Source organism: Pelobates fuscus, chromosome 9 (assembly GCF_036172605.1).
Source record: "Pelobates fuscus isolate aPelFus1 chromosome 9, aPelFus1.pri, whole genome shotgun sequence".
NCBI lineage: Eukaryota > Metazoa > Chordata > Amphibia > Anura > Pelobatidae > Pelobates > Pelobates fuscus.
The window spans coordinates 49566654-49638742 of record NC_086325.1 but is presented as its reverse complement, the minus strand read 5'-3'; the positions used below and the strand labels follow the sequence as shown (position 1 = coordinate 49638742).

The 72089-nt window shown below is 42.6% G+C and overlaps 1 protein-coding gene across 1 annotated transcript; it reads left to right on the top strand.

Annotated features, from left to right (window-relative positions):
• Positions 1-15679: 15679 nt before the first annotated feature.
• On the top strand, positions 15680-60436 carry LOC134573580 (LHFPL tetraspan subfamily member 1 protein-like). The gene is made up of 4 exons (XM_063433363.1): positions 15680-15756; positions 27800-28519; positions 52579-52677; positions 59562-60436. The coding sequence occupies exons 2-4, from the start codon at positions 28138-28140 to the stop codon at positions 59678-59680; spliced, it is 600 nt and encodes a 199-aa protein (XP_063289433.1). The 5' UTR covers positions 15680-15756; positions 27800-28137; the 3' UTR covers positions 59681-60436.
• Positions 60437-72089: the final 11653 nt, after the last annotated feature.

The window sequence follows — 72089 nt, the reverse complement described above, 5'->3', positions numbered from 1 at the left end:
TTAATATGTTGGGTAACTCGAAAGGGACCTATGTATCGAGGGGCAAATTTCATGGACGGGACCTTAAGCTTGATATGTTTTGTGGAGAGCCACACCCTGTCACCTGGAAGATAGACAGGATTAGCGCCCTGTTTTTTGTCAGCTTGGACCTTTGCTCGTAATGAGGCTTTTTGCAGAGCTGAATGGACGGAATCCCAGGTATCATGAATCGATTCTAAACGGGTGTTCAAAGCAGGGATTTCCGTGTCTGAGAATGCAGAAGGAAAAACAGCGGGGTGATAACCCTGATTTACAAAAAATGGACTATGATTAGAAGACTCATGAGTGGCGTTGTTCCTGGCGAACTCAGCCATGGGTAAGAGCTCATACCAGTTAGATTGATTGGCATTTATAAAGCAACGTAAATAGGCTTCTAAAGACTGATTCGCCCTCTCTGCTGCTCCATTTGTTTGAGGGTGATATGCTGACGAAAAGGAGAGTTTGACGCCCAATTGGTTGCAAAAGGAACGCCAAAACCTAGAAACAAACTGGGTACCTCTGTCAGATACTATGCTTTTGGGTACACCGTGCAACCGAAAGATCTCTCTCAAAAATATTTGAACTAGATCTTGAGCAGATGGTAATTTTTTAAGTGGGACAAAATGTGCCGTCTTCGTGAATCTATCAACAACCATAAGGACTGTATTAAACCCATTTGAACTGGGTAGATCCACAATGAAATCCATGGCCAAGTGGGTCCATGGAGCACTAGGTATGGGCAGTGGTTGTAACAATCCAGGAGGTGACCTAGGAGGAACTTTAGAAACGGCACATATTTGACATGCCCCAACATAATCTTTGATATCGTTTCTAAGAGCAGGCCACCAAAACCTCCTGGAGATGGCAGAGAGAGTTTTATGGACTCCAGGATGGCCCGCTGTGAGGTTGTCATGGAACATATCTAATACCTTTTTTCGAAACTGAGGTGACACATACAGTTTGTCCGGAGGTTTTCCCACAGGTGCCTGAGTTTGATCTGCTATTATGGCACAGAAGAGTGGAGAAGACACTTCGGAAACTGTAGTGGCAATGAGGCATTCAGGAGGTATAATAGGATATATCACCTGTTCCGGAACTTCATCTGTCTCAAACTGCCTAGAAAGTGCATCTGCCTTGGTGTTTTTAGTACCAGGCCTGTACGTAATTACGAAATTGAATCGGGAGAGGAACAATGACCACCTAGCCTGACGAGAGGACAGTCTCTTAGCGTCCCCAATATAAGCCAAATTCTTATGATCAGTAAAGATCAAAAGTGGCTCTTTGAAACCTTCCAAGAGATGCCTCCATTCCTTAAGGGCAAGTACAATGGCCAAAAGTTCCCTATTCCTTATGTCATAATTCTTCTCTGCAGGTGTGAGTTTGCGAGAGTAAAATCCACAGGGATGTAAAGGCGTATCAGGACTTTCTCTTTGAGACAGAATGGCTCCAACTCCTGTTTCTGACGCATCCACCTCTAGGATAAATGGTTTGGTTGGATCAGGATGGGTCAGGACAGGTGCTGAGGAAAATAAAGATTTTAACCGTTCAAATGCCTCTCTTGCTTCTTTGGGCCAAGATATACAATTTGCTCCTTTTTTGGTTAAATTTGTTATAGGGGCAATCACGGAGGAAAATCCCTTTATGAATTTGCGGTAGTAATTCGCAAAACCTATAAAGCGTTGAGTAGCTTTAAGGCCCTTGGGTAATGGCCACTGTAAGACTGCCTCCAGTTTGCGGGGATCCATCTGGAAACCAGACGGAGATATAACGTATCCAAGGAATTGTATCTCCGTTTGGTCAAACTGGCATTTCTCCAGTTTACAGTAAAGGCCGTTCTGTAACAGGGTTTTCAGTACAATTCTCACATGTTCGTGATGTGTCTCTAGGTCTGGGGAATAGATGAGAATGTCGTCCAAGTACACTAGAACGAACATGTGAAGGTACTCTCTTAGGACATCGTTAATAAAATCCTGGAATACCGCTGGAGCGTTACATAATCCAAACGGCATAACCAGGTATTCGTAATGTCCCATTCTGGTGTTAAATGCGGTCATCCATTCGTGACCGTCCTTAATCCTGACTAGATTGTATGCACTTCGGAGATCGAGCTTGGTAAAGACTCGAGCTCCCTTCAATCTGTCAAATAGCTCTGATATAAGGGGAATAGGGTAGGCATTTTTTATGGTAATCCTATTCAAACCCCTATAATCAATACAGGGGCGTAGGTCTCCTTCTTTTTTAGAGACAAAGAAGAATCCAGCCCCGGGTGGTGAGGAGGACCTACGGATATGACCCTTTCTGAGAGCATCCTTAATATATTCCTCCAAACAAAGATTTTCCTGGGGGGACAAGGCATAGACTCCTCCCTTGGGAGGCATAGTCCCTGGTAATAAGTTTATAGTACAGTCATAAGGTCTATGAGGGGGTAACCCTTCTGACTGGACCTTGTTAAATACCTCTTTCAAATCCATATACTGCGGTGGAATTTGTGTGGTCAAGGGAGGTGTAACAGGAACATTAATGGTACCAATAGGTTGTGGGATTTGCTTAAAGCAAACACCTTTGCATCTCTCACCCCAACTCACAATCTCTCCTTCAATCGAATCCAAACGTGGATTGTGTTTCAGGAGCCAAGGGAAACCGAGTATTATCGGAACTGTAGGTGAAGATATGATTTGAAAGGTCATTTCTTCAGAGTGGAGAATACCCACTGAAACAGTGATTGGCAGAGTTTCGTGTGTGATGAAAGGCTGGGTAAGAGGCCTTCCATCAATGGCCTCGACTGCTATAGGTTTCTCTTTATGTCTTAAGGGCAGGAGATGTTTTGCAGAGAATTCTTTGTCTAGGAAATTCTCCGCTGCCCCAGAGTCAATCATAGCCTCACACTGAACAGTAGTGTTCTTGAAAGATAAGGTTACTTTGACAAGGAAACAGTTCTTAGTCAATTTAGGGGACATATACATCACACCTAAGGTCGGTCCCCGTACGTGCCTTAGGTGTGCAAGTTTTCCGGCCGAACCGGGCATGACGATCTTAGATGTCCCTTCTTGCCACAATACATACATAACCCCTCATTACGTCTGTGTTGTCTCTCTGCCTCAGTGAGTTTAGCACTACCCAATTGCATGGGTTCAGGTTCTGGAAGAGGCGTTTGGCTACTCACCACTGGGTTAGAGAAACGAGGAGCTATGGACAAATTAGAACGTCTGTTACGTTGTTTGTTTTTCTCTCTCTCTCTGAGCCGGTTATCAATGTCTATCATGTAGGCAATAAACTCATTAAGATTAACCGGAAGGTCTCTAGCTGCAGTCTCATCTTGTATACTCTCAGCTAGACCTTCAGAGAAAGCAGCCACCAGACCACTATTGGTCCAATCAACCTCAGACGCTAATGTCCTGAACTCTATTGCATAATCGGCTACAGAACGACTGCCTTGCTTGATTCTCATAAGGGCTTTGGCAGCGTTCTTCTCCCTGCCTTTAGGTTCAAATGTAGCCTTAAAGGCCGTAAGAAAGGTACTGTAATCACGGGCTACTGCGTCACCACTTTCCCATAAGGGGTTAGCCCAAGTCAAGGCTTTTCCAGTTAATTGGTTCATCAGATAGCCTATTTTAGATCTATCTGTTGGGAATGAACCTGGGGAGGCCTCAAAGTGGTATTCAATTTGGTTTAAAAAACCTCTGAATTCCTTAGAATCACCTCCATAACGAGGGGGCGGTGACAAGGTTATGGACGGTGGTTTATGTGGTACGGGAACCACTACAGGTGGCGGAACCACAGGTGGTACAGGAGGGACCTCTAAATAGGCAGTCCTCTGGAGCAAGGTCTGAAATGCCTGGGCAAATTGGTCTAACCTGTGGTCCATATCCTCCACCCTTTTTTCACAGGCGATCATATGTTTGCATAGTTCTGCAGGATCCATGGCCATGTCGTAATGTCACGACTAGTAATGTGGTCCAGCACGCAGAAACTATGTAAACATATACATAAGTAAGAAAAGGAAAATAACAGGATAGAGCGTAAACCGGACCTTAGAATGGCCGGACTAATACGCTAGAGACAGAGAATGGTCAAAGGGAAAGCCGAGGTCAAGGAAGCCAGAAAATACTCAATACCGATTAAACAAGCCAAGTCAGGGAAACGCCAAGGATCAGGATACCAGGAAATCAGAAACACGAAATTAGCACTTTCAGGAAACCAGGAAACTGAAACCACGACATGGCAAAGTACTGGGGTGAATTAGGGGTTTAAATACCCCTTTCTAAGCTATGATTGGTCAGAGGGCGACCTCTGACCCCAGAACGTGCGTGTGCGTTGACGTCGTGACGTCACGCACAGGTTAGTATAATTCTCGGGGGCGGGGCTATCCATAGACGCGACCACGTGGTCGGCGCCATATTGGATTCGGGCGTGATGCCCGGAAGAACTACGTGCGCGGTTCCCGGCTCGCCGACGAGCAGGTAAGCTCGTGTAGTCGGTGCGGTCGTGCCGGTCGGGCACGACCGTGAGGCTCGGCGGGCCGGTGACCGCAACAATGGTGATGTGCCAGAGGAATGCTTGTCACCATATTTCAAGCATAGTACAAGCACATCACACCTTATATAGTCTCTGACTGTAATGGGGACTGCATGTGATGTATTATATTGTCGGTGTGTGATATGAATAGTTTGTGTGTGAGGTTATTAAACTGTGTACATGTGATGGAAACTGTTACCATTGGGCTGGCTGTGTGTGATGAGAATGTGTGTGATCATTTTGTGCTGTCAATGAAAAAGAATCAATTTTCACCCATGGAGGGCACCGCGCAGACTGAGCCCTGCAGGGAGGTGAAAGGCTTATAAAGCCTTCCCACACCCTGCAATTTGACTCAGAGCGCTCTGATTGGTTGGTTTAAGCAAACCAATAAGAGTGCTCTGATAGGTAAACAGTGAGCTTTACAGGTAACAAAACAAATAAGGCTCAATGGGTGGGGGCCGGTGGGGGGAGGACAATAGGTCCTTCCCCATTGTCATTTACAGCCCCCACCCTCCACTCATGGGTGGGGCCAGGGGGGACAATAGGTCCCCCCTCTTTTGTCATTTAGGGCCCCCACCCGCCACTCACAGGCGGAGGCTGTGGGGGAGGACAATAGGTGTCCCCACCCCCATTTTCATGTAGGGCCCCCACCCTCCACTCATGGGTGGAGGCCAGGGGGGACAATAGGTTCCCCTCCATTGTCTTTTATGGCCCCCACCCGCTGCTCATGGGTGGGGGCCAAGGAGGACCCTATGTTCCCCGTTTAGTTGCATAGCCCCCCATTCGCAGGGCACGAGTGGGGGCTCGGGGGGACACTGTTTTTTCAACAATGTTGTTTTTAGTAGACATGCTATGCTGCGAGTAGGGGCATTCGGGAGATTTCAAATTGACATTGAAATAGACATGAATTTTCAGATTTAATTTGATATTGACCCCCATAGAGTGAGGGAGGACATTGGGGGGCTTAGAAAGTGGCGGGGAGCACTGCTCCCTGTTGCTTCTATTTTTACAAATTACAAGGAGGAAGCTGCGAGCCGGTAGCTCCCTCCTTATAATAAACTGAACGAACAAACAAATGTACACCGATACTCGGTGTTTGTTTGTTCCTCTGAAATTTCCATTCATTCCTTCATCTTTCTGATGAATGAATGGACGAAATTCCCATCCGAATATCAGACAATAGCGAATGCTCAATTGTTTAACTGAGAATGCGTGGGAATTTCACAGCGCTATATAGTGGGGGCAGATGATGTGTCCCACAGGGACTTTATCTGCCCACACCAAGATGGCGGCGCCCAGAACCTAGGTACGAAATTAAGATTTAAAAAAAAAAAAAGGTAATATGGAGGGACTAGGGGGCCAATTAGATGTAGTGGAGTCGGGAGGGGATGTTAAAAAAAACAAAAAAACTGGATAGGGCCACGACAGTGCCGCGTTAAAGTGCTTCGCAACATTTTAATTGTTAATTTTACTGTATTTGAATAGATCACAGAGTTAATGCCAAATACACCGTTTGTGTCCCTATAAAAAAAAACAAAAAAAACTGATGTAGAAGCGGAGATACGTGAAAGGTCTTCTTTGGATGTGTCACAGTAACATTGATTAGTGTGTCAGTTTCTGAAACAAATGTTATGTTATGTCTTTGATATGTCAAATCATTAGCAAATATTTTCAGATACATTCTTTTTATTTCTACACTTTTAAGGTCCATTTCACAAGACTTTTCTTATCTGCATTGCAAGAATGAATTGGCACTGTTTTATAAAAAGTTTGTTAGTTTTTTGTTTTTTTTTAATTCTTTATTTTTTCTGTGCGAAGCATAACAGGGTGCTTGTTATAGCCACGACAGCTGTGACAAGCCAGATAGTAACCGTGTAAAACATCATTGTGGCATACATGTGACAGCACAATTTTATAGTACATTAATAATAGCAAGCTTCAACATCGTAGTAGTATAGACAAGCTTACATGTAACATGGATAGTATCACCCTATTGCTCGGTATCAGCCGTGCAGCAGTCCATGCCGCTAAGTACAAGTGTACACTGGGATGCTAGGCTAGTTATGTCTACAACCTTAGACTTAAGGGTTAAAACAAAGAGATGGGCCAACATGCAGCTTTCAACGCTGCTGATGCGATGCATTTTGTTAACTGAGAGATAGACGTTGGTGCCCTACGAACAAGGACAAGGAAACATGCTAAATGTAGGTAGCTTAAGCTAGTGGCCGGGAATTGAAACGACCGGCTGTTTAGAAGAGGTCGTTAGAAAGTCTTATGCTTAGGTTACAGGAGTTTGTTGCTCCTGGATTATTTCCCTACTAATAGGGGGAAAGCTTTATCTGTGGCATATGACTGGTTGGGGTGCCTGGTTCCGGGTCCCCGGAGTAACGGCCAGAGACAGGGAGCGGCCACTATATGCAAGGGCTCCATAACCCCGGAGTCCGAGGGGGGGGGGGGGGGGGGAGAGGGAAGTGTGGGTCTTCTGGTGTTGTCAGTTTGTGTTCTCACCCGTCTCGTGAGGCAATCAGCGTGCGGGGATAGCCCCATTTATATGGAATGTCCGCCGCCCTTAACTGCGCAGTGGTGTCCTTCAGCGTTGCCCGCCACTGTAGTGTCTGGCGGCTCAGGTCCTGGAAGAATTGTAGGGTATGGTCTTCAAAGACATACGGGGTCTGGCCCCTGACTGCACGGAGGAAACCATCTTTATCTGAGCGGGTTTTGAAGCCCATGATGACGTCCCTTGCGGAGGCTGGGGCGTTGTTTGGGCGCCCTGGTAAGCGGAATAGGCAATCCAGGGTTAAACCTTTAGCCTGTTTGGCCGGTAGGGCGGTTTGCAATAGTCTTTTTATAAGGGCTGGGAGTTCGTTCGCCTTCACACTGTCAGGGATTCCCCTCACCTTAATGTTTCTTTGTCGCGCCATGTCTTCTAGATGCCCCACCCGGGCGCCCGGTTGAGAGCATGTGGCCGTGAGCCCAAGCATTTGCTCCGTCGTGGTAGCTTGTCGGGCGCTCAGGTCCTGTGTTGCCTCCTCCGTGGCACTCATGCGGGCTGCTAGCGTGCTCCGCTCTGTCTTGAGTCCCGCCAGTTCAGCCGTGAAGAAGGCCTTTAAGTCAGCCACCATGCTTGTTAAATCGGCCTTAGTCGCTAGAGGTGAGTCTGACTGCTTCTGTGGAGCTGTATGGTGCTTCTTTTGGGGCATTGGAGTCGGCTCAGTTTCGTCGGAGTTCGGGATTCATGCGTCTTGCCGGCTCGGCTGTTAGCTCCGCCCCCCATTAGCAAAGATTTTCAAGACCCTAAGAATATGCTTTAAATATTTGTGACTGAAGGCTGCTTACACGTCAATCTGGCCTGTGTAGGTCAGGGCTGCCATCAGAAATGTTGGGGGCCCTGACACAGCTTAAGGCCCATCCCTGCGTTCGCCCACAGAGCCCATCCTGAGTCCGCCCACAAGGATGCAGTGTGTATAATGGATGCAGTGTGTGTAATGAATGCAGAGTGTGTGTTTGTGTAGTGTGTGTAAATGTTGTGTAAAATAGAGGCTTAATTCTGTGGGAACAAAAAAAGCATTTTGTTTTTTTTAATTTACATATCTTAATAACTTTGGTTTTATTCCCACTACCTCCTTCTTACCTGTGGCCAGGGAGGGGGGAGGGGGGGGATATTGTATTCCCTGGTGGACTGGTGGCATAAGGCAGGCCCCTGGCTATCTATATACTGCAGAAGGGGCCCAGCCAACGCCATCTTCACTTTACAGCTACTCTTCCAACCCTCGCAAGCCTGGTGGTAACCATGGCAATGTTCTGATGGCCGCAGGGCTGGTGTTAGAAAGAAAGAGGCGCTGCTGTGAAGTGAAGATGGTGTTGGCTGGTCCCCCTCTGCAGTAAACAGGGGGGGGGGGGGGCACACAGGGGAACATATACATATACACTTTACAGCCATATCTCCACTGGACCTGAGTCTCTCAGAATCTGGGCAGCCCAGGACCGCTGGGCCTGTGACAACCATTAGGTTGTCACCCACTGATGGCAGGGTACCAATGCCTGTTCTCAGGGCATCCCTAACCTTAATGTGAAACCATTTTAGTTTAGCGCATAGGTCATTTAGGTAATTTGGGACAATTGGTAGTTATTTACACAAATCAGTCAGCAGATTGGCTGTATTATGGTAATGAAGGGGTTAAGTATATATATATATATATATATATATATATATATATATATATTATATAAATAAATAATCCAAATTATATGCGTGGGTAGCACCAGAGCAAAGTATCAACCCTAAACTTTAAAGGTGAGTGCCAAGTCTTCCTTGTATGTGTGTGTGTGTGTGTGTGTGTATATATAGATATATATATATATATAAATATATATATATATATAAATAAATATATATAAAATACCTTGTTGGAAGTGCACTCACAGGACTCGATACTGTTGCCAAAAATGTGCCATTTATTCAAGCTTCAAAAGTTGATTACATAGTGTCTACGTTTCAGTCCACAAAAAGAAACCAAGAGGGCTGCACTCACCTGAAGATGCTTAAACTATAGGGTGCTGCTGGGGCCAAAATATACAAAATACAGAATAGAGCGCACTCACTTATTCACTAAACAATTATTTCAAATCTTTTGATTTGTAATAGTTTGTAATAGTTTTATTTAAAAGCACCTCACCTAGGCATACATTGCATAAGCCTGCCAAGAATGGGGTACATTGACGTTGTGGCAGGCTTATGCAATATATGATCATATATTGTAACTAAAATACAAACAAAGGAAAGTATACACACTAAAGATATAAAGTAAAAAACTTATAACTGAAAGTGATCCCAGGTGTACCTCACAGACACCTTAAGAATATACAACCAAGCAAAAAGTGGAAAACACCCAGAATACGTAAAATATATATAGAACAAAGTAAACAACCTGAAATCAGGTAAAATATCCGTGAATATGATCTGTATGAAAGAATCAGAAAGCTGACATAGCGTAATACAGTATTTAAGCCCTTAAGACCGCAGGGCGTTCTATGCCGTTCTTAATTAGCCGGCTCTAAACGCCGCAGGGCGGCATAGAACGCCCTGGGCGGTCTTACCCCCCACGTGGCCGGCGGCACATGGCCGCTGCAGATCGCGGTCGAGGGGCATGTCTTGCCCCCCAGGCAGTCCCCCTGTGCCTGGGGACCGCGGTCTGCAGCTTCTGATCGCAGTGACAGGCTGTCACTGCGATCGGTATTTACCATGTGTCAGCCGATTTGAAATCGTCTGACACATGGAGCCGGCCGCATTCTCCTTCAGCAGATCGCGGTCGGGGGACATGCCTGGCCCCCTCAGGCAGCCCCCCTGCGGTCAGTGCAATCAGATCACACTGACAGGCTGCCATAGCCTGTCAGTGTGATCAGTGTTACTATGTGTCAGCCTATTGGCTGACACATGTAACTGCAGCCATTAGCCCCCTACAGATCGCGGTGGGGGGCATGCCTGTACCACCCAGGCACTCCCCCTGTGGCCAATTACCGCGATCTGTAGGAGGTGATCACAGTGACAGCCAGTCACTGTGATCACTGTTAGTATGTGTCAGCCAATGATCTCAGATTACTGGCTGACACATTGTCTCTGCCCCTCTCCTCACCTCACTTCGATCTGAGAGAGAGAGGCAGAGAGATCGTTGCTTTTGCAGCTCCTGTGAAAAACAAAGTTTTACATTTTTTTTAAAGTTTTAAAATATATATTTTATTTAACCCTTTCAGTGCTGATCACAGCATATTACTGTAATCAACCTGATTAGTGCATTTACTTTTATTTTGTACTATATTTATTACTTTTTTTTGGATCAAAAAAAAATATTTCAAATAATCTCTATGTGATATCAAAGATCTCTCTGCCTCTCTCTGCCTTCAGATCAAAGTGTATGTGGGGTACTGTTCTATTCATGTGATATAATAAAAACCTGGAAACATGGTACATGTGGGTACTGTTATATTCAAAAGACACTGTTAAATCAAAATACCAAGTCTCTATTGCACTAACTAATATCAGGATTATGACATTTCCAGTGAAAATGCAATTTATCTGATTAAAAAGACAAAAATCAAAGTAGAAATCGCTACATGGGCCCAGCATTTCTGTTAAAATGGCTAGACCAAACATCTCAAATTATGCCATTTGTTATACTCTGGGGTGCCTACTTTTAAAAATGGTTTGCCATAATGGTGGGAATGTTATTACCCAGGCTGCCATACTCTCTGAAAAGCTACATAGGCCCAGAAAATAATTTTGACAAACTTACAAGCTGAAAGGGCATCTGATATATTTCGCCCTGTGACTTATCAGTAAAATCTGAAATAATAGTACGTGGGGTACCGTTATATTCAGAAGACAGTGTTAAATCAAAATACCAAGTCTCTAGTGCACTAACTAATATCAGTATTATGACATTTCCAGTGAAAATGCTATTTATCTGATTAAAAAGACAAAAATCAAAGTAGAAATCGCTACATGGGCCCAGCATTTCTGTTAAAATGGCTAGACCAAACATCTCAAATTATGCCATTTGTTATACTCTGGGTTGCCTCCTTTTGAAAATGGTTTGCCATAATAGTGGAAATGTTATTACCCAGGCTGCCATGCTCTCTCAAAGGCGAGATAGACCCAGAAAATCACTTTGTCAAATTGCCAACTTTGAAAAGGACATCTAATATTTTTGTCCCCGTGACTTCCCCCCCAAAACAGAAAATCTAGTACATGGGGGCACTGTTACATTCAGGAGACAATGTTAAATACAAATAGTGAGGCTTTGTTGCAATAACTCATATCAGGAATATGAAATGTCCTGTGAAAATTGAGATCATGTGCGTGAAAAAGCACAAATAAAGCTATAACCGCTATGTGGGCCCTTCATTTCTGATAAAGTGGTTAGACCAAACATCTTACAATGCACCAGTTCTTATACTCTGGGTTGCCTACTTTTGAAAATGGTATGTCATAATAGTGGAAATGTTATTACCCATGCTGCCATGCTCTCTCAAATGCAATATAGGCCCAGAAAAACACTTTGCCAAATTTCAATGTAATAAAGCCTAAATGGATAAACCGTATATATGACTGTGTAACTTTCCAAAACACCATAAAACCTATACATGGGGGGTACCATGGTGCTCGTGAGACATCACTGAACAGAACTAGGAGTGTTTCAGGGCAGTAAACTATATACTAACAATAATATTATCAGTGAAAGTACAGTTTTTATATGAAAAATGCAAACAAAAAAAAAAGAACGCTAAGTTTGGCTAGGGTTTGTGTCCAAGTGGCTACTACAAAAGACTGGCCATACCCCATTTTGAATACGCTGGGATGTCTAATTTTTCAAATGGTATGCCATGATGGGGGTAATTTTCATTTCTGGGCTGCCATACGGTCTCAAAGGCAGCCTGGACACTGCAAACTAATCTGTCAAATTTCAAGGTGAAAAACCATAAATGGATAAGCCGTATATATGACCCTGTAACTTTCCAAAACCCCATAAAACCTATACATGGGGGGTACCATTGCGCTCGTGAGACATCACTGAACAGAACTAGGAGTGTTTCAGGGCAGTAAACTATATACTAACAATAATATTATCAGTGAAAGTACAGTTTTTATATGAAAAATGCAAACAAAAAAAAAGAACGCTAACTTTGGCTAGGGTTTGTGTCCAAGTGGCTACTACAAAAGACTGGCCATACCCCATTTTGAATACCCTGGGATGTCTAATTTTTCAAATGGTATGCCATGATGGGGGTAATTTTCATTTCTGGGCTGCCATACGGTCTCAAAGGCAACCTAGGCCACTCAAACCAATCTGTCAAATTTCTATGCAGAAAATAAAATAATGGACAAGCCGTATATTTGACCCTGTAACTTTCCAAAACCCCATAAAATCTATACATGGGGGGGTACTGTTTTACTCGTGAGACATTTCTGAATACAAATATGTATGTTTTATTGCAGGAAAACCAAAAACAGTATTCTGACATTAACAGTTAAATTGCCATGCTGAAATTGAAAAACAACAAGATTTCTTAATTGTTTCAGGTTTTTTAGATTTTATTCATATAAAATGGAGTTCCATATATGAATGTTTGATATGAAATGAAAGCTCTGTTTTCCCTGAACAAAATGATAAATAATAAGTGTGGGTGCACTTAGTATGAAAGAGGTAAATTATTGTTGAACAGACATATAGTAAAATTCTGTGGTTTGTTTAAATTTTTTTTGGATCACAACTTGTACATTTGGCTGCGGTCTTAAGGGGTTAAATAGAGTGTATAATAAATGTGATGATGGATACACTCACAAACAAACGTGAAATCAGGCTTCTCACCCTCTCGGGGGTAATGTGATGTATGATGAATATGAGCTTAAATTATCATCCAATGGAATATATGTGAATAAAGGAAATCAGATATAGTGAAGTTTGTTATAAAAATACAAAATCACATTTATTGGTCGCACTTACACATAAGAATCGCAAGAAGAGCGTGTCTCCATATAACATGGAACTCCTAAACAGTGTGGTCAGAAATCCAAAAGGAAATCCAGGAGCAGATATATGAAGGCAGCCAAATACAAATAAATAATAAAATATGGAATAAAACATAAATCAAAAGTCCATAAGTCCATAAACTCCTTATGGACTTTTGATTTATATTTTATTACATATTTTATTATTTATTTGTATTTGGCTGCCTTCATATATCTGCTCCTGGATTTCCTTTTGGATTTCTGACCACACTGTTTAGGAGTTCCATGTTATATGAAGACACGCTCTTCTTGCGATTCTTATGTGTAAGTGCGACCAATAAATGAGATTTTGTATTTTTATAACGAACTTCACTATATCTGATTTCCTTTATTCACATATATTCCATTGGATGATAATTCAAGCTCATATTCATCATACATGATAATTCAAGCTCATATTCATCATGCATCACATTACCCCTGAGCAGGGCCGCCATCAGGGCATGACAACCATAACGGTTGTCATGGGCCCGGCGGTCCTGGGGGGCCCAAGCCCCACATTCATTATGTGCATATATAATCTATCTAGCGATGTTCGCTATATATATGTGCACAGAGGGCCCCCTGCTACCTGTACAGTGAAGAGGGGGCCCAGCAGCACACTCTGTCCTCCTTTCCAGGAAGACAGTGTGTGCTGCTGGGCCCCCTCTTCAATGTACCGCGGCTGGATCCCTCCACCATGCCACTGGACCAACAGGGAATGCGATCTCCCCCCTCCCTGGCACGGTGAGAACCAGGGAGGGGGGAATAAAATTGAAATATACACAATTTTTTTTAAAAAATACTCCTCTCCCCCCTATTTTACACACACACTGAATCCTTACAAGCACACTCTGCACTACACATACACTACATTCACTTAAAACACTCTGCTCTACACATACACTACATTCACTAAACACACTCTGCACTTACCACAAACACTACATTTACTAAACACACTCTGCACTACACACACACACACACACACTCTGCACTACACACACACTACATTCACTAAACACACTTTGCACTACACACACACACTACATTCACTAAACACACGTTGCACTACACACACACTACATTCACTAAACACACTTTGCTCTACACACACACGCTACATTCACTATACACACTTTGCACTACACACACACACACACTACATTCACTAAACACTCTGCACTACACATACTCACACTACATTCACTATACACTCTCTGCACTCACTACAAACACTACATTCACTAAACACACTTTGCACTACACACACACACACGTTTCACTCACTACACACTACATTTACTAAACACGCTTGGCACTACACACACACACACTACATTCACTAAACCCACTTTACACTACACACAAACACACACGCACTGCATTCACTATACACACGTTGCACTCACTACAAACACACTACATTTACCAAACACACTTTGCACTCACTACAAACACACTACATTCACTACAAACACACTACATGATCTATTCACACTACATTCACTATACACACTACATCCACTACAAAAACACACACTATGCATTCATTATACACACCTACATTCACTACACACACACACACACACTGCATCTAATGCATGCATACAAACATTACATACATTACACAAAACGTACAATCTGCATCCACTATACACATTGCATCCATGACACACATACTGCATCCACTATACACACTGCATCCATGACACACATACCGCATCCACTACACACATTCTACATCCACTATACACACTGCATCCATGACACACATTCTACATCCACTATACACACACACACACACTTCATCCTTGTGGGCGGACTTGGGGCTGGCCCCGGGGGCCCAGATCTTGAGCTGTGTCAGGGGCCCTAAAATATCTGATGGCAGCCCTGCCCCTGAGAGGGCGAGAAGCCTGATTTCATGTTTGTTTGTGAGTGTATCCATCATCACATTATTATACACTCTATTTAAATACTGTATTACGCTATGTCAGCTTTCTGATTCTTTCATACAGATCATATTCACGGATATTTTACCTGATTTCAGGTTGTTTAAGTTGTTCTATATATATTTTACGAATTCTGGGTGTTTTCCACCTTTTGCTTAATTGTATAATGTAACTAAACCCCATGTTATTTTTTGCCTGGGTGAGGTGTTTTTGAATAAAACTATTACAATCTCTAAGATTTGAAATCATTGTTTAGTGAAAAAGCGAGTGCGCTTGATTTTGTGTGTGTGTATATGTGTATATATATATATATATATATATAACATTTATTTATTCTCTATCGTGTTACAAAAAAAAAAAAATACAAATATTTAAAAATAACGTACGTTGGATCTAAAATAGCTGTTATGAATTATTCACAATATTCAGCACACTCAGTATTGACAGAACCCTTGCACTACATTTTTTTTTTCAACCTTCATAGCCCCCAGACTCCCCTCCTGCTAAGCAGAGGGAGAGTGATTCCCGGAGGTGAACTTCAAATACAGTCAGTCAGTCTCGTTTTATGAATTTATCATTTTTGTAGTCTATAGGGCTCTGCCCAGACCACACCTCTCTGTGTTGGGAAAGGAGCCGCACTAGATATTAGCTTGCATAAAGAAGATGATTATAAAGAGGACACATTACACTTTCTCCAAGCGGGGGTTAAACATTCTGCTCTGTACGGTATGTATACCACTTCCAGGCTTATTCTGTGTGTGATGAAACTTGTTTATATTTCATAGCACTTCATCAGAAAGTACTTGTTCACCAGGAAATTAAGCATGTTTATTTTTTATGTATGTTAGATCTGCAGTTGCCAAGGGATTAATAGTTGTACCACTTAATTGCCAAAAAAAAACTGACAGTATTTTGTCAATATATTGCCATTGTTATATACTGGTTTAACCCCTTAAGGACCAAACTTCTGGAATAAAAGGGAATCATGACATGTTACACATGTCATGTGTCCCTAAGGGGTTAAACATCAAGTCCTGTGACAAGGAAAGCGGTAATCAGTGTCATCCTAAAAATGTAGAAGTTTTTATATATATTTATATTACATTTTGAAGTTGAATCTGGTGGTAATTAAGTTAAATATGGTTTATGTCATGATGGAGAAATACATGCACTTCAGCACTTGGGTGGTTAAAACTAGAGTCTTGTCTGATTTAACTGTAATAGCTCCAGATTATCAGGAATTATCACTTGCATATTTAAGCTTTTTAGCAACAATGAAAAATAATAGCTCTAATCGTTATTAATGTGATTTTAGCATCACAGAAGTATCCTGTCCCTAGTTATTACAGGTTAGTATAATCTGCCCTGTATACCTCTCTATCCCATCACATTGGGTATTATACACATTGTTATAGGGGATCTGTCTGCAGGAGCATTCCATCTGTTTCCATGGTGATTGCGTCACTTTTCATGTGTTGCCCCCTATTAGTCTGAATGCATTGCTCTGTTACAAAAACACATCAACATATAATGCAAGAGTTGTATGCTTCTGCAATTATATACCAATAAAAAAAAGTAATTTTCCCTTATTTTGATGATAAAAGCTAAAAAAAAAAAAAAAATCAATAACAAATGTAACATGTATTAAAGGAAAACTCCAGTGCCAGGAAAACAATCCCTTTCCCTGGCACTGGAGGTACCCTCTCCCTCCCACCCCCCAATCCCCAGTTGCTGAAGGGGTAAAAACCCCTTCAGTCACTTACCTGAGGCAGCGACGATGTCCCTCGTCGCTGCCTCCTCCTCCGCGCCGCTTCTCCTACTGTCTCCGTCGGCCGGTGGGCGAGACTGATCCCGCCCACTGGCCGAGGAGACCTTAAGCGCATGCGCGGAAATGCCGCGCATGCGCATTAACGCTCCCCATAGGTAAGCATTGAAAAATAAATCTAGTAGACAGCCACTAGAGGTGGAGTTAACCCTGCAAGGTAATTATTGCAGTTTATATAAAAAACTGCAATAATTACACTTGCAGGGTTAAGAGTAGTGTGAGTTGGCACCCAGACCACTCCAATGGGCAGAAGTGGTCTGGGTGCCTGCAGTGTCCCTTTAATAGTGTTAAAGCTCATATATAAGAGCTATATATATATATATATATATATATATATTTATATATATATATATATATATATATATATATTATTTTTTTTTCATAAAAATACCATTCCATTAGAATACAGTTGGCAGACAATGAAAATATCCAAACCAAAATAAAAAAGATGATCCACAACTGGTCACACAAGGAGATCCAGGAATTATTGCTCCAATATAAAACCGTTTATTCCATCGAGCAGAAAGACAAGGTCAGGTTACAGCCACCTCACTTCATAAGTGAAAAGCGACAATAAAAATAAACTTGACCACTTGATGCATTGAGAGCTCAAACACACATTGCTCTCTGTGAGGGATGGTCAAGCGTGCATGAACTTGTAGGGAAGGCACTTAAGAACTCACTTTGTGGAGAGGGAAAGAGGAACTGGTAGAAACAAAAAACAGTGTCCTTTAAAGGAACATGGACATACAGTGGATTCGTAGTTAATGAAGTTTGAAGGCCCTAATGACTGCCTGCCTGCCTGACATTCACGAGATTGCAAAATGAAAAATGCGCCAATTTGCAGAGACTGCACAGTTTTCAATTTCACGGCTGCAGGGACAGTGTAAAACGTTTCTGATAGGTTGGATAAAAAGCAGGGTTTTCCTGCCATCTATAGCCTAGCTTTGGCTTGAAGTGAGCTGCAGGAGAGGGACATGTGTAAAGCCCTGGCACCTTTCAAGCCAAGAGTGGGCTATAGATGTGGCCTGGTTTTGAGTGATCTGTAAAAAATTGATCAAATCGGAGACTGCCCCTTTAATTAGGGAAAATCTAGAAAGATGGTTGAAAGGGTAACTCCACATCCCAACTGTAAATAAATAAATCACTGTTCAGCAGATTTACAGATTTTTCATTGGGGGTATAAGAACAGCTTGCAAAAGCTGCATATCTCCTGTCTGCAGCCTTTGCAAGCCCTCCCCTTCTAACCCTACCCAGACCTTCTGTGGCTGTCCAATCACAAACTTGCAACATTCAGCTCAATGAGAAATCTTTGCAATACAGGTGCTCTGGGCAATTGCTGCCTCTTCAGTTTATATCCCCTGAACTAACCAAACCAGGAAGTAACAGGACAGCGAGAAGAAAGGGGGTGGGGATGAGGGGTGGTGTAAAAAGTTTAACTTATAAAAGTTCCAATTTCTATTGAAATCTTCACTTTTGTAAAAAAACAAAAACAAAAAAAAAAATACAAACTCCGACCAAAGCATTTCAGAAAGCTATAGTACTTTAGGTGTTTGAAGTGTTTCTTTAAATGCAACCCCATAAGTCATGTTATTCACTACAATGAAATTGTGAGGAATTCAAAGCAAATGTCAAATTAAAAAAATAGCAGGACTGGAAAAATTCTCCAAGTCAACTATGCTTCCAGCTCAACTGCTTTGGACTTAAATTTACCGAATAAATCATCTTCCTGTATGCCTTAATTTGTTTATATGCAAGCTCCATCCTTCCTTAGGAGCTTTAATTAAAGAATCAAGTCATCCTACGTTCCTGGTATTAAAATGCTGCCTGTCCATAGTGCGTGGTTTACCTGTCTCAGTACACCTTGTAACACAGTAAGCTATATAATCTGGTAATGATAATACCCCTCAATTCTCTTCGGTAATAAGAAAACAATGCTTGTTTGTTAAGACAAGGCAATGGGTGTTGTTTAATACTTACTTGCTGCCGCACCTGATTTGATTAGGACCAGGTAAGCCCTGCCCAGGTGTGGTGCTCAATTACCTGCCAGTTCCCATACATGGACTCTTTGTTTAAACAAGTATTTTAACAATAGAAAAAAAAAATGGAAATATAAAACAGCAAATGTGCGCTTTGGGATTCCTCTAGTTAATGTGTAATAAAATATTTAGAGTGTTAATGTGTATAGCTTGGTAAAGTGCTATATATCAGAAGATGTGGTAGCAGCAGGGATCACTCTCCTAAAGCTGAGAGAGAATGGCTATGTGACAATATATTTACATGAGAGTCAATGTTACAATTGTTTGCTTACATCATATAGAACATCTGTATCATATTCAGCCCTAAAAGATTAAGCTTTTTACAGCTGTGGCTGGGTGGATCGGATGCCATATTTTCTTGGACTCATTAGACTTCTTCGTAATGATGGGGAACCCAATAGTATAAAGAATTTATATGCTGCATGATTCTTTACTGATTAACAACTTAATTAAATAATTGATTGCAGATAAATCAGATTAAAGAACAGCATGCATGCAAAAAAATAAATAAATACATATTTAAATCTTACAAAGCTATTTAAAATCAGCTCTCTTAGCATGCAAATATGGTTATTCAATTACACCACTTAGGACATTAAGGATAGCTTGGTTGCTTCATCTAAGTGTTGCTTCTAAGTGTGTGTGGTTGGAGATATTCTGGAGAGTTTTACAAAAGCTTCAACTGTCTAAGATTTGTGCTAAGAGTTTTCTTTTTTACTGTTAAGATAAGATTCATCTGTAAGATTCCTGTAAGACAGGTAAGATTCATCTGTAGGAAAAGGTTACTGATTGCACAAGGTTTGATTTCCTGTTGGTAATTATAAGGCATTTGATTTGATTAGTTAGCTACTTGCTATTGATTGCTGTTTAAATTAGCTATTGTTTGCTAATAAGCAGAGGCCTACCCAGGTGTTAAACATTCCTAGTGGGTGGTGATTTTAGGAGTATATAAGGGTTGTTGTCATTAGCTTGGCTAATAGAGCTTGGTTGCTTCATCTAATGCCTCGTTTCCACTGAGCGGATCAGTTCGGGTCGGTACAGTTTGGAAGGTTTAGAATGGACCGGCCCATTCTGGTGAGTGTTTCCACTGCAAGTCAAACCTTCAGGGCCATGTGGGGTTTAGAAAAAATGCTCTTCCTGTCCACCAATCAATGGATTGTATAGTAGGTCCGCCCTAACCGAACCGTTCCATTTCCTATGGCCCTACATCTGAAGCAGGACCCTGAATGGATCGGTACGGTTCGCTTTTATGGACTACTTTCATAATGGAAACACCCAAAATAGCGAACCGTAGCGAACCGATCCGCTCAGTGGAAACGAGGCATAAGTGTTGCTTCTAAGTGTGTGTGGTTGGACATATTCTGGAGAGTGTTGCTTCTAAGTGTGTGTGGTTGGAGATATTCTGGAGTGTTGCTTCTAAGTGTGTGTGGTTGGAGATATTCTGGAGGTAATCTGAGTTATTCAGGAGGATAAATAAAAAGTTAAAATTCGTTTGATTTCAATTAATTCACCTCATTGGAATGGCAGACTTAGTTCAATGTAATAGTTGCTATGCATTTGTTTCACGTTCCACTCTTTGGAGGTTTGGTTGTTGTCTAATCTGTAGACAGTTATCTATCTTGCAGCAGGAGATTGTATTTGTGTTGTTGTTGGGGGATTCCATCATAAAAGGTGTGGAGATGGACAATGGTGGTCTTGTGAGGTGTCTTCCCGGAGCTACTGCTCACAGAGACAGGAGACGTATCTGTAATATTGTTAAGCGAGCAAACCAGGAAGGGGAATTGGATGTACTTGTCCATTGACTTGCAATGAGGTTTCAGAGGTTAAGGAAGTTTTTAGTGTTTTTGCCAATGATATACGGCAGGTTGCTTCCACACTGTCATTCTCTGAAGTTCTGCCTGTGGATAACACTCAGAACGACAGGCGGATGCGTGTTAGGGACTTTAACTTGTGGCTTGGTAAATGGTGTCGGGAGCAAGGATTTGGCTTTATTTCTCATGGTAGCTCTGTTTGGAATGGAAATAAACTGTACAAAAAAGATGGGTTGCATCTTTCTCAAAAGGAAACAAATGTTCTCAGTGAGCAGTTCAGAGGTTTTTCTAGGATGTATTTAAACTAGGAGGGGGGGGGGGGGGGCAAAAGGGTGATAAAACATAAATCCAATTGTCCCCCAAAACAAGGACAGAAGTTGCCTGTAGCAAGTGTGTTAAAAAATGATAAGCTTAGAGTCATGTCTACAAATGCTCGCAGTTTAGGAAATAAGATCCATGAACTTGTGGCAATAATGGCAACTGATAGTGTAGATTTAGTCACTGTTACTGAGACATGGTATAATGAGAAAAATGACTGGGACATAGCAATACCAGGGTACTCTTTATATAGAAAAGACAGGGAAGGCAGGAAAGGGGGAGGGGTGGCTGTGTATGTGAAGGATAGCATAAAATCTAGCCTAATAAAAGTTAGTGAGGTGAACATAGAGTCCGTTTGGGTTACGTTAGACTTTGGTAATCACACAGTAACTTGTGTAGGTGTGATTTATAGGCCCCCAGGACAAATAGAAGAGTTAGATAATCTACTAGTTGAGGAAATAACTTCCCCCTTCATTGTCATTTTAGCTATCATCATGGGTGACTTTAATCTTCCTGATGTGAATTGGAAAACAAAAATAGCTGCTTGTGCCAGGAGCACACATATTCTAAACTCCCTACTGGGATTGTCTCTAAAACAAGTCGTTGAGGAGCCAACTCGTAAAGAGGCCATACTAGATTTAGTGTTAACAAATGGAGATTTGGTATCCGATATTACTGTAGGTGAAAGTTTAGGATCCAGTGATCATCAATCAGTGTGGTTTAATATAAGAACAGTGACCGAATCAGACCACACAAAAACAAAAGTTTTAAACTTTAGAAAAACAGACTTTTCTAAAATTAGAATATGTGTAAAGGAGTCATTATCAGACTGGAGCAATTTAAATGGCGTCTAGGAGAAATGGGATTATTTAAAAGTTGCACTACTGAAGGCAACAGAAAATTGCATTAGGCTTGTCAGTAAATGCAAAAAATTCAAGAAACCACTGTGGTACTCCGCAGATGTGGCCAAAATAGTAAAAAACTAAAAGTTAGCATTTAGTAATTATAAAAAAAACCAGAGTGAGGAAGACAGAATGATCTATAAGATTAGGCAGAAAGAGGCTAAGCAAGTTATAAGAGCTTCTAAATCACACACAGAAGAGAAAATAGCAGGGTCAGTAAAAAAGGGGGACAAAACTTTTTTTAGATACATAAATGAGAAAAGAAAAGTAAAACAAGGATTAGTTAGATTAAAAACAAAAGAAGGAAGGTATGTAGAAGAGGATAAAGGTCTAGCTGACTGCCTCAATGAATATTTTTGTTCAGTATTTACAGATGAAAATGAAGGAGAGGGACCTCAGTTAAGAAAAAGGATACATTTGTTATTTATTACACGTGAGTTTACAGAGGAAGAGGTTCTATTTCTTTTTTTTTTAAATTCTTTTTTTTTCGTTGTGCATAGGTTCAGTAACACGTTAATCTGTGTTGCCATAACAGCGAGTGCAAGCTTAAACATATATGCATAGACATTTTCATGACATGTGAAATCGTAGCACTTTTTGGTTTGTTACGGGAGTCTGAGTAGTGGGTCAGTCTCGTTTGGGTTCGAGGATTCGTCTGGAAAGGTGCCTGTATGAGACTGCTTGGTGATCGTGAATGTGGGTATTATGTGGCTGGTTAAGCCTGGTAGTGTGGGCTGAACAGGGTGCTTATAGCGAGTGTGCCCCCCTGAGAGCCGGGGTTAGTCCCGGAGGTTCCTGTGCTAGTCCGTCGTGTGGGGTAGGTTTGTGTGGGTTGCTCGGTCCCTTTGTACCCTTCTGCCCTGTGTGGCATCTTGGGCGGTCCGGGCTAGAGGGGTTTAAGGAGGGGATGTGGGTGTCCCTGTGCGCCGTGTGTGTGAATCGTCATGTGGGCCCCTTACCATGGGGGCAGCAGGGGGGGGGGGGATGCAGTTGGTGTGGGCCTGTTCTTGGGTATACAATCTGTGCAGTTCACTATGGTCAGTACGATACGTGCTAGTCTAGGCTATTTCACCTCTGTGGTGGGTCGGCGGTCTGTGGGTAGCCTGTCTGTTGGCTGTCTGGAGTGTGTTGAGTGCATGAGTAACTGGGTCAACTAATAAACTTGTTTTTAAACATAGGTAAACAACCAATATGGGTTAGCATGTTACGATTCAAGTCCATGCGTTCCGGTCTCCGGCCGGGATGAACGGCCTAATGTTTGAAATGTCCCAGGAGTGCTCGGGATGGTGTCTCTGCTCCTCTGGGGGCCTGTCCACCAGTCGGAGTGAGGCCAGGAACTGTGGTGCCTCTTCTGGTGCCGTAGCTCTATAGGTCTTGTCCTCCACTGTTGCTGTTAGGGCCCTTGGGGTAGTCCAGCGAAATGCAATGCCTTCTTCTTGGAGCCTCTTTGTGATAGGCCTCATGGCTTGCCGCCATTGTAGTGTGGAGCGGGTAAGATCTTGATAGAAGGTCAGGCAGTGTGCTTCAAAGTGGAGAGGTGTTTTGTCCCGTAGTGCCTGCTGGAGTCTTTGTTCGTCAGCATACGTGTGGAAACGAATTATAACGTCTCTCGATGAGGCTGTGGGTGCCCTGGGTGATTTCGCTACACCGTCTAGAACAATTGATTTAGCCGTTTTTGCTGGCAACACGGAGGCTATTAGGCGTCCAATGAGGTGGGGCAGCTCCTCTGACACTACTGTGTCTGGAACCCCCCAAATATTCAGGTTTTTCTCTCGGCCTTTATCCTCGAGGGAATCCAGTCTGAGAATCGTGTTGCTGTGAGCAGCTTGTATCTTTTGCGCTGTCTCCTCCAGGGCTAATAGGCCTCGCTTGAGGTCGGTTACATCCTCCTCCGTCGCCCGGACTCGTTATGTGACGGCTTGTACCTCTTCTTTCACTAGGGCAATGTCTGCGTCAAATAGCTTTTTAATGCGGTCGTAGAGGTCTGAGATATCCTGCTTGGTTGAGGGATCGGAGGATTGCGTGTGTGCCGGTTCCCCTGGAAGCGGCCGGAGGGAGCAGGTAGGCCCACTGGGGGGTCGGCCATTTTTGTCCTCTGGTGGATTAGTGGTGTGCTCTTCGTCCGCCCGTTCTGCGGGCGTCTGTTTTGTCGGGCCTGAGAGCATTTCACCGATGTCTCTCCCCTTTTGCGGGCCTGCTTGTGTTTTGGGCTTCGTGCGGCCCATCGATGTTGCAGTCGATTCGTCTTCAGGCGGAGGTGAGTACCAGGCCCAGTTTGCAAAGGCCTCGGCGTATTCCGCGGCACTCCTAAAGTCGTTAGGCCTGGGCATTTTCCTGAGCTTGCGGGCTGATTTGGCCTTCGAGTCGTAGGTGAAGGGCATGGGTATGTTCCTCGTGTGCTTGTGCACTTAGTTCCCACTTCACCGGGAGTCGATGGGGCCTGAGTCTATTGATTTTGAGTAGATTAGTTAGTTTTGGGCCCGGAGCTCTGAAAGATGGCGTCCGCTCCGTCCTGGTGCTTAGCCCCGCCCCCGAAGAGGTTCTATTTCAACTGTCAAAAGTAAAGACGAATAAGTCAATGGGACCTGATGGAATACACCCAAATCTATTAAAAGAGCTTAGTGGTGTACTAGCAAAACCATTAACAGATTTATTTAACCAATCATTGATAACAGTAGTAGTCCCAGAAGATTGGAAGTTGGCGAATGTTGTGCCCATTCACAAGAAAGGTAATAGGGAGGAGTCGGGCAACTATAGGCCAGTAAGCCTTACTTCAGTAGTGGGGAAAGTGATGGAAACCATGTTAAAGGATAGGATTGTTGAACATCTAAAAACACATGGATTTCAAGATCAGAGACAACATGGGTTTACTTCAGGGAGATCATGCCAAACTAATCTTATTGATTTTTTTGATTGGGTAACTAAAATTGTAGATCAGGGTGGTGTAGTAGACATTGCTTACCTAGATTTCAGTAAGGCTTTTGACACTGTTGCACATAGAAGGCTTATCAATAAACTGCAATCTTTAAGTTTGGATTCCAATATTGTTGAGTGGGTGAGGCAGTGGCTGAGTGACAGGCAACAGAGGGTTGTAGTCAATGGAGTATATTCGAAGCTTGGGCTTGTCACCAGTGGGGTACCTCAGGGATCTGTACTTGGACCCATTCTCTTTAATATTTTTATTAGTGATATTGCAAGGTCTTGATGGTAAGGTATGTCTTTTTGCTGATGATACTAAGATATGTAACAGGGTTAATGTTCCAGGAGGGATAAGCCAAATGGCTAGTGATTTAGGTAAACTAGAAAAATGGTCAGAGTTGTGGCAACTGACATTTAATGTGGATAAGTGCAAGATAATGCATCTTGGACGTAAAAACCCAAGGGCAGAGTACAGAATATTTGATAGAGTCCTAACCTCAACATCTGAGGAAAGGGATTTAGGGGTGATTATTTCTGATGACTTAAAGGTAGGCAGACAATGTAATAGAGCAGCAGGAAATGCTAGCAGAATGCTTGGTTGTATAGGGAGAGGTATTAGCAGTAGAAAGAGGGAAGTGCTTATGCCATTGTACAGAACACTGGTGAGACCTCACTTGGAGTATTTTACGCAGTACAGGAGACCGTATCTTCAGAAGGATATTGATACCTTAGAGAGAGTTCAGAGAAGGGCTACTAAACTGGTTCATGGATTGCAGGATAAAACTTACCAGGAAAGGTTAAAGGATCTTAACATGTATAGCTTGGAGGAAAGACGAGGCAGGGGGGATATGATAGAAACATTTAAATACATAAAGGGAATCAACACAGTAAAGGAGGAGACTATATTTAAAAGAAGAAAAACTACCACAACAAGAGGACAGTCTTAAATTAGAGTGACAAAGGTTTAAAAATAATATCAGGAAGTATTAATTTACTGAGAGGGTAGTGGATGCATGGAATAGCCTTCCAGCTGAAGTGGTAGAGGTTAACACAGTAAAGGAGTTTAAGCATGCGTGGGATAGGCATAAGGCTATCCTAACTATAAGATAAGGCCAGAGACTAATGAAAGTATTTAGAAAATTGGGCAGACTAGATGGGCCGAATGGTTCTTATCTGCCGTCACATTCTATGTTTCTATGTTTCTAAGTCCATCACTTCATCACAATGCCCCAATATCAGTGCGCCCTATATTCTACACTTATTCACACATTCTTCAGGACAGCAATAGTGTCACGGGTGGGCAGGCTTGTTGGGACATTGCTAGTGAAGACACAATGTAGAGGACCAGAAAACACTTCTGACTAAATTTCACCATGGTCCTAGAGCTGCAGGACAGTGCCAGGATGGCTAACGATGGGCTCTTGAGGTGCTGCTAAAGGACAGTTTCTTGGGGTGTCTAGATGCCAACACCCTAAAATAAGGACTGCCCCACCAAAATCAGGACAGTTTTGCAGGGGTTCTCAACCCAGTCATCAAGGGCCCCCTACCAGCCCAGGATTTAGGGATAACCAGGGTGTGTCTGAAGTGTAAAAACAAACAACAACAAAAACACCTTAGACACACGCAGGTAATCCCTAAATCCTTGACTGGTAGGTGGTCCTTGAGGACTGGGTTGAGAACCCCTAGTTTAGAGGCCTGTGGATTTGTATATTGCATATGAAGCCTAGGCAGTCTAAGCACCATAACCACCACAACTGGATGTATTGATTAGGTTTCTAATAGTCTCAGGGAAATCGTCCATTGTTTTTTTTTCATACCGTTTTGGGACTCTTCAAGGCTACCATTGCCTGCCCCCTCTCTAGTCGCAAATCTATGCATCCTGGATAGCAGTGATCTATCCAACCTGAAGGTGTTGTGTTATCACACATCCAGCACAATCCATCATGTCTGTTCACCGAGACCACTGCTGGCTTCCAAGCCCTATAATTATTGAAATAAAGGGGTGGGGGGATAGGAAAGGCAGGTGGTTGGACTGAAGGCACTATAACAACACCAATAAGATGACGTTGTTATCGTGGCTACAGTGTTCCTTTAATCCACAAAAAAGTCAGAGATGAGTGAATAACCTTGTTAAACTCTAAAGTCATCCGTTTAAAATGATTGCCAACTAGGATCACTACATTTTCCAGGGCACATATTGCTTGTACATGGTGTTGGGGAGTTTATAAAATAAATGCTGCTCTGTAAAATGGAGATAATTTATATGAATCATGAAATAATTCTGCAATGTATGGATGCTATAACATAACACAGATAGCACTTTTCATATACTGAACAAATGCATTTTAACTTCATAGGTATCTAAGAAAATATCAGGAAGCTACAAATCCTGACAATATCATATGTACAGGTTTTAGTGATAAAATCCAACCTCTGTACAATTAAACCCTCTTTTAAACAGAGGTTTACTTTATAGAAAACACTGTTCTTTCAATAATTGCATCTCCTGGTCCCATGACCACATCAACAGGCAGTAGTGGTTGTGGTGCCTGGAGTGTTTCTTTCATTTTCTACAATTTGAAATGTAGCAAATAACTCAGTATGTGTCTTCCACCTCTAATAACAAAACATTAAAGGGTTAAACTTATCTTGGTTCAGAGAATGTAACTTGAAACCTGCAATTTATGGGTTTCTTGCTTGCATCGGTAAATTTAGTGTTTGTTACGTGGAACAGTTTTTGGACTTAATGACAGTAAAGTCTCCTTGCAGGCATTGCTTCGGTAGCCCCATCCACTGAAGGGTTGATCAAAAGCTGCACACCCTTTTTGTGTTTCCGTTTAACTGATGTTATCAAGCCTCCACCTGCTACAATTCCTCCTTTGTGTCTCCCTAGAGCGATTTAACCCCATCTCCTCGTTATGTAGTAAATTGGATTTTTAATTTTTTTTTTTGCAGTTTACAAAAATCTTTTCAGAACCGAGCCAAAGAGAGGAGGAACTAATATCTACTTGAGAGATTGCAGCTCATGGGAGATGGAAGAAAATTATGCCCCAGGATGTTTCCATAGCATAAGCGTACATTCTTTCAGGACTTAACCTCGGGGGATAATATGTTACAGAGCAAAGGAACAGATCACAGAGAAAGATTCTTTTGTGCAACATTCTTCTTGTTTTCAGCTACAAGCAAAGACCAATGTTTTCAGACTGCCTCCAACTTCTCTGACAATGCGAAGCCTTGTTCCGTGTCTTGGTAGAAGACCGAGCAATCCCACTGGCAAAGGGCAGGTGTGAAAGATGGCAAGCAGTCTGACTGTTGTCGGTGCCCTCTGGGCTCTCCTCTCATTCCTCTCGGCAGCTATTAGCTGCACCAGTTTCTTCATGCCCTACTGGTTATTTGGTTCTCAGATGGGAAAACCAGTTTCCTTCAGCACCTTCCGGAGGTGTACCTACCCTGCTCATACAGAGGAAAAAAGTCTTGTGATGGTAGAAGAGTGTGGCAGGTATGCTAGTTTTAGTGCCATCCCTAGCCTGTCCTGGCAAATCAGCACTCTGGTGACCGGTATTGGTTGTGCTTTGTTACTGCTGGTATCATTGTCTGCAGTTCTTGGCTGTTGCATCGGGGACCTCATCTCCAGAATGACTGGCCGGTTGCATGGAGGAGTGCAGTTTGTTGCAGGTAAGACATGACACAATGGAGAGGAGCCCATCGAAGATTGATGTGAGTTACAGTGGCGGTAAGCCATCACAAACAAGTGTAAATTGTCTTTAAATTGTCCATCTTCTGTTTCTGACGGATAAGTTAAATCTGGATTACAAAGTTGAGGCTAAAATATCCAAGCTGTGACTATAGCAGATCATTTTTACCAGATTAGCTACTTTTGCCTCATTTTTTCCCTTTGAACTTTAATTCTCTGCAGTTCAGAGTATATAGTGAATCACCCGGATGTCCTCTGTCTCTTTAGCCATTATACAGCATGTTAGCGTGGAAGAGGGGCTAATTAAGAAAAGCAGCAGGAAATCGCTGGGACATACATGCAGGCCAGGACATGTGTGTCTCATGTTGCTCTAAGATTGATGGATCCCGTTGCATGATATAAGACCTTGCAATATGTTTTTTATTGCATGGTGTGATTTCACCCACTGTGCAATATGTAATTGGAAGCCATGACTGTCCCATTGAAACAACACACAGATTGTCTAATGCAATATTATGCACATTATATATATATATATATATATATATAAAAATGATGTATGCTGTAATCATTATTATAAGTCATCACTGTTTGTTCACACTGGAATCATGGTAGAAGTGACTGCGTCACTGTACATTGCTTTGCCACCTATGTTAATAGAACAAGAAGTATAGCGAGTCTCCTAGTTGTCACCAACACCCCGGTTAACTCCAAAACTCTGTGATAAACACAAAAGAAATGGTGTGGTGTGCTACAATTACATGTGTGAGGATCACCAATCAGATTATATACATACACTGGTTATCGGTCTCCTGAAATATACTGGTAGTACTCCAGTTAGGAAATGATATTCCAGCTTTTAATCACTTGAAAACATAAAACAAAACATAGTGTAATACTGTTGGTATTTAATGATAAAAGATAAGGTGATTCTTGCACTCACAAGTGGGATAAGGTGACTATTGCACTCACAAGTGGACTTTACAGCCTCTATAACTCTCTCTTCACTCTATTTGGGACATCCTTATCCAGAACGCACTCGTTTATTACCTCTTGGGATCCAGAATATTGGTGCATTCAGGAGCTGACTCAAAACATCTTGGAGTCCCTTTGTGGCAGGTCTTTTGACCGATTGATGTGCCTTTCTGGCCACTGTTAGTGGCGGACCACTTGTGAGTGTAATAATCACCTTATCTTTTATCATTATATCCAACAGTATTACACTATGTTTTGTTTTATGTTTTTAAGTGAGTGAAAGATGGAATATCATTTCCTAACTGGAGTACTACCAGTATATTCTGGAGACCGATAACCAGTGTATGTATATTATTATCTCATTGGTGATCCTCACACATGTAATTGTAGCACACCACACCATTTCTTTTGCCTTTTATGTTAATAGAACAAACAAACAAAAATCGAGACAGGATTTGTATATTATTTCAGTTCCCAAGTCACATGTATCAATACAAGCCTTTTCACATCCGGTTTGCCTTTAACACATTACATGTCAGAATGTGTGCAAGAAAGACCTGGCAGAGCAAATTGTCTCCAGTGCTCGGACAGAAACAGTTAAGCATCAAGTGATCTTGAGCTTTGAAGCTGCAAAACATGTCTTTATTTTTGTACGGCTTTAATATCCCTGTGGTGGGATTAATTAATTTAGAGGAGTACGAGACCTCTCCCTTGCTTCCCGACTGCCACGCAATGTAAAGTGCGTGAAATCGGAGTAGTGTCATTGACACAAGCTCAATATAATAAGATATGGAATAACCCTATTTTTATTATATGAAGAGACTGCTGGCTGCCAGCCAGACCATGTTTAATACGCAATGTAATTTACTGTGCAAGGCCCATATTCAACGAACCATGGAATTTATCTAAAAGAGCAGACTGTAAGACCTTTATTGGAATGATCTCTAAATAGGACGGTACTTCTAAATGCAGTACCCTTCTGGCAGCTCTCATTCAATGCCTTATTGTGATAGGATTTAACTATTCAAAAGCCAGACTTGTTAGCAACATGTTAGCCTATCTGAAGAAGGAGAGATTCATGAACCTAATAGTATTGGAGCTATGAATCTGGTTGGGTGTATACTTAATGAAGTTCTCATGATGCACTTTTGGGAATGTTTCGCTAAAGGCCCACAGTCTGAATTCACCAGGAAATTCTTGGTGAAAATATTCAAATAGGAAAAACGTTTCAGTTCAGTCATGTTTCCAAATCAAATTTTCTGGCCTTAAATGTGTAGTTCGTTCCCTGTTCAGTTCGGGACAATGTGTGCTTTAGTAGTGAATAATCCTGTAAAAGCACAGATTTGGAAGCTCTATTATCCATTTAAATCGTTATGGATGCCACTAAATTGGCCAATGAATTTAGCATTGCGTTCTGAAAATGCATATAAAGTTGTGAAAATCTGACGATTCTCCAATAGTTTCTTGGTATAAACAAATTTGAGTAATTTAAATTAACTGAAACATGTATTAAACATAAAAAAAAATGTAAAAGTTGTACTAAAAAAAAAAAGACTAATTTGGAAAGAGAAGTGTGTGTTTGTTTCTATACACCACTTTTTTTAATAATAAAATCATATATTGAATTACATCCCTTCATCCCCAATGACTTCTCCTTTGTAAATATATCGCCTAACAGAGGGTATGTGTGAAATTCTCATTATTCATTCTGTTTCATTAATAGTGTTAGGCACAATGTATTGAGCTTATAACGTGTGCTTTTATCAGTTGGATTATACTATCTCAAGCGAGATAACATCACTTCATGCTATGCTATCCCGTGGGCCGATTTATCAAAGTGTTTAAACCTCACAGTCTGATGGATCGGCCCACAAAAATAAGATAGCATGAAATGATACGCTCTCATGACAGGTATTATCACCGCTTTCATAAATGCAAGGTTATCTTGGCATCATTTGTCTTGTGGTATCCTTAAATTATCAGCATTTTTTGTTTGTTTGGTTTTACTTATTTTTCAGGATTAAGACAGTCTGAGAAATCTGTTAATCAAACACAGCATTAGAAGTGTTATTTAGCTAATCAGAGTTTGGATTACAACTTTATTTATAACAGGCAATTTCATACCACCGCTCAACAGGCCGTAAACTCATTATTTACCTACATTAGAATATAAGGTGAAACAAAACTAAACGTGGGTTACGTTAAAAGATCCCTGCATCCTTATAAATATATTTGTTAAGAATGCTGGAGTGTTTTTATGACACTTTTAGTGTCTCACAGTAATGTGTATTTAACCCATTAAGTATGGGGACAATTGTTTCCATTGTTCTTAACCATAAGAAACATAGTGGAAACATTTTTCTTAAAATGTGAAAAAACTATTTTTGTTTCACATTTTTGCTTCTAATAATTTTACATATCCAGCTTAACTAAATAAAAATAAGTCAAATAGATTCGTGTGTCAGACTTGATTGTTAAAGGTCTCTCAAATATAAATAATATGGTTGTAATTAACACTAACCCTATACCAATCCTAACCGTATGCTTACCCTATCCGTAAACCTACACTATTCCTAACCCTAAAACAGCTTTAACCCTAACCAACCCTAACCTTACAACTAACTCTAACGCTACCCTTATAGCGTTAGAGTTAGTAGATAGATGGATTTCCTGGTTAAAACAGTAGTGTTCTGTGACTGCTATCGACTGCCTGTATTCACAGTTTTTGCACAAAATAGTCTGCATGTTGCACCATAAGCCGGCCTCCTTAGTCACACCCCTGCATGCCAGAAATACTTCCTTCCATAGCAAATGTATGCATGGTCTCAGCCACAACAGCACTAAGTGAGCTGCTTTTTTTTTTTTTTTTTTTTTTAATTCTTTATTTTTGACGTGCATGAGGGTAACAAGCATTCTCGTTATGCCACAAGTCATAGCGAGGTAAGGGTAAACTATGATGTGAACAGTATAGGCATATTGATATGACAGTACACATTTTTGTTTTTATATAGGGACATTAGAGTAAATATGTTTAACATATCGAGTAAGTTAAGAAACATTCTGTTGGTAGGCGCCACACAGGGCCGGCCTTAGGTGTTCAGGCGCCCTGTGCGAAACAATCTTGTGGCGCCCCCCACCCCCCCACCCTCACCTGTCTCTGTTTGGACCCCTTCAAACTATTTTAGGAGCATTCACAATCTGTCGCCTCCACCCCCTTCTACAAAACCCCTGTGTAACGGACCGTTTCACTTACAAGAGGATAAAACCCAGTTAAGGCGATAATCCCCTTTCCAGATGCACAGGCAGCTACGGCAAACACCATTCTCCCGACTGGAACCACACGAACACTGGAACAGCTGAACAAGAAAAGCAGACATCGGCTTACACTCTTGGCAGTCAGCATACAATCCCATTCCCCCAAAGACCGAGACGACACATCGCTTTGAGGGTTAAGCAAGAACTCTAGACTGGGACTGGTAGGCGCCACACAGGGCCGGCCTTAGGTGTTCAGGCGCCCTGTGCGAAACAATCTTGTGGCGCCCCCCACCCCCCCACCCTCACCTGTCTCTGTTTGGACCCCTTCAAACTATTTTAGGAGCATTCACAATCTGTCGCCTCCACCCCCTTCTACAAAACCCCTGCACCTCTTAACCAAAACCCCTGGCCAGAGCTTCACCAAGCCCCTGGCCACCACTTCATCAAACTCCTGGCCACCCCTTCCCCTTCATTGATGCCCTGGCCATCCCTTCATCAAACTCCTAGCCACCCCTTACCCTTCATCAATCCCCTCCCACCCCTTTATCAATTCCTGCCACCCCTTCATCAGTCCCCTGCCCCTCTCATCAATTCCCTCCCACCCTTTTCTCAGCCCTCTGCCCCTATTCATCCGCCCCCTGACCCCCTCATCAATCCCCTCCCCCCTTTTATCAGCCCTCTGCCCTATTCATCAGCCCCTTGACCCCCTCATCAGTCCCCTCCCACCCCTTTATCAGCCCTCTGCCCCCATTCATCAGCCCCCTGACCCCCTCATCAGTCCCCTCCCACCCTTTATCACCCACCTGCCCCCTTTTCAATCCCCTGCTCCCCTTCATCACCCCCCTTAATACATCCCCTGCCAATTAATCCAACCCCTGGCCACCCCTTCATCAGTCCCCTGCCCCCTCATAAATTCCCTCCCACCCATTTATCAGCCATCTGCCCCCATTTCATCAGCCCCCTGATCTCCTCATCAATCCCCTCCCACCCCTTTAACAGCCCTCTGCCCCATTCATCAGTCCCCTGACCCCCTCACCAATCTCCTCCCCCCCTTTTATCAGCCCTCTGCTCCCATTCATCAGCCCCTTGACCCCCTCATCAGTCCCCTCCCACCCCTTTATCATCCACCTGCCCCCCTTTTATCAGTCCCATGCCCCCTTTTCAATCCCCTGCTCCCCTTCATCAGCCCCCTTAATACATCCCCTGCCAATTAATCCAACCCCTGGCCACCCCTTCATCAGTCCCCTGCCCCCTCATCAATTCCCTCCCACCCATTTATCAGCCATCTGCCCCCAATTCATCAGCCCCCTGATCTCCTCATCAATCCCCTCCCACTCCTTTATCAACCACCTGCCCCCTTTAATCAGCCCCATGCCCCCCTTTTCAGTTTCCTGCCGCCCTTTATCAGCCCCCTTAATAAATCCCCTGCCAATTAATGCAATCCATGCCACCCCTTCATAAATCCCCTGCCCCCCTTCAACAAAACCTATTTAATAAAAAGAAAAAAAAAAGAACAGTCACTCACAGTAAAAGCTGCTGCTCCCTGGACTGAGCTGTCTCCGCCGATTGAACAGCACCGGGCGCCACCTTCACTCACTGAATTGGATCCTTCCGCGGCTCCCTCTGATGACAGAGCACGTCGACGTTACGCAACTACGCGGCGTAACGCCCCCACGCTCCTCCTCCACACTCCATACAGAAGTGGATTCCCGGTGGCGGCTCTCTGCTCATAATTGGCAAGTCAAGTGCAAAGCAGCATTATGCACTTGACTTGCTCTGCACTTTAAATACAGAACTCGGCCGGCCTGCGAGCTGTGTTGGCCGCCCGGCACCCCTATTGCCATGGCGCCCTGTGCGGCCGCACAGCTCGCACACCCCTAAGGCCGGCCCTGGCGCCACATCAGCGTATCACAAGTTTTCACAATATTCCGACAGTGGTATGATAGGTCGCACACAATTTATATTTTGCAAGCTTAGCCAACTAGGTGTGCCGTCCGAGTGAGGTTAAGTAAAATAAAACAAAAATTTTCCTAGAACCAAGCGCAGATAGCATGCATCATGTAGAGCAATATACAGTTAGTCACGTGTAAAATAAGGCTAAGCAGTAGACAGGTAATGATACAAAGCTACAATAACCAAGTACTGTCCTGCAACTAGCTTAGCTTAAAGGAGACAATATAGGTTGCCATATCTTATGCAAACCTGCTGCACATGCTAGTTAACATAGATTCTTAGGGCTTTATTATGTCAAGACTATGTAAGATGCCCGTGTTCCCAATAGTATGTAATGCATTTAGGCTAGCTTTTCAGGTTACTCTAGTCTATCTAATTGTCGAGTGAAAAACTAGGTGGTTGTGTAACCTAAGGTCTCTGCCATCCTGGCTGTTGGAGCACGTCTAGTGAACTATGTATGGACCCGGTATGTATTCGGTTGTCGGGTCCTGCTGGGGACGTAGGTGAGATTAGATCTGCCGAGATTAATTCTGCCGGGTCGCCCTACTACGCTTGGATGTGTCGCCTCGGTTTCAAGTTGCTCAGAGAGATGGGGGGGGGGGGAGTAAGGGGGGGAAAATGGCAAGGATCTTGAGGCCCCTGCCGTCTCTGGTGAGTTCTGCGTCTGGAATCGCCTCTGGGACACCCCGTATCTTGAGGTTATTTCGGCGCCTGCCATCTTCCATCACTGCCAAGCGTTGTTCCAAGGTGTCTTGCTGTGCCTAGAGGGTCCGTACTTCCCCTGAGAGAGTGGTGATTGTCTGGGCTTGTTCGGCTGCTGTCGTCTCCACTGTCCGCAAGCGGCCCACCAGGCCCGTTAGATCTGCCCTGAGTGAGGCCATGTCGACTTGCAAGGTGAGTTGGAGGCCATGCAGTAGCTCCTTCAGAGTGGCATTTGTCACCGGAGCCGAGTCAGTATTCTTTGGAGCTGTCTGGGGCCGTGGTGGGAGGGGGATCATAGCGGATCCCATCCCCAGTATCGAGTCCTCAGAAGAGGCTGAGTACCCGTCCATGTCAGCGGCCATCTTGGGCCTGCCTTCTCCGTGGGCCTGCCGGAGTAGATCCCCTATGTTCATGCCCGCTTTGGGCTTGTCGGGCTTTTGCTTTTACAGCTTGCGGCCCATGACCACTATAAGCACCTATGGTCCGATTTGCCAGCGGTGGTAAGGGGTTTGAAATTGCCAAAATACAGCGGTGATTGTCGGAGCTCATCCGACATGCGTCCGTCTCGATCAGCAGCTTCAAGTGAGCTGCTTTTAATTCACAACCTGGATGCAGACCGTCAGAGAAACTACAAATAGGGAGTTATATCCTTACTATATGCCTCTTCTTATAATGCAGGTTGTTTTGTAGTTCAAAACATTCAGTACTGTCAGTGGCTGAGCTGTGTACATACATTATATAAGGAAGTCTTTGTGGAGTGAGTGGGTGTGGCTAAAGAAAGAGGCAGGCTTACAGGGCAGCATTCTGCAAATTTGTAAAAAATCTATGCAAAAACTTGCAGCATGCAAAAATGTACAGCGTATTAACCTAACAAATGCATTAAAGTAGTATTGGGGGGCCTGGAGTGTCCCTTAACCCCTTAAGGACCAAACTTCTGGAATAAAAGGGAATCATGACATGTCATGTGTCCTTAAGGGGTTAAAAGTACCATAATTATAACATTAACTCGGAAATTAATGTAGGTCCCCAAACGGAGATGACCTAACGGTTGTGTTGCATATTCATTAACCTCCGCTTGCTGATGAGTAAGTCCTACTTGAAAATATTAATAAGTAAAATGCCAGTATGGAGGTCAGTTGTTCGTAGTCCACTCCGATATAGAAGTTTTCGATTAAACCCAGATTTTCTACTATTTGCAGCAATGCAGTTGCATTAAGCGTGTTTGTAGCAGAAGGAAAAGAAACAGGGTATTCAAAGACCCAATTGGACAATACTATATGAAAATAGGTATTCGGAATTATTTTAGATTTCAGTCTGTGTTTATAGGACAGTATCTCTTTAATGTCCCTATGCAAATGTAGCTGGGGATCTGCCCAGCCCTACCTTATCTGGGTCACAATGCAAACTGGTCTGGCAGCCTTTGTCTTATGTTTCTTGGCTGGATCGGAGATCCTCTGTGCACCTGTTACATATCTTTTGTTCATTTATCAGTGCATGTTGGCTATTCCCAAAACCCAAAAGCAGGACAGACAGAGAAAGAGGTATTTGAACGAGCTGTTGCCTTTGGGCACTGTACAGAGCAAACAGGATAGGAGATACAGGTGAAAGGCTCTCCAGGAAACCACCTAATGTGACAAAGTCTCTCCTTTAATGTAGGACAATGATTTAAAGTTACAAGATACAGTGTAGATAATGTAAATCTGTATTATGAAAATAATTGACAAAGAGTGCACATTAATCCTTTTCTGGGCAGAGAGTTAAACTGTACGGTAAGATCAGACACTAAAAGGATCATGCTTGCACAACATTCACTACAGATGACTGCAGTGGTTGTGGTGCTTGGAATACTCCTTTAAGCGGAGGTCCGAGACACATACACTCAGATTGTCACAGGGCCATTTTGTTGAGTTCCTGATAATCCGGGATTCCAACTCAAATCTTAATGCAACAATTATTGTTGCCTACTACAGGAATATCATGGTATCTAGAATACGGAGTGATTCACTTTACACCCTAGCAATCCGTGTTGTACTTTTATTACATTAAATATAATTTGGAATATCACTGTTTTTTAAAATTATTTATTTTGTGTATTTTTGAGCGGTTATACATTTTATTTTCTATATTAGAATCCTGGAAATAGTACAATTATGGGAATTATTTTTTCAATATAATTAAGAAAAAAAAAAGAAAAGAAATTGTGTTAGTTTAAATTATTAAAACCAAATATGATTCTGTATATGTGTAAACGTTTTTTAACCCATCGCCAGCTTGGTATGCTGTAGAAAGTACATTCAAAAAGAGACAGTCCAGCGGGTGATGAAATTTTAATTCCTAATAGTCAGATCTTTAAATTCACTGTCCTCTAAGTGTTATCCATCAAGGTATAATTTTTAGAATCACGTTTTGTTACAATTCCAGCAGCTTTTACATAATCCCTTGTGGTATAGCGAGTGCTCCCTTAGACAAGCAGCAGTTATTTGCTTAGATGTTTCAGGTGCAGTCAATAATGAGGAAGACCATTACAGGTTAAAGCTTTATGGCTGAATGTTCTATAATCTGTCTCAATTCCGGCCATTAAAGGTTTGAGATCAAACAGGCAGCCAGGCAAGATCATTTTGTAAATCACTTAAGATGGCAGGTACTACAAAATGCAATTACATTTTATGTGTATAAATATCAGGCATCTTCTCTTACACTTTTCTATTTGCTCAAAGAAAATGATCTACAAACCAAAAAGGATATATAAATTCAAATAAATTGTAGGAGCAAATTCGAGAAAAAAGAAATACAAATAAAAGCTAAATGTGATGTATTTAGAATGGTTACATTCAAAATTAATTCTAATTCTTAATTAGTTCTAAATTAAGCATACCAAGCACCAGACCAGGCCTCTCCACAAAAAAAACAACAACAAAAAACTTCTGTTTTTACTGTTTAGTTTAGTAGTACTGTTTAGTAGATGTATCCCCAAAAAGAACACACCTTCATTTAATTATGAATTTTTCATTGGAGGTGTGTGTTATGGTACTTTTTGAAAGTAAACCAAAATGTTCAAAGTCTATCTGTTCCTGTCCAAATCAATAAAATTAAATTGCGTATATACGCTGAAGTAATTAAGTCTGACACACGAGGTTCAGGTTAAAATAACTTCGAGAAAGTTTATTGGCAAGTGAAGTAAAAGCGGGCGCGCAGGCCCTTTTAAGAGGCATTTTGCGTCATCATTGATTATTAGAATATCAGCAAATAAACATCATCAATTGGATTAATTGTTAAGTGACGGGGTTAGTGTCTTACCTATTGGTTCGTAAAATTAAGAGGTTAGTCCCGTGCCCACCCATCAGAGGTGGGATTATTCTGGACACGGGTGGGGGGCAAGGGGGTCCTAAGCGTCATTTTACACGGTCAATGATATCAGGCTTTATGTCCAGGTGCAAGGTCTCTTATGAATAGAACATTTCATTACTACTGTGTTCTGTGGCCTTCAAACTGTACTATCTTACAAGCTCTAAGGAGTAGCCAGCAAGTCTTAAGGAGTAGCCAGCACCTCCTGGTACTTGTCCTTGAAGGAAACACGGTCTTTGTCTACTGTATTAATTGGGTTGAGAAGTTCAGTCACGTAATGTAGTTTTAAAATGAACAAGTTAAGTCATGAGGACAAAAATGGAGGATTGAAGAAGTCAGGTTAGGAGGACAAAATGGAGGACGAAGTCACAATATAAAGTTAAAATGGAGTTAGTACAATAATTCAATACAAGTACAATAAAGATTTTTAATAATTCCACATCAGTCCCCCCTATGAAATGTTAGATTCTAAGAGATAAAACTTTATTATATTAGTATCAGAAGACGTGTTAACCCAAAGGCACAGAAACCCCGTGGCCGCTAGCTAAGTGTTAATGCAAAGTGCAAGGCTGTCCCTAGATCTGACCCTAATAGGCTAACCATCCGTCAGTATGGCTCTCGAACGCTTCACACCCAAGGGTATCCCATGGCAGCTAACCCACCACTTCTCCACATGGGGCCTTTACCATTCACTGACAGATGCTGTCCCTGAGCTAGTCCCTTCCTAGAATTCCTGCACTTTATCAATAAAAGGGAATGTTTGCAGCGGCAGACAGGGTGAGTTGATGTCTTGGAATTCTTGGTCATCAACTTCGAGATGGGTCAAAGTGGGTGCTGCTTGGTCAACAGTCTTCATGAGGGATTTTCTCAGACATGGGAGGACACAACAAAAGAGAAGAGCAAAAATAAAAAGAAAAATTAGTATAGCCATACCAATCTGTATTAAAGCCTTTTGCCATCCTGTCATCCAACCAAACCATCTTTCCCAGGGATCTTTTATCCCCGAATTCCTTTTTAACTCTTCAGACAGGTCATTTAATTTTTCTATAGCTAGTGTGACTTTACCATTAGGGCCTGTGTTTTCTGGGATGTAGGTACAACATGTCATAGTGTCGGGCAAAATCTTACAAACCCCTCCTTTTTCGGCTAAGATCATATCTAGGGCCATTCTATTCTGGAAAGTCATTTGGGATGTGGCCTGCAACTGTTCGGCCAACCCCTGGAGGGCGTCTCTGGTGTAATTGACAAAACGCTGTTGATTATAATAAATGTAATTTATCCAATTTAGATTCTTGTTTGCGGTAACTATGGTAAAAATTGATTCAAATCCTGCAGCAACTTCATCCCTAGCTTTAAACTCATTGGGCACCCCCCTGGGCACTCCAATGGCATCAATATATACATGAGGATCAAAACTTCCTTTCACTGGGGCGTCACGTTTAACCTTAGTGTGGCTGAACTCATGGGTGTTGAGGTGTGTGTCAGAAATAATATGTATAGGCATAATGGCCTTAGTCAAAGTACACTCTCCCCACCATTCTGTGTCCATTCTGGATCTTAGCTGTAAATCCCCACACAACCAGTAAATGTCCCCTAGTGACCTAGTGTGATGTTGCAGCAAACGTACAGGGACAGTTCTGTATGTAGCACAATAGCCTTTGGAAAAGTTACCTACAAATTTACCAATACCATCGTACATGGCATAGCAAGTGTAATTACCTTTATATACGGTAATACCATCAGGAGGTTTGACGTCTTTGGCTAGAAGAGGATACTCCTTTGTCCATGCAATACATATGGACCTGTTAAAATTATAGTGATAGGCAAAAAGGCTTAAAACACATTCTTCTATATCTACGGGTAGGATTAAGGGTACGGTACCCAGGTGAGGCCGGGCACCTCCACACACATAACATGCGGTTCTATTGTGCTTATTAGCATTATATTTCATCCATTCTAACCATAAATTTACATCATTAAAACCTGTTTCAGCGGCCATGGTATCTTCAAAAGTGGGGTTAGCAATGGCCATCATGTCCTGAAAGGTCTGGATATGGGGTTTTAATGGGTTAGGGACCATATGGGTGGCCCCTTGCCACTCAGAAGAGTTGCACATATCTTTGAGGTAGAAATGCCCTAATTTCTGGTAGGAACCCCTTTTCCAGTACATTCCCATCACATACTGGTCTGCATCTGTTGGGCTTGGGTGCTCAATGTTAAGGATTAATTTCATTGGTGTGCTCCCCCCAGGCTTTCTCAAAGTCATTCTCTGGAGAAGCGATCTACCACGATCATCTACTTTAGCTATGGCACTTTTTGGTTTGTAACCCCAGGCAGGCCCGGCATTCCACCCCGCCGCCCCCCAATGGTCACAATTGTGCCCCCATTGCTTGTCAACTACACAAACATATGGGTCTTTCGAATGAGGGATATCTCTATAGATGCTCTGGATTTGTGGTGTGGGAAATGGGCATTCTACAATATCACAGTAGTCAAAGGTATAAGTAGCCACCTGGGTGCATGATGAATTATACCAGAAGGTGTACCCACTAATGTCTTTGGTAATGGCTACTTGCTGGGCCTTCATAAGGCTAATTAAGGGGAAGATGTACCAGAGATACATGTTTGTGCGATATTCGCCTCCTCTGGGGCAGGAGATTTCTTGCAGTGGGAAGCATGGATCCAATTTGGCCTACCGGCCAATTTGACGGAGGTTGCGGTAATCAGGAGAACTTGGAATGGACCGTCAAATCTCGGTTCTAGGGTATTTTTCCGCACAAACTTCTTAACCAGGACCCAATCTCCGGGGAGTAGGTTATGGGAACCTGTATCCAATTCGGGATCTGGAATTGAAGAGAAAACTTGGGCATGTATTTTGTTTAGGACATTTGCAAGTTCAGTTACATAGTCTACTAAAACATCTGATTGGAGTTGCAACTGCTGCGGATAATAACAACCTAGTCTGGGTGCTGTCCCAAATAGAACCTCATATGGGGACAGTGAATGCTTCCCTCTAGGTGTGTGCCTAACACTGAATAGAGCTATTGGTAGGCTTTCTGGCCAGGGCATCTTTGTTTCTTGTGACATTTTTAACATTCTGGTTTTTAGAGTGCCATTCATGCGCTCCACTTTACCACTACTTTGTGGGTGGTAAGGGGTATGGAAGGCTAGAGTCACCCCTAGAGCAGTCCAAATTTCTTTAGTCACAGTTGCTGTAAAGGCTGGGCCTTGATCACTCTCAATGACTTCTGGGAGTCCGAATCTGCATACAATATCTGTAATTAGGCGCTTTGCGGTTGTCTTTGCAGTGATATTGGCCACTGGGTAGGCTTCTGGCCAGCCTGAGAACATGTCCACTATTACTAGTGCATATTCATGGGGCCCACTCTTGGGCATTTGGATGTGGTCAATTTGAATTCGTTGGAAGGGGTACATGGGCTTTGCCAGGTTCTTTGCAGGCACCTTGACTGGTCTTCCCGGGTTGCATTTTGCACAAATAACACAGGCTTTGCAGAAGTTGCTTATCAATGTTGTGATTCCGGGTGCTTCATAATACTTCTGTATGAGGGCGGCCATCAGTTCTTTTGACAGGTGTGCAGGCCCATGTGCCCATTGGACCACTGCTGGGTATAAATTTCTGGGAAGACAAAATTTGAAGTTGTTGTAATATATTCCGTCCTTTTGGACAGCTCCTTTCTTTTTCCATTTCTGGATTTCCTCAGGAGTGACTGCAGCTTGTTGTTCTTGTAAAATTCGCAAATCAGTAGGAAGAGTTTGCAAAGCAAAAATAGGGACTTCTTCTTCTTCTTCTTCTTCTTGTCCGGACACTTCTTCATCCACTTCCTGCAGATCCCTGGCCGCTAACTTAGCAGCTTGATCAGCCAAATGGTTGCCCTTTGCTTCATCTGTATCTAATTTCCCATGGGCCTTAACTTTCAAAACGGCCACTTCTTTGGGGAGTAGGAGGGCATCCATTAGCTCCTTGATTGCAGTGCTGTGTTTGACTGGTGTACCGGCGGTGGTAAGAAATCCTCTAGTCTTCCAAATTAGGCCGAAGTCATGTGCCACACCCAGGGCATATCTTGAATCTGTATAGATGTTGGCACGTTTTCCTTCGGAAATTTTGCATGCTGAAGTCAGAGCCTGTAATTCAGCTTCTTGCGCAGACATTGCTGGCGGTAAGGATGATGATTTAATGACTTCATCTGTTGTGGTTACGGCATATCCTGTGTGATATGTTCCACCTTCATCGGCATATCTCGATCCGTCCACAAACAGGGTGAAATCCGGATCTGGTAATGGGTTCTCATGCACAGTTGGTAAGTGCACTGTTTCCATTTTCATCTGTTCAAAACAGTCATGAGGTGTTTCTGGGTCATAATCATTCTTTATGACCAGATCTTGGAATTCCTTTTCCAGGAAATGGCGTGGCCATGCTTCTAGAAGGTCAGTTGTTGGGTATTTGACAATACCATTTTCCTGTAGCTGTTCTTCGTTCATGGTGGCCCATAGTTTTGCCATGGGCCCAAGATCATTCCATGACCTTGTCTTCAACTTGGTAACAGGAATATGTGGGATAGCAGTATCCCAATGACGGTAAAGGTAGTTAAGTTGTTGAGGTAGCTGGATCAAGACCATGCTATTGCCTTCAGAGTCACAATAGAAGTCTTGTGCAGTGAGCTTTACATCGGTCCGGTGGTAAAGCTCATCTTCATAGCAAGGTTCAGGAGTAATGTTCGGTTTGTACCACATGGTGCAGAAGGCGTGATCTGGGCCTTCACAGAGAGGTTTTTCGCCTTCATAAAATGTCAAATGTGGATGCATGACTTTCTTGATACATCCACAGAGCAGGTGAATGTAGGTTTCATCCGTGATAAATCCATAATAGATACCCCCCTCAGGGAGTGGAAGAAGAGTGGACGGATTAAGCACTTGACATCTTTGTATGGAAATGTTGTCAGGCAAAAGAAGATGACACTGTAAGCGCAGATGTCTGGCTGGAGACACGTGCTTGAGCTGGACTTGGTTGATGATGGCAGAAATGTCATGAGGGGCCAAAACAACCAGAGGGTGGCCAAGGACCAGGTCTGAGGTTCTTTCTATGAGTTCTCTCGCAGCAAAAACAGCCCTGAGACAGGAAGGAGTCCCTCTGGCCACAATGTCCAGTTGACATGAGAAATATCCAATAGGCCTCTGGCGGCCTCTTGAGTCATTAGTTTGGGTGAGGACTCCTGTAGCATGGCCTTGTCTTTCAGAGACGAATAATTTGAAAGGTTTGGAGTAGTCAGGTAGGTCCAAGGCAGGAGCTGAAGCAATGGCACGTTTTAAAGCATCGAAATTGTCCAGGGCGTCATTGGTCAGACAAAACGGGTCAGACTTAAGAGCGTCATAGAGAGGTTGCATAAGCAGAGAGGCTTCTGGGATCCATGCTCTGCAGTAGGAAATGAGGCCTAGGAAGGCATGAAGAGACTTTGAAGTCCTCGGAGGTGGAATGTCCAGAACAGCTCTTACCCGGTCCCGAGTAAGATGTCTGGTACCTTGAGATAGGCAATGTCCAAGGAAGATCACTGAAGATTGACAGAATTGTAGCTTGATGAGTGAAGCTTTGCATCCCTGTTCCGCCAAATAGGAAAGAAGACTGATTGAACACCTTTCAGTAGTGGGAATATCATCTCCACACAGCAGTAGATCATCCACATACTGAAGTAGGACAACTTCTGGGTGCTCAGCTTGCCATGGGTCAAGGATGGTGCCCATGGCCTTAGCAAATTGACTTGGAGAATTTTGTGCCCCTTGGGGCATGACAGTCCAGGTATACTGTTGCATTTCATGAGTGAAAGCAAACAGGTATTGACAGGATGGGTCCAGTGGGACACTGAAAAAGGCATTGGCCAGGTCAATAACTGTGAAGAATTTTGCAGATGGTGGGACTCCGGAGAGCAGAGTATGAGGATTTGGTACAAGAGGGGTGTCTAGGACGGTAGCTTCATTAACAGCACGGAGATCCTGAACCATCCTGTACTTCTCTGGCTCACCCTTTGGAGTTTTCTTTTTCACAGGAAATAACGGGGTGTTGCATTCAGATTTACATTTGACAAGGGCACCCTTCCCCAAGAGTGCCTTGATGTGGACAGAAATTGCAGCAGACTGTGCTGGTTTTAATGGATATTGTGGTTTTCTTGGTAACTTAGCTCCTGAAATAAGCTTTACCACCACAGGGGGAACATTCAGGTGACCTATGTCCTCTGGGCCTGAGGACCATAACTTAGCGGGCACCTGTGTTTTTAATTCCTCTGGGAAATTGGACCTTAATTCTGCTGCCTCCTCACGGGGCTTTTCTATATGCAGCATCAGAGGCAAAGAGCATAGGGCTGAAGTGTCTGATACAGACAGAGGTGTAAACATTTCTACCTGCCCATCCGGGGTAAAGGTGATGGATGCTTGCAGGCGTGAGAGAACATCAGCACCTAACAGGTTAATGGGGCATGTGGAGGATACTACAAAGCGAGCAAGCAGGCTAGAGCCAACTCGTAGTGGAGTTGTTAAAGGGCTACGTCTTGGCTGGCCATCCACTCCAACACAAGAGACATCAATACTGGACAGGAAGGATGGGTCTGGCAGGTCTTGTTCTCGTAGAACACTACGGGCTGCACCTGTGTCAACTAGAAATGTAGTAGGATGGTCTTCAATGGGCAAAGTCACTGTGGCAAGTGGCCCTCCCTTATCCCCTGTAGACGCTGCCATTACAGGGATTACAGACACAGGCTTGCCAGTTTCCTAATCATCTGGTTCTTCAATAATTGGAATCTTTTTCTCGGTCTTGGGGCCTGGGGCAGATTTAGAGAACTTTCTGGGTGCCCCAGGTTCCTTTTTAGGTTCCGGACAATCACTTCTGTAGTGTCCCTGAGCCCCACAATTAAAACAAGTTACATCCTCTAGCTTGGCACCCTTGGTGCCAGAGGTGATGGGGGTAGCGCGGGCCACCATGAGTGGAGCTGGATTGGGTCTTCTTGGGGTCTGAACAGATTCCAGACCTCTAGCAACTAAAAGCAGGGTATCCAAAGGAACAACCTTGTATTCAGGACGTGCAGCAATGATTCCCTTGCGTATAGAGTCTTTAACACCTTGGACAAACGCACCTGACAGCATTTGTGAATGAATCTTATCTGTAAGATCAAACCCCAAATCTGTGAACATTTGATACAGTCTTGCATGAAACCTTTCCACTGATTCTCCTTTATCTTGAATAACATCAGTAAGGCCAGCAGCCTGATCCGCAAGTTTGTCCTTAGCCCATTCTCTTAATTGGGTGCAAAAAGTTACTCCAGAGGGGTAATCAACATCACTGCTGAGCAGATCTGTACTGAGGTGTCGGGCCATACTTGGCCAATATGCATCCCCTGCTTTTATAGCACAAATGCTCAGTAGATCACGCCATGCTGCGGAATAAGTCTTTTGAATTTGAACTATCCCTCGGTAGAAGGGCATAGGCTGTTTTTCTGGGTCAGGGAGTGATTTCATTAGAGCACTAGCTTGAGTGGGATTGAAAGCAACATATTTAGGAGGGGCCTGTTCTCCCCGACCCTTGTGGCCAAAGGGGTCATCGATAGAACGATGAGTTGGGGCTCCCGCGGCAAGCTCCGATGAGACATGGGACACCTTGTCCATCTCGTCATCATCGAATTCTATGATATTGGCTCTTTTGCGTGGTGCAGGGCCTGAATGAGGTGAAAGGATCGGTGGTTGGGAACGAGCCCCAGATGCAGGGGTGGCTAGCGAGTCATAACCTGGGGATAGGTAGTCACCGGGAATTACCGGCATCAGGGCCGAACTGGGGGCCGCCATATTGGTGGCCGGAGAAGGTACTACATTAGGGTTAAGGGAAGAAGTGGCGGCCATGTTGGAAGAGGGCACATCCGGGGCAGACTGTGCCGGACTGGGCATGACCGGAACCTGGGACGTGGCTTGGGGAGTGGGGAGTGGATATCCGGGATAGGGCAGGGCCATGGGATATGGGAAGGGGTAGGGCCAGGCTGGGGAGGGGAAGGAGGTGGGGTATTGAGCTGGGGTGGAGATGGGAGGGAACGGAGAGGGATTGGTAGGGGTGGGTGTAGAGGGAGGAGCCGGGGCAAGGGCGGGGGAGGTGGTTAGTTGGGTGGAAGAAGAGAGGAGGGGGTCATGAACAGAGAGAGAGTGTAGGGCAGGAATGGCAGATGAAATGTTAGGGGAAGGTATAGCAGGTAGCGTAGGGATGGATGAGGATGATGGGAATGTTAAAGATGGGGCAGGGGAAAAGAAAGATCCATCAGAATTCAAGACCGGGCAGACAGGGGAGGTGATGGGATGGGTATTGGGAGTGGGGAACATAGTCAGCTGGCTATCACTAATTGCTGACTGAACCTTGGGGATAGACATTCCCTGGGCGCCGGTTTTGGGCGCTGGCTGAGGATAGACCCCAGCAACACAATTATTATGATACACAAACAATTTCACACCTTTGTGATTTATCTCTTCCTCAACCCAACCTTCTAGCTGAATAGCCTTCGCTACTCTATACCATGCTTCAGCAGTCTTTAATAAACCATTATCTGTAAGTTTGCCTTTCTTTTCTGTCAGTAACCTACGCCAACTTTCTGGTTGCAATCTTCCACATGTCGGTACAGCAATTCTACATACTTTTGCAATCTTTTCAACACCTTTAACCATTTCCTCACCCTCTCTGTCTTCGACTAAATCACATGCTAACCAGCCCTTACTGGGCTTGCTTAAATCCTGTCCCATAATCCCTTTACCCCTATACCAGCGTCCTAGATATAGGGAGAGAGAAGGAAAACTGAACAAGAACGTCTACAATGCTCGACTGCCACCCGAGAATCGTGGGACTTTCTCAGGTGCGTCTTCCCAAAACGTAGACTAGTCACTGAATCCGCCTACCCGGGGTGGTAGACACGGATTGGAGCGAGGTGAGAAGTGTGTGACCAATCACTTCTCTTTCAAGAGAAATGGGAGTGGATAGTATAATAATATAGGAAGTTTAGAAAAGATGAAAGGCAAGGAAAAATCCTTAGAGACAGACACAGGAGTTCATGAGACTCCTAATAAAACAGACAAGACAACAATACAATTGAAATACAGTGCATGCATTACAGTTCAAATAAAATCAACAATAATCCCTTTCCTTCTACATGTGCTTACTCCAAAGTCACCTTTCTCAACCTCGTAGTGTCCCCGCTCGGAGAACGACTTTCATAAGTCTCACTACCAGCGGCCAAGGATAACAGCTAACACCGGTCCGAAATCCTTTCCAGCCTCCCTCTACTCTGCAGTCCACAAGAATGTGGCCACGTCTATCCTCACTCCCGTAGTGCCCCTATAAAACCCACTTATAAGTCTCACTACCACGTGATGCGAAAAACAAGCAATACCTGCCTGAATTCCCCCAGGAAACAAAGTCCCCTGCCACAAGGCTAAGTCTCCTACCACGATTAAATAATCAGTGGACCTTCAGCTCAACTAGAGCCGACGGGTCCGGGTCAGGACGTCCCCAACTCAACTAGAGCTGGATGGTCCGGGTCAGGACGTCCCCAACTCAACTAGAGCTGGATAGTCCGAACGCGCACAGTGAAGCTAGCTAGGCTATCAAAGTGTCACAAACTTGGATCACAGGAAACTATGATTCTACACAGATCCCACAGTTCCACAAACTTCTTTTTCCTTACAGCCACAGCCACGAGGCTCCTAAAAGAAGTAAACAGGCAAAGAAGACCCCCCAGGAACACATCCACGGGTCAACCCCCCTTTTTCCTTACAACCACAGCACCGTGGTTCCTAAAAGAGGTAAAACAGGCAACAGAAGACCCCCCAGGAACACATCCACGGGTCAACCCCCCTTTATCCCAAAAGGGGTAAAATACAAACAGATAGACAGATACACAGAAGACCCAGGCAAGTCCCCTCAGGTCCACCCCCCTTTATCCCAAAAAGGGGAAAACAAGCAAGACAGAACCCCAGGCAAATCCCCTGCAGGTCCACCCCCCCTTTATCTCAAAATGGGGAAACAGGCAAACAATTCAAACACAATTCAAACACACCCAGGCAACAGATAGACTAAAATGCAGGTAAACAAGTGAGTAACGAGACACCGGGCAAGATATTACCTGTCTTTGATGTCCTCCCGGGAAGCAGTCACAGACACGTGGACGGGTCAATCAAAGGGGCCGGAACGTACCGGTGGCTCTGCAGAAGTCTCTACCGTGTATCTGGAGGTGATCAATCTCCCTTCCTTCCCCCTGGATTCCTCCGTCCACCCTTGTCTTCCTTAGGACGGCTCACCGGCCGGACATAGCCCGATGCCCCACGTTGGGCGCCAAGTTGTTATGGTACTTTTTGAAAGTAAACCAAAATGTTCAAAGTCTATCTGTTCCTGTCCAAATCAATAAAATTAAATTGCGTATATACGCTGAAGTAATTAAGTCTGACACACGAGGTTCAGGTTAAAATAACTTCGAGAAAGTTTATTGGCAAGTGAAGTAAAAGCGGGCGCGCAGGCCCTTTTAAGAGGCATTTTGCGTCATCATTGATTATTAGAATATCAGCAAATAAACATCATCAATTGGATTAATTGTTAAGTGACGGGGTTAGTGTCTTACCTATTGGTTCGTAAAATTAAGAGGTTAGTCCCGTGCCCACCCATCAGAGGTGGGATTATTCTGGACACGGGTGGGGGGCAAGGGGGTCCTAAGCGTCATTTTACACGGTCAATGATATCAGGCTTTATGTCCAGGTGCAAGGTCTCTTATGAATAGAACATTTCATTACTACTGTGTTCTGTGGCCTTCAAACTGTACTATCTTACAAGCTCTAAGGAGTAGCCAGCAAGTCTTAAGGAGTAGCCAGCACCTCCTGGTACTTGTCCTTGAAGGAAACACGGTCTTTGTCTACTGTATTAATTGGGTTGAGAAGTTCAGTCACGTAATGTAGTTTTAAAATGAACAAGTTAAGTCATGAGGACAAAAATGGAGGATTGAAGAAGTCAGGTTAGGAGGACAAAATGGAGGACGAAGTCACAATATAAAGTTAAAATGGAGTTAGTACAATAATTCAATACAAGTACAATAAAGATTTTTAATAATTCCACATCATGTGTGTGTATATATATATATTATACACACACACACACACACACACACACACACCCCAAACATATTGCAAAGGCTGCAGCTCTCTTGTCTGCTGCCTCTGCAAACCCTTCACTACTAATCCTGCCTAGATTGTTAGTGGCTGTCCAATCACAGACTTCCCAATGCAGTCTGAGCAATTGCTGCCTCTTAAATTAAGCTCCACGGAGCTAATCAAACCAGGAAGTAACAGTACCGGGTGGCTAATTAAAAAGCCAAGGAGGTATAACAAGGATAATTTATAAAAGTGACAATTCCTATTGAAATCTGCACTTTCTGTAAAATGGAAAGATTCTTCACACATAAAGTGCTTCATGGATGTGGAGTGTCCCTTTAACAGTGATGCTCCAGTTTACCTGTATATAAAATGTTCAAACACACATTAGATTTTCATTTTCAGTTGTATATCTTTCAAGGTCACTTAAAGGACCACTACAGGCACCCAGACCACTTCAGCTCAATGAAGTGGTCTGGGTGCCAGGTCCCTCTAGTTTTAACCCTGCAGCTGAAAACATAGCAGTTTCACTGAGGGTTAATCCAGCCTCTAGTGGCTGTCTCACTGACAGCCGCTAGAGGTGCTTCCGCGATTCTCACTGTGAAAATCACAAAAAAAATCAGCTGGAAAAAGGTTACACTGCAGCAAAAATAAACCAATCTTCACCCTGCAATTGCTCGGTGCTGAAAAAGGCTTCAGAGTGGGAGAGCTTTTCTAAAGGTTTTCCAAAGCTTTGACTAATTATTAGAGATATCTGATTGGTTGACTTGTAAGCCAACCAATCGAATCGCTCTGACAGGCAAGTCTCACTTCTCTCAATACGTACCATGGGACAATTCAGGACAACCTCCCGAATTACAGAAAAAGTTGCATTTGCTGTTTCAGTGGAATTTGTAGAAATAAATATATGGAATGAAGCACTCCCCGAATTATCTCACATTCCAAACAAGTGAGCATGTGGCTTCCACCATCCCCACACACACAATTTAAAGACCCCCTGGAGGGTGTAAGCTGTGTGTTGGAGAATTTTCCATGTTATTGTGGATATTGCCATTTTCACAAACAGAATTGCAACACCTATGGTATGTATTTTTTTTTTTTACGATATATCTTTCTGGATTTTTCCCATCAGTCACATGGTAGATCTAAACTGACTTTTTTTTTTTTTTTTTTACCAGACAAAAGTTGACCATAGAGTGATCACACTGACATCTCATGTAGGATTTAAAACAGGCCTGTCCAACCTGCGGCCCCCCAGATGTTGCCAAACTATAACTCCCATAATTCTTTCAATGAAACAGATAGTCAGGGAATCATGGGAGTTGTAGTTCAGCAACATCTGGGGTGCCGAAGGTGGACAGCCCTGATTTAGAGCATCAGTTTTGTGTCCTATGGATTTAGAATGCAACTGACCAATATCTTATGGAATGCGGACATCCTATTGTGTCTTTTGGAGCTTTGACTGTGGACATCATGTTGTGTCCATCCTTTTGTGAGCTTTGACTATGCATTTTGGTGTTTGTGAGAACCAGCAATACTTCTATTATTTCACACCTTTAACCCCAAAACTATAGTGTCCCTTTTGAAAATAACAAACCTAAACGCATTTAATATAGGATGCAGAACTAGCACATAACGGAATGGAAATCGGCAGTGTTGTAAGATTACTGCAGGACCTTTCTTATGGTGGTTTAGAGAAGCTTATGTAGAAGGGCAAGTATACATTTCAGGGACTACAGTATGTCAGAATAAATAAAAGTAATAATAAATAAGACGGCATGTGTGTATTTGTAAGAAATGTGTCAGTATATATGGGAATGCAGATTCCCAAAATGCCAGCAGAATGTAAAACCTTATACCTTTACATGAACATAAAGAGTGAAGTTACCAACGTAAAAAGCTATATTATAGTCTTATCTAGAGCACGTTCAGCTGCTATTGAGTGAGTTCATGTAGGGTAATGGAGTGCTAATTAGCGCAAATGCACTAATCAGGTATTCTGGTTGTCGGATTGCATCATATGCTTCATACCTCCCAACATTCTGTGTGTCTGTTCTGGAATAATGGATTCTTCATTCATCTGCAGCTGGTATCTTAGCCAGCTGTGCATGAGCAGGAGAGCGGACACACAGATTGTAAACCACCTTCCAGCACACAGCTGAGCTTATATATAGATCCATAAACACTTTGCATAAGGAATGTGTTAACGTAACCATGTAGAACGGCCAGTATTACAGTTTACGCACTATCTCTGGCTATTCTGTTATATTCTAATCCTGAGAAGTGGTAAAATTATAGATTATTGGTTAAAATCAATAGGAATCTGTTTGGAACATTGTTTTAAAATGCTTTATTTGAAGAAAATATTCAGTGACATTGTTACTTGAGCCATTGTTTACTATAGCCAGGTCCTAATTCAGTGGCAATTTTTTAAAATTTATATTTTCCTAGGAATGAATGAAAGTAAATATTTTTTATGCTGCCCAATATGTTAATTCTGCCCAAGAATGTACGGCTCTTGCAAGCTAACAGGAGACCATTATATGTGTAATTGATTGTAATACATTTTTCAGTTTGCTGTGTGGCTCACGCTGAGTAAACAAACATGTCCTTTTTGTCTCTATCTGATTCTCCGTAGGACTTCTCATTAGCTCAGGATGTGCCCTGTATCCGTTGGGGTGGAACAGCCCTGAAATCCAGCAAGCATGTGGCAACGCATCCAGTCAGTTCCAATTAGGTAACAAGTGACTCACAGTCACCGAATGTCGGCTACATGAGTGTGTCTGACCGGTACTAGCTGTGCATCAGCGTAAAGCTCATTATAACTGGGATGAATTGAAATCAATACAGCAGATTGGTCCAATTCCAGATCATGCTGGAGGAACAAGTGATTAACTCTGTAACGGAAAATATTTATTTCTAACTGCCCAGGAATTGGCTAGAAGCCTATAACATGGAAAAGCAAAAAAACCCAAAGATTTTAAGCGGAAATCTTACCACCATAGCTACTACAGTTTATATTCACTACATAGTTTGCGTCAATTTGTTTTCAAGCTGTTCGACAAGAACAGGAGTCTGCTGGCAACCAAAAAAGACAAGATGCTAAAATGTAGCACACACATTCACTAAAACATTTATGGTTTGAAACATTGACAAGACAGGCCGATAGCCAGGCTTCTCAGTTTGCAATTTTACTACAATTTGCACAAAGGTTCTGGACTTAGCTAATCATTTACTTCATTTCATATTAACAGAACTACTCACTGAGTAAGAATTCAAAGTGAATTTCAAATTTAGGGCCACAGTAGCCAAACATAGATGAATTAGATATTTTTTTCCCCCAATTTCAGCTACTTTTAACTTAAGTTTGAAATTCACTTTGAATTCTAACTTTATTGAATAACCATGTAAGAGTTTAGGCCTCTGGTTTAAGTGGCTACAGGATCACTCTAAACTATGGGCAGATGTGGAACATGATAGAATGTTATTATTATTATTATTATTATTATTAATATATGCTCTGTTGATCTGCATGCTATATAATAAAAGTCCATGATGAGTTGCTAAACACAGGTCTGACAGGCTATTAAAGCAGGAGATACATTCTATAGCAAACAGAATGTGCAATAAAGGAAGTGTAAACTTTAGATCTCACCTTACAGGAAGTGTTTAGGAAGGCCGTGTAAGTCACATGCCGATAGGTGTGGCTAGGGCTGTATATACAAAGTGATTTGACGCCTAAATTACAAATAATTGAGCAGTGAGACTGCAGATGCATGATATTTACACAAAAACTATTTCAGTAAGCTAAAGTTGTTTTAGTGACTGTCCCTTTAATCACACACAATAGCCTGCTGCAGGCTCTAGCAGGTAACGAAAGTGGGAGAATTGTTCGGAATTCTAACCAGGATTATTTGCAAAAGTGAGAATTCATTTTCCTGGATTATACAGTCATCCCCCACTATGAATAGGGCATAATACACAGATAACCTTCACAGAGTGTTGGCACCCTAATCTCAGGCAGAGCTGAGACATACATTAACCCCTACATTGTCCTAACAAACTATACCAAAGATTAAGGACTGAACTACACAATCTCTAAACTTTAACTCCATACACTATATTAAACATAAACCCCTATTGTACCCTCAAACGAACCAGTAACCCCTACACAACCTTAACACTTAAACTAGCACTAACAAAAACCTGCAAATAAGGTACATAACAGTGAGTTTATTTGGGGGAAATAATGCCTCGACCTTTGAGCTCCTGGTTTATTAGGATATGCCCAAAACCCTCATTATTTTCCATAATGCATCATTTGCACATATAAATGAAAACAAAGTAAGTGATCCATATAATTATCGTCTACCGTGATGTAACGGTGAATTATTTGCGGAATTCAAGAATCAGAACTGCAGTGTTGTTGAAGCAGAAGAGGCTATTACACGACATTAAAAATTAATTGCACTGTTTACCACCAGGGTGCAATATCCTGGTCTCCTGTAAGACATTAAACCTCATCTACATAATTACTAAAGAGTCTGGGACACTCTGGACCCGGTCAACCTCCCCTTAGGGCTGCTGCAATAATGTAATGCCAAGCTCTGCCTGTTCTAGGGGAAGCAATAGCCCCCATACTTAATTGTAAAACATAGCATGTGCACTTATAACATAGAATTCTCAAGGATGTACACTAAACAGTACTCGTAGCACAGAGGAGAAGCACATTCCTGATGTTTTCAGATAAATGGAAAGATAGGGCTTTTATAAATATAACTTTTTTGAATATTAAAAGGGAAAATATGTCCAAAAGGCATATTTTTTATATTGCATAAAAATAGTTATTGAAAAAACAAATGTACTAAAATTTGCACAAAATATTTCCTAAGCCATAAAATCTTACCTTTCATTAGCTGCTGCACTGACCTCTGTAGCCAATTAAGATCCACCCCCTTTTTTGCTGAGCACTTACTTCCTTGTTCGAGATGGACATTGTCTAATAAAACACTTCTCACAGGAAAACACTTATTGAAAGTTAGGGATGCATATAAAATTAATACATTTGGAGTTCTATTAGTTCTTGTGCCTTTTTTAAGTAATTTTTTTGTGTTCATGAAAATAGTGACATGCTATATGAAGCTATTGTGATCTAAAATTCTTATCTGGCTCAGCCAACTAGTTGATGGATGAACTGGAGAGGAGTAATATTATACAGAAGCTATTTAGCATATGGTTGGCTTGCTATCTGATTGCATCAAATGTATATTTCTAGTCAAGACGTGGCAGGTAACTTATTGCACTTAATTTGATAGGAGATCTTTTCCAAGCAGAGTGCTGTGGTTTTTTCCCCCTCTGACCTTTGCACCCTGGAAGGCCAGAGGTCAAAATCCAGAACTGAGAGTTTGAGGGAACAAAGCCTAAACAAAATGATCCCTCCAGGAGCATGTTGCTACTATATTTTTTTATGAGGAAGATGTAAAATAGATGAAATTCATATCTTGTAATACCTTTTTTATTGGAGTGATAAGCTTTCGGGCAGTGGCGTCTCTAGGATTCATTTTTAGGGGGGGCACATGGTGGGCCAGGGACAAAGTAGGGGGGCACATTCAACCCCGTCCTCGCCGCAGTTTGACCCCGCCCCTGCCGCATGTTAAGCCCCGCCCCCGACACAATGTGTTGGTTTGGTTTTTTTATAATCTCTGGTGAAGGATTCATTATTTTCCACCAGGGATTATTAAAAAACAAACATATTTCCTTTGATACTGTGCCATAGTTGCCAACATTTGAAAAAAAATTCCAAGGACATTTTGCAGCACAGCTATCAATTACTGTCTGTGTATAATATCCCTGGACAGTCAGTGCTCTCTGTATAATACAGGGTTGTGTGTATAATAAATAGGGGCAGTCAGTGCTCCCTGTATGGTGCTGCTCTCTGTATAATACATGGCTGTATGTATAATATCCCGGGAGAGTCAGTGCTCCCTATATAGTGCTGCTCTCTGTATTATACAGGTCTGTTTGTGTATAATATCCCAAGACAGAGAGCAGCACTATACAGGAACATTGACTATCCCGGGATATTATACACACACAGATCTGTATTATACAGAGAACAGCACTATAGTATTATACAGATAGCTGAGCATATACCCCATGTCCCAATCTCTAGACTACTCGTACCTGTCAACAGCAGCTCCCAGACGCGTGTAACAGGGCTAAAGTGTGCGGCAGCTCACACGGATGATTCAGCGGTAAAGCGCACTCGCTGGCAGAGCCAAACTGAGAATCCAAAGCAGCCCTGGAAAAAAATGTATGCCATTTTTACAAGTCAATATGTGTATATTGTACAGTAAGCACACAAGCTCACTGACATGCGCAAATAGGCTTACTGACAGACAAAACTCTCTGACTCACACACAAGCTTACTACAGACAAACTCACTTGTATAAACACAAGGCTCACTACAAAGAGGTTCAGGGACACACACAAGCTCACTGAAGACAAGCTCACTGACACACACATGCTCACTAAAAAGAAGCTCACTGACACACACAAGCAGTACCATCTTAACAGCGTTAAGGGCCCCCGGGCAAAGCAGTGCACTGGGGCCCTTCCTACACAACAACTCACAGGGATAAAATGTTTAATTATTGATAGACTGTTGAGTACATACACACAGTACACTGAATACGAACACCGAGAGACTGCTGAACACGTACACACACACAGATTTCTGAATGCACACAGACTCCTGAATGCACACAGGCGTTGCTGAATGCACACAGGCTGATTTATACATGTACACACAGACTGCTGAGTCCATACACACACACAGACTGCTGATTCCATATACACACACAGACACACAGACTGCTGAGTCCATACACACACACACAGACTGCTGAATCCATACACACACACACACACACACACACACAGACTGCTGAGTCCATACACACACACACACACGCAGACTGCCGAGTCCATACACACACACGCAGACTGCTGAGTCCATACACACACACGCAGACTGCTGAGTCCATACACACACACGCAGACTGCTGAGTCCATACACACACACGCAGACTGCTGAGTCCATACACACACACGCAGACTGCTGAGTCCATACACACACACGCAGACTGCTGAGTCCATACACACACACGCAGACTGCCGAGTCCATACACACACACGCAGACTGCCGAGTCCATACACACACACACAGACTGCCGAGTCCATACACACACACGCAGACTGCCGAGTCCATACACACACACGTCCATACACTTCGTTTGGGGGCGGGGCCTGTGCCAGGGAGCCTGTCAGCCACAGACCGTCCCCAGCACGGTTCCAGACCCTCTCTCCTGCATTCCCTCGGGCTGTCACAGACTATTACAGCCCGAGGGAATATAATGTAAGAACATGGCCAGCAAGTTGCTGGCATTTGGGGGGGCCCATGGGAGGGCACAACATGATTTAGGGGGCGGGCATGACCCCCTCTGGCGCCCCCCTAGCGACGCCACTGCTTTCGGGAGAACCTGCCTTTCTCAAGGCTAAAGCATATCTGAGCTCCATAATTGCTGTAGACTTGAGAAAGGGAGGTTCTCCCTAAAGATTGTCATTCCAATGTTCTGTTAGTCAAATAAAAAAGGTATTCCAGGATACAAATTTCAGCTGCTATTTGACATCTGCATTACTTGACCAATACGGCTACCATCTCCATTTTAAAAGAAAGTGAGGATTCCAAAAGCAAATGGTTTCTTGAAGAAGCACAATAGTGTTAGGAAGACAAACAGGTCTCGAATTGCAGTGAAAAGTTTTAAACTAACCTTTTCTCTATCGTCATGGCTGCCCCCCGTCCATGGCTTGATGCTCTCAACAAATGTAATGCTTTTGCATAGGAAAGCATTAGGAGGCTATTACGCATGCCCGGCAAAATGCTGCGTTGCACCAATCATCATCTCCTCTTAGAGACGCACCTCCAGGGCTGGCCTTAGTATTATGTGAAATACTTTGTCTGCTCCTCGGTAATGTAGGGAAGGCAGTCTGGTACTTCTGTTGGCTGCAGACCATAAGTAGCTGTTTTACTAGCTCGGGATAATCAGAGCGCTGCCGCAGATTACCACAGGACACTGCAAGTCCCTGAGCTTGCGAGACAGTTATACATGGTCTGTACCCAGTGGAGGGGCAGACTAGATTCAGATCAGTATCACTCTCCCAACTAGGTAACAACAGGAAAGGAAGAACTAATTTTTGTTTTTAAATCATTCATTTAATAAATCCCCTATACACACACACACTATACATGGATGACGGAGGAGGGGTGGTTGTGAAGATTTTTAGTACAGGGCGCCTAAAGGCTTAAGGCCGGCCCTGTGCACCTCTATGAGGAGTGGTCAGCATCTCCATGCAGAGTGAGCAGCACTAGACTAGGAAGCACCTCTAGTGGCTGTCTGAGTGACTGCAGTGAGAGGTGTTACTAGGCAGCAATGCAAACACTACCTTTTCTCTGAAAAGTTAGTGTTTACATTGAAAAAGCCGCAGGGACATGCTTTAGACACCAGACTACTACATTAAGCTTTAAATTCAGCTCAGGAGTGCACACATTCATATTTAGTATAATGATTCAAAATGTGCTTTCGAAATGAGAATATCATGCATTTTAGTAAAACAGTTCTTCAAATCTTTCCACTTAGAGTATGTCATTTGGAATTACAATATGGTGCCATAATTGCCATATGTTCCGATTTCTACGGGACTATTGAATTTGTGTTTAGTGAAACGGCTTCATTCAAAAAAAAAAAAATCACATCTTCTGAACACGGACAAAAAAAAAATAGTTAAAAAAAAATAAAAATTGCTAAAACCTTTGAATACTGGCTGGATTCAGCCGTAGAGTGCATATACAGCCATACTAAAGTACTAAGTACATTCAGTTGTTGGCATATCTTTTAGTTCAGCTGAGCAACTGCAGTTGGTTAATATCTGTTTAGACATCTATTCATCGCATCATCTGCACATGCATTGCTGGCTGTGGTCATAACTCAGCAGCATAATCATTTACCCCCACTTGAGCGGGCAACAGACATGCCACCTCCAGCAGGTCTCGTTCCTTGTTCACAAACCAACTAGGTTAAATCCATCCTATCGAGTTCCATTTGGACTGCTTTAACTATAACGCATTGCCAAACTAATCATATAATAAAGCATATTTGTATACCTTGAAACTATGTGGATTTGCAATTGTTGGCGACTCCAAAGACATTGCATTAATCTTTGGGTGGAATATGCATTAAATTATGCTTTGCTTACCAGCTTGCCAAAGACACCCACAAATTGCCTATTGCTGCACTATATCATATGGAACCTGTCCCACCCACAATCAAAAACATTCCATCAGTTTTTTTTTGTCCGTGGCCACAAATTTACATCCCCCCCCATATGGATTTACAGGATCTCTTGTTGCCTGAAAAATCCAAATGATCCTTCATCTACTATTTGTTGGCTGAATAATTAAATCAGTTACTGCAAAGAAAATGAACATGGTCTTGCATTGTGCATTTGTTAAATTCTGTTGTAAGGAAATCAGAGATATTCATATATTTTCTATCCGCGCAGGTACCTGCAAGTTGGGCTGGGCGTACTACTGCACGGGAGGTGGTGCAGCAGTTTCTATGCTTATCTGTACTTGGATGTCGTGTTTCGCAGGAAAGAGAAAGAAACCATCTCCGTACTGACATTCCATATCATTAGAAAGAGAATGGACTAAGTGATACAGATGATGCATCTGCCTGTTCCTGGTCTGGAACCCCAAGGAACTGGTTAATTTGCAATCACATGGATGGCAGGTGAAGACGTGGCCATGCCAGATTGTTCTTGGAACCTGCCACATGTGTTGATTTGTGCTACGAGCTAGAAGTCAACTTATTAAAAACAGAAGAATGGAACATTATCACTTGTAACGTGGAAGGACACTCTTACCAAGACGTTTTCATCTGCAGAGTGAATATCAAATACCATCTGCACAAATATTGCTACATTTATCAGATAGTAATTATAGCATGATTTATTTCTTACAAAAATTATAGCTGAGCTACACAGAGTAACTGAGAATATTTGTGAACTTGGTAAATACGTTAGAGTTAAAAACGGAGAATCCATCCTTAAGACTAGTTATTCTGAGTTAATGAAGGATAAACGGTGGCCGTTAAGCCTACAGATCAATTGACATAACTTCTGAAGGAATATGAATACTAAATAAGGGACAGATTCCTTATTTACCCGGATATTTAGAAAAAGCTCTCAAACTCTCCCCCTCTTCATCCTGTCACAATCGCTCCCCCTCACGATCACACTCATCCCCCAATCTTGTCACACTCACCACTCCTCTCACCCTGGCACATTAATCCTGTAACATTCACCCCTCACCCTATAAAACTTACTCACCCCCTAACCCTGTCAAACTTACCCCTCAGGTGAGCAGCAGGTGCAGACCTCAGAGGAATCCAGTGCTCTCTAGTGAGTTGGAGCACAGTCACCAGATGTTCCCAGTTTGCACTCAGACTTGGTACGTGCTGAACTGTGAGGGAGGTCTGGATTTTGCAGTGGTGCAAACCTCCCACTGTCCCATCAGGGACTCAGGACCCATGATAGACCACCAGGCAGAGCTAACCCCTGCTGGAACAAAAGGGAGTATGGCCCCATCATTGGACCACCAGGGATGAAAACCCCACTTCCATGAAGGAAGCCGAGCCATACGGGGCTACACAGAGCACAACCACACACACACAAATTACATACAGCTGGCACAGGCACACACTACATACAGCTGGCAGACACTCGCATATTACATATAGCCGTCACACAAACACACCTTCATTTTTTTAAATCTGATTTTATGGTAAAGTTGTCTAAAAGATGGGTGTCAGATGTTGGGACAAAGGACATGAAAACATTTCAGTGCTTGCCATAGGCACTATCTTCAGTAGACATGCCTTTGTGTGAAACTTATCCCAGAATGTGAAATCCCACCTAATTTAGTGCTGGGCCCATTAAATTATGAATGTGTGGGCACTTTCCTGCCCAGAATTATATCCTTCCTGTCTCCATAGGGGAAAATCTCAGGGCAAAGAGAAGGAACTCATATGGTTCTCTCTCTCTCAGAACTCAAAAATGTTTCTGGTATTGGAGTTCATTGTTTATTTCCCCACAATAGAAGATTTATGTATGTTCTTATACCATAATGTTTTATCTCTACCTGCTGTACGGTGGTGTAGTAAAGCTGCCATCTTACAATAAGCACAATATGAAAGTTAGAGAGACCCTTATTTTCCAGCACAACCTGAATGCTTCTGATAAACAGGTTCCGGAGTAGTAAGACAATGCTTTGAAATCTCACGGATGTTATTTACAACTACAAACAATTCTACACTATATGTACTGGCAAAGTGATGGGTCAGGTCATTAAACAATGAGGTAGTTGAAGAAAAAAGGAGAAAGTGGGAAAAAAATTATAATCTGTAGGCATTTCAAGGATTTTACCCAACTGCCAACTATCCCAACTTTGCCCAGACTTGGCGTTGTTCAAGGCAGGGATATCCTATCCTAATCATTCCTTATTTAATGTACATATTTATAATAACGTCTATAATATATAATAGTATCTCCTGCACATACGCTTTCTTTATTCTACCAGGAAAACAAAACATTCTACATATACCTATTCCCACTAATTAGAAAATATTTTAATAAAGATCGGCTACATTTAGTGTAATCAATTTAAAAAAAAAAGTCTGAACGTAATGGACGCATGTCTCTTTTCAGCTATGTACCTATATAGCTATATACGTAACTATGTAGCTTTACTTCACCGGGTATAGCCAATAGTCCGTAATGTGAATAACACATACATACACTGTATAACCCCTATGCCTGCTTTTCCTCCCGTATACAGTGAATAAACTTGTAAAGGGGTAAATTATTGATATCAATAAAACATACATACATTGTATCAATAATGCACTTACTCTATCTTCCTCTATGTCACGACTAACTATGTGGTCCAGCACGCAGAAACTATGTAAATATATACATAAGTAAGAAAAGGAAAATAACAGGATAGAGCGTAAACCGGACCTTAGAATGGCCGGACTAATACGCTAGAGACAGAGAATGGTCAAAGGGAAAGCCGAGGTCAAGGAAGCCAGAAAATACTCAATACCGATAAAACAAGCCAAGTCAGGGAAACCAGAGATCAGAATAATCAGGGAAACGCCAAGGATCAGGATACCAGGAAATCAGAAACACGGAAATAGCACTCTCGGGAAACCAGGAAACTGAAACCACGACAGGGCAAAGTACTGGGAAAAGCTAGGGGTTTCGATACCCCTCTCTAGGCTATGATTGGTCAGAGGGCGACCTCTGACCCTAAAACGTGCGTGTGCGTTGACGTCGTGACGTCATGCACACGTTGGTATAACTCTCGGGGGCGGGGCTATCCATAGACGCGACCACGTGGTCGGCGCCATATTGGATTCGGGCGTGATGCCCGGAAGAAGTGAGTGCGCGGTTCCCGGCTCGCCGACGAGCAGGTAAGCTCGTGTAGTCGGTACGGTCGTGCCGGTCGGGCACGGCCGTGAGGCTTGGCGGGCCGGTGACCGCAACACTCTACTGTCATAAAACACATTTAGAACGAGAACATGATTATTAAAATATACATGAATACACTGCTGTAAATCTAATATACTTATTGTACCTACTTATTGTAGTGACTACACTTACCGTACCTCCCCAGTAAATTAAAGTGCACTTAGCATTAAATATTAAAATAAATATACATGCCATTCATACTTGTAAACCTATATATAGTAAAGTCATAGTCTGTATGTATAGAGAAAGAGAGATAAACAATACAACATAAGTCGTTTTATATATTAAATTTGTAAACTAAACATAATTCACTCTATATTGAGTAAACTCCCTATTTAGCGGACACCTACAGCCAAATATGCAAACGGAGTTGAAATAGAATACTATAATATTACATTTACTTGCATATATTATATAGAAGTATATATAATTAATATTTTGCATCCCCAGAGTTGTGTAAACAATAAAATATTGTTTCTTTTAACGTTTACAGTTTACTCTTCATCTCTGGTTTTTCAGTTTTGTTTTGTCAGAGAGACTGTTAATGAGCATACAGTTTTATCCCTCCTTACCCATTCAACTAAATATTTTTGGGTCTTTGTACAATTTACTCAAGCGGTTCTTAACCCCCATTTCTTTCGTAAATCATACACGTGTATAGAATGTATTAAAGATGTGCAGATAATGCTTCAATGCTTGTAGATTTTGTATTGGCAAAGGGAAGCATATGTGAGGAAGTAGGCTTTGAATTGCTGTGATTATTAAAAACTGCTCCGTATGTGCAGGGGGATAAGATACAGGGACCTCCTTGCATTATATTCTATGAAAAAAAACTGTTTAAATTACAACGGTATTTGGAGAACCCCTTTATATAAAACCTAATCTATCAGTTATTAGTCGTATTTAAAATTAGTCATGATTATAACCACATAGCCATTACAATTTCAAATGTCAAGTTGTTGGTAGACTATAAAAGCCCATTATATTATAGTATTCTATGTAGCATGTTCTAGGAGGGGATGCTGACAGAAACAAAACAATTATTCATGAAACAAAAACTGTTTTTAAAAATATGTAGAATACAAAGCCGAAGCCTAAATAAAAAAAATAAATAAAAAAATGGACTGAAAAAGCATGGGGATGCATCCGTTTTTCTGCTATGTAAAAATGTGCCAAATATGCCAAAGAACAATGGGGCAAACACGCAAACCATTTTCAAAACCGGAATGAGCACTGCTCTCTAGTGGTGAAAAGTACATATTGCTAGTTATAAATGCACCATAAAAAGATTGTTTTTTTAAATTGCGCATTTTGATTTGAATAAGGTTTTAAAATTAATCAGCCATTTTTTTAAAAAATTAGAAATGTTATGCTTTAAGGTTATATATATATATTTTTTTAAATACGTTACCCTTTAATCAAGTTATAAACATGTTCATTTCTTAATTTGGAAAGAATTGCAGAAGAATTCTGTCATGCACTTAAAGTGTTCTGTTAACTGTAATTTCTCTTTTGAAAAAAAAAAGTCTTAATGCACAATACCCCCATAACTTCTGGGCTGTCCTACACAGCTGAAGAAAATGGATACAATGTTTGATTAAACATTGCAGGTTGTGTTCTCTATGTATACCAATACGTGCAACTACATATTTGTAATGTGCTCGGGATAAAGAAACTATACAAGAATTGTTTAATAATTATTATATCCAAAAACACTTTCCTTGGAACAAACTAATACATCCCGTTCAGATTGATGAATAGCTTAATATTAAATATAGGATTTGAGCTCTATGGCTGCTTGACCTTAAACCAACCAATTACTGCTTAGAGTAACATCTTCGGAAAACTGATTTCGCATTAACACTATAGGCCCTATCTAATACGCCACACATTCTTACCACATGTATCGACTTTACAATAGCATAGTTGATACTCCTTGACAGGTTCATAGCTTTCGATGAGCCGGTAAAGGTGTTGACACTGTCACAATCCCACCATTCTAATAATTCCATACACCACTTTCAACATTATACATTAAGCACTCAAGATTTAACAAATCACAATTCTGCTGAAGATGAGTTATCGACACTTTAATTTAATCACCGAAAACACGATTTAAACATCTACGAGGGCTGGAAAAAAGACTTAGAAACATTTTTCTAACAACCAACATTTCAAAATATTTCTAGGTGATTACGAGAAAATATAACCAAGTTTCCTGACTTGATGCTGTATACAATCAATGCTAATCAACAATTACTCATTAATCAATTAAACTGAAATATATCATAGGGAAATCAATAACAATTACACATGCAGAATACCAGAAATATCAACTTAGAGGTACCTTAAAGAAACTCAAATGTCCACATTGAACATAAATCGGCTATAATTGGCCTTTTTAGTACCATGTACAGGTTGTCTGTAACCTTTAATTTGTTATGTAAGTGAAACCACAGCAAAAGCAAAGTTTTTTTAAATGTTAACCCTGTAATTACGGCTTATTGCGCTTTAGAAATATAAAATCATGGTTTAGGCCTAGTTTTAAGATTATAATAGATTCTGAATTTGGCTGCATTACAGGCAGTTAAAGGGCTTATGAAATCTGGATTGTGAGCTCTTTGACAACGGTCATACATTACCGACTGAAAGTAAAAAAATAAAATAAAAAATAAATAAAAAAAATCCTCAATCAGTTAAGATGTTGGATTGTAGTGTAGGCCTTGGTGTTTAAAACCTGTGACCACTGTCTACTCAAATTAGTACCCTGGTGGTACAGCCTAATCTTTATGCAGTTGCAATTGGGTTAGTATTAGACAAATCCCTTAGTACCTCAGATGTGGGTTTCAGAATGCAGACGTTTCCTAGAATGTCTGGGAAGGCTTCCTAAAATGTCCTCGGAGGTTGATTAACGGAGCTTAAATGGTCAAAATGCTCATAATTCCAAAAAGACTTGGTTATTTCACGTACACACAAAAATACTCAACAACATTACCTGGGATCCAAGCCCACATAAACTGCAACAGGACAAATCTGGGTAAGTAAGCAGGATAAAAGGTGAATATCACAGATATCTTTGAAAGGTAATAGAGAATAGCAAAACAAAAGGCAAACGGCAAAAGACTTAAATATTAATAAAACATAAAAGGCTTGGTGAGGAAACTTCACGGTGAGTGGAGATCCCGTTTCAGTGGTACCCAGATGACCGCTCTGAACAGCAAGAACGGAAATTGGTAGACTTGTGTGGAAAAAATCAGTTTGGCTGAATCAATTTGTAAAAAAAGATAAAAAAAAAAATAAAAAAAAAATTGTTCGAATAGCATGAAATACGTTCATGCAGATTGTGGAGAAATCGGTGGGGGTGGAGGGGAATGATAGCATTTTTACTTGCTGGGTATATTCTTATTCAGTAAAATGGGAGTTGTTTATAACATTACATGTTAAGTGTGTGTGTGACATTTCTCAAAAACAATATGCAAAAGTGCTCTCTCCTACCCCCTGTCCTTTAGAGCTCTCCCCTACCCCTTAGTGGTCTCTCCTTTCTCCCCTGCCCCTTAGTGGTTTCTCCTCTCCCTTAGTGGTCTTTCCTCTCCTATGCCCCCTCTCCCCCCCCAGTGGCCTCATCTCCAACCTTTCCATTAGTCGTCTCTCCACTCCCCCCTCCCCCTTAGTGGTCTCTCCTCTTCCCCCCCCAGTGGTCTCTCCTCCCCCCATTCCATTAGTCGTCTCTCTCCCCTCCTTTCCATTAGTGGACTCTCCTCCACCCCCCCCTCCCCTAATGGTCTCTACTCTTCCCCCCCCTTGTGATCTCTCCTCTCCCGCCTTGCTGTGCTCTCGCCCCTTCCTAACCCTCCACTCCTAACCTGGGGAGGGCAGGGGGGAAAGAGATTTCTCATTGCCTGTCCCTCCACATGATTTCCTGGTGGGGATGCTTTTCTCCCATCCCCCTCCGGTTCCTCCGCCCGTAGTGACAGGGAGTAGACACCAAAACAACTACATTAAGCTGTAGTTGATCTGGTGACTATAGTGTCCTTTTAAGAAAATACAGATATCAACGTCGATTTGGAACACAACAGGTTAATGCCAAACAAGTCATCTATTATCATCACTTTTGCAATGTAACTGTACAGCCAGTAAAATTGCCATTTTGCCTGTTAAGCTTGCATGCATATCTTGGCGTATTGATCTTAAGATTCTGTGATTAACGCTAATGACAAAAGTTAAACCTTATTTGAACTTGATAATGATTTCTAACTGCAGCCGTATTACTGACAGAAAACAGTTAAGACATGTTTCGATTGTGATGTTGTTGAAAGCAAGCACGCAATGCTGCAGATATGTGGAAACGTCTATCCGAGAAAAACAAAGGCTGGATTGTGATCAAGACCTTAGTTGATAAACCACTTTATTTTGGAAGTGGAAAATGAGTAGAGATGGTGTGAAAAAACATGCATCAGACAAACTGAAAAATCTGATTGATATTTGCATGCTGCTCTTTCAGTTACATCCTTGCACCCATTCATTTCTAAGGGAATATATGGGGTTAAAATGATCAATCTTTATTGCATGAAAAAATATGAGAACAAAAGTTGCAGACAGGACCAGGAAGATCCTCTTAGCCCATAAACTCTTACAGAGGAGTAGTTTATGGGATAGTAGTTTGTTCTCAACAGCAGTTCCAATCACCACTTAGGATGAGTAAAACCGTTCTGTAAATGGTTAGCAGCCATAACACATTTGCTACCAATTTGCCCATAGCTCAGTTCACTGTTATGTGCCGTTCCTGGTAGATCAGCAGTCTAAGTAAGCTCTGTCCACAACTCTCTCTCCTGCCACGAGTTATGTTGAATACAGACAGGATTAGCAAAACTTGGACAAAATGAACACAGGCAACCCGAGTCTCTCAGGCCTGCTGCTCGATTGACAGCTTTGAGGGGCAGGTTTAGAGCTGCGGTGATTTTCACAAATCGCTCCAGTTCCAGACTCCTCACAGAGCTGACGGTAGGCTCAGGGCTCTGTGCATCATTACAATTCTGCATAGTTTGACCTTTTAAAGAATTAATCAGATATACAATTGTCTGTCTTGTAAAAAAAATAAAAAAAAATACTTGCAGTATCCTTTAATAATCGCAATTAGTAGAAACAAAAACAAAACTTTCGAAGGCAAAGGCACATGACAGTTTCAGAAAAAGTGGAGCTTCAATGAATATTGAATATTTTCACTCACAATGAAATGCTGGAACAATGTAACTGTGAACCGAGTAACAATGAACCTTGTTCTCTCAAATAACAGATTATGTAGAACTAAAACAAAAGACTCCGAATGTATCTCCTTGTTCAGGATAATTTGCAGAGAATATTCAGTTTGGAGTTTATGCTCATTAGTTGATTTGTATGGTTATAATAACATGTGAACATGTTCCGGATTTGGCCTTTGTCCAGTAGATTTGTTATTTAACCTCTTCATGGCCAAGTGGCAACAAATGTATTTAACCCTCTTCTTACAAAAATGATTAGTTCCACTGTTATTTGATTTTTTTTTTTAAAGTGCCTCTATTGTATATTGATTTTTAAAGAACAGAAAGGGCTTTCTTTTAATATATCCTACATGCATACCTAACACCAAATTAAATCTGAATAAAATGGGAAAAATATGAATTTTGTTCACATTTTAAATTATACATTTCTAATGAATTTTTTTTTAATATTTTTTTTTACATATCTAGGGCAACGAAATAAAAAGAACTCAAAAATAGATTCACAAATACAAGTACTGATTTAGAAATGTCTAACTGGTTTAGGATCTCAATTCATTTTTGGTAGTTAAATGCCAACCATATGCCAACCCCTTAAACACTATAACAACCCATACCCATTACCCAATGCTTACACTAACCCTAACCATATACCGACCCTAAAATTTACCCGTAGACTATCCCTAACCCTAAAACAGTTCTAAACCTTACCATACCCTATCATTAACCCTATACTAACCCTGCAGTTAACGCTAAACCTACATGACCCGTAAATCCAACCCAAACACTGCCTCAAAGAAAACCCTCTGCCCTTATCAGTACGAATATAAGAGGATGGGTTTCCTAGTTAAAACAGTAGAGTGGTAGGTTATCTTCCATCTAGTGGCTTTTTTCAGTATTACAGGAACATGATACTGTATTACTGAATGAAGCACAAATATTATTATTACTATATTTATATAGCGCCAATAAATTTTGTAGCACTTTACAATGGGTGGGCTAACAAACATGTTTCTTAGCCGATTACACGGTGATTGGAGGTGGACAATTGGCAAGGCCCAGCACTGATCACAATGAGCTCGAAAACATGCAGTAAGACCCTGGTAATGTCCATTCAGCAGTCTGCACCCCAGAAACACAGCAGCTAAGTCGATCACTTAGCTGTTGTGTTGTGAATTAATTTAAAGGGATGTATGGTGCGATGACTTTCAACACTGCATTAAGTTCACCGGTCAGTCTGGGGCCACTAAATATGACCTCGGGTGATAGAGGAGAGCACATGGGTTTGCTGGTGTGAGCAGGGATTCAACCCTGCCCCCCCTGCATTACCCTCTATGGAGATTTAAATCCCTATTTAAAGAGATCTACACAGCACTCACTTTGAGCACCGCATACCAGGCCCGGACTGGCCATCGGGCACACCGGGCAAATGCCCGGTGGGCCGCGGTGGCCAGGGGCCGAGGCCGGCAGGGGAAGTCCCAGGATCTCCCCTGCCGGTCTATGCAGGGCCGGCACTATCTGAGCGCCGGCCCCGCTGTTTTCAATGAGGGGCCGGTGAGGAGATCAATGATCTCCCTCACCGGCCCACTTGAATAGATCTGCGGCTGGGGAGGGAGAGGACCCGGCGGAGCTCTATCTTGCAGCTCCGCTGGGTTCCTCTCGCGAGATCCGGCGCGTTGCCATGGCAACGGCCGGATCTCGCGCGAGTGAACTCTAGCTAGAGTTCACTCACCCACTGGACCACCAGGGATGCTGTCGGAGTGCGAGTTCCGGTCCCCCCTCCCTCTCTCAGGTTCCAGCGTGCCGGTCCCCCCCTCCCAGGCTAAAGGTAAGAAGGGAGGGGGGGGGCATTATAACTGCTTTATTTTATTTTTATTTTTTACCCCCCAAACACACACACACAAAATCCCTTCTAATAATCACACACATCACTCTCACACACAGCACTCTCACACCCATCACACACAGCACTCTCACACCCATCACACACAGCACTCTCACACCCATCACACACAGCACTCTCACACCCATCACACACAGCACTCTCACACCCTATCACACACAGCACTCTCACACCCATCACACACAGCACTCTCACACCCTATCACACACAGCACTCTCACACCCTATCACACACAGCACTCTCACACACAGCACACACAGCACTCTCACACACACAGCACTCTCACACCCAGCACACTCACACCCATCACACACAGCACTCTCACACCCCATCACACACAGCACTCACACCCCATCACACACAGCACTCTCACACCCCATCACACACAGCACTCTCACAGCCCATCACACAAAGCACTCACACAGCACTCTCACACACATCACTCTCACACCCAGCACACTCAGCACTCTCACACCCATCACACACAGCACTCTCACACCCCATCACACACAGCACTCTCACACCCATCACACACAGCACTCTCACAGCCCATCACACAAAGCACTCACACAGCACTCTCACACTCAGCACTCTCACACACATCACTCTCACACCCAGCACACTCAGCACTCTCACACCCATCACACACAGCACTCTCACACCCAGCACTGTCACACCCATCACACATAGCACCCTCACACCCATCACACATAGCACCCTCACACCCATCACACATAGCACCCTCACACCCATCACACATAGCACCCTCACACCCATCACACATAGCACTCTCACACCCATCACACCCAGCACTCTCACACCCAGCACCCTCACACCCAGCACCCTCACACCCGTCACACTCGTCACACTCAGCACCCTCACACACAGCACCCTCACACACAGCACTCTCACACCCAGCACCCTTACACACATCATACACAGCACCCATCACACACATCATAAACAGCACCCTCACACACAGCACCCCTCAAACACAGCATCCACCGCACACACATACTGCACCCTTCACATACACACTACATCCCTCACAGACACCCACTGCACCAAACACACACACAATACTTCCATATATATATATATATATATATACACACACACACACACACACACTGCACTCCTAAACACATTACGTTCCAGACACACACTAGATCCCTTACCCAACTCTGGATTATATACGCACACTAGATCCATTTATACACTCTGAATCCTCATATACACACACTCACTAGATCTCCTACACATTCTGGGTCCTTCAAACACACACTAGACTCCTGTATACACACACACTGCGCCATCTACACACACACACTTCATTCCTAAAATACACACTCTGGATCCCTTATAAACACACTAGATTCATTGTAAACAAACACATACTACACCCTGAAACACACACTCTCTACAACCCCTACAAACACTACATCACCTATATACACACACACTATAGCCTGTATGCACACACTTACTACATCCCCTATACACACATTCTCTTCAGCCCCTTCGCCATATATGTATTACATTACACCAAAAACACAACACTACTAAAACCGACCTTGTTACACAATACCACACCACAATCAGCTCACTCTACACACACGCAATACCACAAGCAGGCTCCAAACACATGCACAATACTCTTTCCTGGCCCTTTTGTCTCCTGGTATCCATTTATAGAGTCACCAGAGACAAATTGCAAGGAAACACAGTGCAATCATGTTATTAAATTTGCTTTCACTGTGCAGGGCTTTTTTCTCATGCTAGAGCTCTTTAGCAGAGCTCTGCGCATGGTCTGCCCTGGAAGAGTATTGAACCAACATGCTCACTTTGAGAGGGGGCGTGTTTGTCATTGGTGATGACGGAACACACCCTCTCTGCCCCGCCCCCTTCTTAGTGGGCCGCTGTGGTAAAAAAATGCCCGGGCCGAATTTTTCTCCCAGTCCGGCCCTGCCGCATACAGCTCACCTGTCAGTCTAGAGTTATAAATTGGCCCAAGCTGACACAGGAAAGCCCCAGGTACCAACTGATACTTTGGACTCCTTGGTGCGAGCAGGAAGTCCAGTATAGTTAGAACCTAGTGAAGTGTTTCTATGTTGTTAAACAGGTGAATTAGACTGGAGGCACGCTGCCCTATAAACTGGAATGCAGTACTGGAATGCTTTGAATAGCCATGGATTGCATTTGCATTATTTATGAAAAAGAACAGTTAAGGAAAACGGTCATGTTTATTATTACTGTGATAGAAGACTAGGTAACTTGTCCCAGGAGCCTCTAAAAGTGGCTTGTGGGGGGCGGAGCCTGGCTGTGGAGCTGATCAGACGC

Bases quoted from the DNA above. Each gene is read 5' to 3' on its own strand.
- LOC134573580 (XM_063433363.1), top strand. From the start codon at position 28,138: ATGGCAAGCAGTCTGACTGTTGTCGGTGCCCTCTGGGCTCTCCTCTCA. The intron at 28,520-52,578 runs GTAAGACATGAC...GATTCTCCGTAG, and splicing joins AGGAGTGCAGTTTGTTGCAG to GACTTCTCATTAGCTCAGGA. The intron at 52,678-59,561 runs GTAACAAGTGAC...CTATCCGCGCAG, and splicing joins ATCCAGTCAGTTCCAATTAG to GTACCTGCAAGTTGGGCTGG.